Source organism: Schistosoma mansoni, chromosome 2 (assembly GCF_000237925.1).
Source record: "Schistosoma mansoni strain Puerto Rico chromosome 2, complete genome".
Classification (NCBI taxonomy): domain Eukaryota; kingdom Metazoa; phylum Platyhelminthes; class Trematoda; order Strigeidida; family Schistosomatidae; genus Schistosoma; species Schistosoma mansoni.
The window spans coordinates 18,028,064-18,100,152 of NC_031496.1; the positions used below are offsets into that span (position 1 = coordinate 18,028,064).

The window sequence follows — 72,089 nt, forward strand, 5'->3', positions numbered from 1 at the left end:
CTTGTTGACTTAGAATACGCCGATAACATAGTTCTGTTTGGTGACAAAATGCAGTCTTCTGACCACTATAAGCAACTATGTAGGTATGTTTGGGATTGGGTTGCATCGACACCCAAACTAATGATAGGGAGTGAAGTAGTTGAACGTGTTGACCGCATCACTTATCTTGGCAGCCTCAACAGCTCTTGTGGTCTGATTTGTGGCGAAATCTCAACATGGATACAGAAGGCTCGTCTAGCTCTTGCTAATTTCCTGGGACAAGTGTTACGTATGCCCAACCACCGACTGCCCCGACGTGCCATGTTTTATGGTGTAGGAGCAGGTTGGAAAAAACCTAGGGGCGGCCAGACCAAAACGTGGCATAAATCCATGAAGTCACTGACAAGTGGACTGAGCCATGCTGGTAGGTGTAGACTACCTGGTTGGGATTCGCGAGATGATAGCAACCGATGGTTAAAGACCTTGAATGACATAGCTCAAAATCGTTTGCAATGGCGAAGGTGCATCCACTGTTTGTGTTCTGCCAAATTCTAATCTTCTGAATTCTTCATGTCTCTAGCATTTTTCTCTTTCCAAATTTATTTCACTGGATTATACCCCTTCAATAACATCTTCAAACCTTAATCTTTCCGATTACTGATTATGCTCTTACTACTTCTACCACTATGGGATTTGAATCGACAACTGAATCTCTGTGCTAATGTGGTATGGCAACTCGAACTGATATACGTACATACGAAGTTCTACGTTGTGACTGACTGACTGACGTAAATGCATTAAATTGATTTAAATAGTTATGTGAATCGTGTAGTTACCATTTGTAAATTAACCCTTTTTGTGAAAAATTAACGCAGTTATATAAGCTATTTTCATTTCAGTTACCACGTCCAGTATGAAATGTTTTCCAAATAAAATCCATATCAACAATATATAAATATTAGCATTTTGTTTTCAATGCTGAATTTCAACTGTACTCCATTAATGATGGAGTTTTCTATATTTTCGTATATTGTATTCAGAAGTTGAATATAACTGCAGTATATGAAGGTCCGTTTTACACATATATTTTTAAACCCAATGAGAATATAGATAACTTTGGACGTTTTCAAAAGTAAAGTGAAATTTTATAGTGACACTTAGAATATATTTTAAATACTTCCACATCTATTCTACTGGTAGTTCAAAGAACTTGTTGATATGCATATATCTCTTCGAGATAGTACTGTAATCCATGTCAATATACCTTTCATTACTGTAAGATGTTTTTTTTGTTTTTCAAAATTGCCTTTACTTGTTTCAGGACATACAATCATTTACGTTTACAAATTTCTTTATTCCATATATGTATCTTAGATATATTTACAAACAAAAATGCTGATTTGTTGAATGTCATAAAATATATTATTCTAAAATATTTACACAGCGAATAAACCTTATTGTCTTTAAATGAAATGATGAAACGTTTCATGTTTAATTTATGGCAATAATTTCATCACAATTTTGTACTTTAGATATTAGAATAAAGAAATATAAGTGATTAAAATTGTTAAAGGAGCGAAGTTGTTATAACGTGTGTCCGCCAATTGTTATATCTTATACCCGCCTATTAAAGAGCAGTGAATTTATCGATCGGACGAGTGACACACGAAACCCGTACGAGCAGTCTGGAGCACTTGTCGGTCCTTCTATCTGCCTGGCCCATCCAGTTAAGTTCAGAACACCAATAACAGCCTCAGCAATATGAATCATTATTTTCAAACATACTGGATTTATATACCAAACAGACAGACCATATCGTACCATAAAATAGGAAACAACATTTGTACAAGATTTGGCCAAATGTAGCTGTGAATGTGGGGAACAGTAATTAATAGACTGAGGATAACTCAAGAATGGTAAATCATATATTAATAGTCTATAGGTCAAAATAAAGCTTATAATAAAAGGAAAATGAATATGAATGGTTAGGTTACTTAACACTTATACAATGGGAAATATACATATCATATTGGGCCATAAATAGTTCTCAAAAGTTACCATTCATAATTCTCTTCGGGATATAACAGAAATATTTTTAAATCAATTTATTGGTTAATTCAACGATCTCAAAGAAGTCACTTTATATAATTACTAATCATATATCTTGTTTATTATAATTTAAACAGATTTGTTTACTTATTCTTTAATATATGTTCCATGGTGAATTAATAAAAAGTTGTTCCCTGCAAAGTAACAAAATATACTCAAATCGTATGTATTATTTATTTTGGTTTTATCTAAGTCGGTTAGAAACACTTAATTTTTAATAAAAATGATTTGGTATAATTTATCATCTTATCAAGAGTTCATAAACAAAAGGTTACCCGATTAGAAGTAAGTAGGATTTAGTCTTGTGAACTTTTTATAAAGAATTATCTGTTCTTTCATAGTTGTGTATTTTATCATAAAGGTTATTGATTAGTTGAAATTCAGACTTTATCTTGCTAAACCTGAATATACATAAAATCATTCAAGTTTATCGTGATCAATTACAATTTTCCTCATTAGTTTGTTAGCGTTTTAGCGTTTTTTCTTCTGGTTAACTTTTTTAGCGAGTTAGTTTTCTGCGGGATGGGGTCGCTAACCCCATACCCGACCCTCCTCTTTTGTCCAGGCTTGGGACCGCCTGTTGCCTCCAGAGGGGTTACCACTCAATGAATTTTCAAACGAAGAGTAATTGACCATATTATCAAGATATATCTATAATATAAACTTGAATCAGGCATAACCGAACTAATTTACGTTCTGAGTGACTGTTCATTAAATCTTGTTATTTTTCTTTGAATTACCGACATTAAAAAAGGTTTGAGCATCATAATTTATGTATTAAACTATAAAACAGTTTCTTAGTTGCAGCCAGACACTATCAGCAACAAGCTACTGTGGGAGAAAACAAACCAGATTCTAGCGGAGAAAGAAATCAGGAAGAAGCGTTGGAAGTGTATAGGACATACATTGAGAAAATCACCCAACTGCGTCACAAGACAAGCACTCACATGGAATCCTGAAGGCAAAAGGAAAAGAGGAAGATCAAAGAACACAATACGCCGATCAATGGAGAAAGACATGAGAAGAATGAACCAAAATTGGATAGAACTAGGAAGGAAGGTCCAGGACAAAGTGGGTTGGAGAATACTGGTCGGCGGCCTATGCTCGATTGGGAGTAACAGGCGTAAGTGAGTAAGTAAGTAGGCTTTTATTGTCTTAAAAAGTAATATTGACTATGAATATTTATGAAGACAACTCTTTATAGGAATTTAATGTAATTTTCATTATATTTTAAGTATTTATCTATTCTTAGTATTGTTAAAATAACAGTATAAAACACAATTTCTATTTGACATACCATATTTATTGAGAACTACAAAAACATTGCTAATAGCCTCAGGACTCTATTTTTAAAAATGAACCATTTTAATTGAAGAAATACCACTGAACTTAAAGATCTGCTAAAATTGTTACTTTCAAAGTTCTTTGTAACAAGTTCTGCTTAATTCACCATGTATATTTTTTGCTTATAACTTTATAAATTCATTACAAAATAAAAGTTAACTAGCAAAAACAATTTTTCTATTAACTAAGTACGTCATATGTTATGCATATAAAATGAAAAATATAGATGGGAATTAAGTTTATTAAAATATAACTTTTATTGAATTACTTCTTTAATAAATAGAAGTATTAATACACAAACAATCCGATATCTTATAAGCAAACAAGGATAGTGGTTAGCAGTGGAATCCAGGAAGCGCGTTTCGTCCTAATTGGGACTCGTTAGCTGGATGTACCTGCATCTCAGAGTTGATGTTCACTCTGGGACTCGAACTCAGTACCATTCGCTTCAGACGCCATCGCGTTATCCAATATCTTATAATAATTTTTACTAACAGTATATGTGTAGATTAAAATGTTATTTCTAAATGTTTGGCACAAAAAAATGTATCAACACATGAACGCACACAATTTTATTTCAACAAATATTTATAATCAAAGATAAATGGTGGCTGGCAGTGGAATCCAGAACACGTGTTTCATCCTATCTGGGACTCGTTAGGCAGATGTACCTGCATTCCAGAGTTGATATTCACTCCGGAACTCAAAGTCAGTACCATTCGCTTCAAATGCCATTATGTTATACACTTAGCTACTGAGTCCTCATAACCACTAACTTGTGTAATGGGGTGAAATTTTAATTCATGGTGTATTGTCTACTTGACCAAAGGTAATAGCTAGGCAATTCGCGCAGGATGCACATATACTAATAAATAACTGATTGATTGAAGTTCTTAACATCAATGGGAAGATTCAAATAAACAATACAAAATGAATTTAAACATCTTTAATGTTTATAATATTAAGTAAATTAAATTCAATGAAAATAGTAAACACTAAATTGAATAATACGAATCGATCCAGCACATTTATTTTCAGAACTGTTTATATAGTAAATTTTAAGTTAATGACATTTTCAGTAATTCTGAAATAAATAATAATAATTTGATCAAACTCCGCCTGTTGCTCCTCCGATAGGCTATACTCCGTTGGGAGTAACAAGCATAACTAAGTAGGTAACTAATTCGATCAACTTCCTTTATGAAAGTCAGTAAATTAAAGCACTTTCATTTCAACAAACGGAATGCAATTATGGTTAGTAAATAAATTTAATTTGATGAATTATCCGGTTCTTTTGCCAATTTCTTTACAACATAGACATTATAAACGTTTATTCAAGTTTTTATAAAATTTATTAATAATATGTAGAAATTAGAAATCTAATTTTAAGGAAGTCAGACTAGTTGTTTATAGTGTTAGAGAAATATTCTACTCTCTTATGTATTTATGGATAGGTTCATTTTTATTTAATAACTGTAACCATTCTTCATGCTATGCCTATATTAGTTCATATGATAGACAGTGATCAAATTTCTTTGATCATTTACAAAAACCTAAATTGACACCGTGATCAAAATTTAGATTACATTCAAGTATTCTGATTATCAGTCAAAATCATTACAAATCCGATGGCTAGCAATTGATTGCCTATTGTTACCGATTATTTTTATTTTCACTGAAATTCATTGTTTTTGAAATTTTAATAAGGAATAGAAATGACAAAGATAAATATGTACGAGGATTGGTGATATAACTATTTCAACAACAATCATTCATACGATCCAACCGGAGTCAAAAATGGGTCCCTAAAGTGGTGAGCCCGATGTGATTCGAACACGCAGATATTCCAGGGCCACTAAAATAGTTCTAGAGTATGGAGCTGAAACCTCGAGAACAACTACTACCATCATCAAAAAATACAAGTATTTATAAACAATTGCCCACTCAAGTTATTCGATATCCGTTGGTCGGATACCATCAGAAACAACTTAATGTGGCAGAGAACAACACAGCTTCCAGGTGAAGAGGAAATTAGAAAAGGATGTTGGAAGTGGATAGGATATACATTACGGAAGTCACCAAACTGCATCACGAGGCAAGCGCTAACATGGAATCTTGAAATGAAACGTAAAAGATGGAGAGCGAGGAACACACTGCATCGGGGATTGAAAACAGACATGAAAATTATGAATAATAACTGGAAACAAGTGAAAAGAATTGTCTAGATCAGAGTTGGATGGATAGTGCTGGTGGGCGACCTATGTTTCTTTATGAGTGGTAAGTAAGTAAATAATGCATAATGTATTTTGTGAACTACTTATTAAACGTACCATTTAATCTTACTAGCAGGAACAGCTTGATAATATTTTTAACTAGAAATCAATTTTAATACTTTTATTGGAAAGATTGATTCGACTAAATAAAACTGAACAAGCCATTGTACATAATGAACATATTTTTCAAAATCTAAACAATTATCTATGGTCATGCATCTGTAGTTTTTTATGAAAAGTGTAACGGTTAAATGTGATTTTGTTGGATATTAACATTACTCGGACAACTGATAAAAGCAAAGGAGAATTAGACATGTTTCTTTATTACCCTAATGACCATCGGCTGGCATACACGTCATCGAATTCAGTCACTAAAGCTCGTTCAGTGCCCAATATACTTTTCAGTTAATGGTCGGAATTGATACCATCTACATTTTTTCAACCTCAGTCAATCTGTGATACGGTATAATCTTCACGCCCCTATGATCAGTGAATCACTTAATTGAACTTATCACTATTGATTTGGCAGATCATACCTTTTCACTATTGCTTAGAAAATTGATCTCCAAAGTTCTTCCAAATTAGCACAGAATTAATAGTTTTCTTAAAAATTTGGTTTGATTGTAAAATCAAATAACAAAGTCTAGATTCAATTGACTCATGCTTTCAACTATGAAAATACCAAAATCTCCAAAAACCTCTTCTGATTATAATCACATGCTCACTAGTGACTGACTTCAAGAGATATTTCCTGGTGTTCTAGTGATAAGCAGTGACCAGTGGAGTTCAACCACGTCTGTTGTGAGATAACAACTCACTCAAGACAATTGGTAAACGGTTGCTCAACTTTGTGGATTGGTTGAAGTTAGACATTAACGCCGTTGGATACTGGCTCAGTGGTCTGTCGGTTAAGTGCTCTGGCGCGAGACTGATGGGTCATGGATTCGAATTTCGCGAGGCGAGATCGCGGATGCGCACAGCTGAGGAGTCCCACAATAGGACGAAACGGCCATCCAGTGCTTCCAGGTTTTCCTTGGTGGTCTAGCTTCAATTGACTCATGCTTTCAACTATGAAAGTATCTTTTCATTAAATAATATAACCTATCTCATAAAACTCATTAACTTGATGACATTATGAATGTTAACACATTTCAAAATATAAACCGCTGAATAACATGCATTATATAATATTCTTTGCAGAAAAATTTGGCGAGAAACAAACTTATTAACGGCTAAGCTTTAAAAATAAGAGCGTAATAAAGATAACCTTAAATGCCATAAACAGCAAGATCGATAGATCATTACTTTGCCAACACTATATTACAGTGATTGATGAAGACTTTATTTTAAAAAAACCTTACGTCAACGACCAAATGTTTAATACTAACAGATATGCGGATAAATTAATCTTAGGCTACTGAGAAAGCTGACTTAATAATTTATATTCCTTCACCAAAATAAATACTTTGATGCTTATTCATGTATGATAGTTTTATTAATTCCACTAATAGTCCTCATAAATAAGATTAAGTCCTAACAATAACTAGTAAAAAGATTGACCGACTTCTATACATAGATATTTACTTCCAATATAGGTCATCATCTTTCATTCGTTTACTTAATCAGTTAGTGAAAACACAAACTAATACCTACAAATTTAAAGTATAGACTTATTTTTCAGGTCATTTATTAAGATATAAAGAAAACATTGTGTATAGTATAAAAGAATTCAAAAACACTAGTAACTATACTAAACAATATTATTACTAACGACAATGTATAAATAACTCAGTCAAACTATTCTTTAGTGGGTAGTGAACTGAATAGTAACATTTATAAAGTAAAATGTGATGTCCTGAAATATTATGAATCTTTTTGTACAAATGAACATTGTTTCAAAAAGTTACAAAGAAGCAAATTCAACTCTTTTTATGATCGTATCCACTCAAAGTTAAATGACTTTTTTGTGGAAATGGTTTGTTCGATTTTGATTATGTATGATTTATTCCTAAGAAACAAGTTACATAGAGAAGTAGAATACAAAGGACCCTGTTGAGAAAAAATCTGCAGAAGTATATCAATGGACACTGCCCAACTAACATGGTGAATGAATGTTATGTTCTCCAAAATAGAATCCATAACAAGGAAGTGATTGCTTTCCAACGGATTTATTAGAAAGGATTAAACCATATTAAGGTGAGTACTTTCAAAAAGGTGACCAAAAAGATGTTTTATACAGCTCCGTATGAAATGCGGTTCGGAAGCCACAAAACTCTTTCTATATATGTAATTTATGGTCTTCCTTCTATTTTAGATGCATCAATTAGTTCATATAATCCCTTTTAATAAACTAAATTTGTCACAGCTTTCGGTAGGTATGATTTGGATCTGGTAAAACCGAAAAGAAAATAGCCTGAAGTTTGATCCTTTAGTAACTAAAAGACTTAAACGTCCCTAATAACCCATAGTACTATTTAAAGGCTACTATCTAAAGGGGCGTATGAGGAGAAAGTTGAATTTTGCGGTTTATATCAATGATTTACTTTAGTTATACCACCGTTCAAAACTAGAAAACACTGAACAGATGATTCGTCCTTGTATGGCGCTTCCTAGCACTGCACACCCACAACAACCTCCAGGACTGAAAAGAAAGCTTTCACAATATGGAGTCAGTGGTAAACATTTAAATTACTGAATTCGTGTCCATTATTTTGTGTCTAAATTCAGTTAGTTCATGACATTGCACAGCTATCTTCCTATGACACTGGTGGGTCATTGGCTCAGACACTACATAGTTGAGCAGCACTGATCACGGCTTCTCAACATGATTACAGGAAACGCCTCTTGAAATCGGTCACTAAAGAGTACGCTTATTATCATTATTATGGACGGTTTGTTGAGACTATTAAATGTTGTTTACATCGCAGTTTTCAACTGTTATCAAGCGAAAATTAGTCCGTGATTAACCTAACGAATAAATGAATTCTGGAAGAACAACTGATTAATTTTTTCATACGGAACTGTATATTGTGGAATATAGTGTGTCATTAGTGACGGAAACTTTAAATACATAATACTAGTCGCTTTTTTAACTGAGATTCCTACATTTGTTGGTCACAGCTCCCTACATATACCATCATCTGGCAAATTTCGATTATTCTTGCATCATTACCTGAATTTTTTAGAGCTAAATTACTTACTGTCAAACTTATAATGTAACGATCAGAATTATTCTCTGAATTATTTTAAACAATCTAAACACAATACTGAAAATGAACTTATCTATCTAAATGAATCTACCAACAACATTGAAAATTCTTGAAAAATACTTTTTTAAAATGAAAACGTGTATTATTTGAAAATTTTCTTTTCAAAAATTTTTTTTCAGTCAGATAGCTTAGAACTCCAAAACGACCTGGAAAAATTATCTGAGTGGTCCCAAACGTGGAAATTGCCGATAAATACTTCCAAGTGTATTGTAATGTATATTGGTCATCAAGGTACAGATACATGCACGATGAATAACACTGAGCTACCTATTGTCCAGATACACAATGACTTAGGAGCCATCGTTAGCCAAGACTTAAAGACTACTGCACACTGCCGTGCAATAGCCGCCAAAAGTTGTAGAACTTTATGGTCCATACGCAGGGCTTTTAGACATATCGACTCTAAAACGTTTCTGACTTTGTATGCAGTGTTCGTGCGTCCTAAACTTGAGTACTGCATACAAGCAGCTAATCCCTGCCTAAAAAAGACAGTGAGCTCTTGGAAAGGGTTCAGAGAACAGCAACTAGGCTGAATCCCGGATTAGCGAAGCTCCCGTATAATACTAAACTGACCAAGCTAAACCTATTCTCGCTGTTATATCGAAGACTCAGAGGCGATTTGATTACAGTTTTCAAATTGCTTAGTGATACATTTTCACCTGATATGCCGTCATTTTTCTTGTCTTCTAAAACAGAAAATTTACGAGGACACTCCAAAAAAGTTCACAAGCCCAGGACGAATTACTTGTCAGTTAACTATCGACTTTCCCATCGAATCATCAAAGAATAGAATTCATTACCTCAGCACGTGGTTGAGGCTCCGTCCGTCGACTGTTTCAAAAGAAAGTTGGATCGACTGAGAGATCATCATTGCCAGGACTAACACAGGCCATCAAGCCTCCTGTCCTTTCCAAACTGAAACTGAGATATGAAAATCTAATTCAGCCACATAATATAAATTTTGATGCTGTATTTACACTTGAAAACATTTGTTTTCAGAAAAATGTATTAACATTTTACTCAAAGAGTTGAAAATAATGTTTCTTATAGTCACTCAATAAAACTTAAGAAAATCATATAAAAATCATTCAGTTGGTGGGTTAAACAAATGGTGGGCTTGTGGCTCAATTTCGCAGATTGGTTGAAGTCAGACATCAACAGCGTTAGATGCTGGCTCAGTGGTCTAGAGGTTAAGCGTTCGCGCGCGAGACCAATACGTCCTGGGTTCGAATACCGCGGGTGGGACCGTGGATGCGCACTACTGAGGAGTCCTGCAATAGAACGAAACGGCCGTCCAGTGATTTCATGTTTTCTATGGTGGTCTAGCTTCAATTGACTCATGATCTTAACTATCAAAATTGGTTTTCTAAATAAAATAGTAGGATAAAAAAATTGATTATTGTTTCATATCAGGCTTCGTTTGAAACAAGTGAGAGGTTTACATAAAATTTGCCAAAAAAACTTTCATAACATAGAAGCTTAAAATCCCATTTTTTCATGCAATTAGATAAACATAGAAAGACAATTTTAATAAAATGATAACATCAAATAGAAATTCTTATACAATAATAATCCATCAATGATCGATCTTTTTAAATCATATTGGACTTATGTAAAGCTCTACTAGAACAAATTTTAATCTAAAGATGATATTCTGAATGAAAACAAAGTCTTATTTATCAGTTACTACTTATTTGTTATCTATTTTGTCACCAACAACTAAGTGTCATATTCATTTGGTGACAGATTTTTTTAATTTAAATAACCTCATTTATTTCATAATTATAATAGCTCATTTATTAGGCAAGTAATTTTTTTTCTCTTTCACTATTCAGTCATTTGATATTTCCCAGTCGGCTGTTCTTGAGAAATCGTTGTGAAACAGTTCTTTATTCAGTTATTGTTTGAGTGTTTTTTTTATGATAGTCTGGATATATTTTACAAATTATGACAAGCAAATATTCAAATAATTTATTAAGTATGGAACTCAAAAGAACTGTCAACCAACACTAACGTGATAATTTTCAATACAAACGTCAAGACAGTTAGTTCTACTGTACAGAGCTGAAACTTCTAGAACTACTACTACCATCATCAAAAAATACAAGTATTTATAAACAATTGCCCACTCAAGATATTCGATATCCGTTGATCGGACATCATCAGAAACAACTTAATGTGGCAGAGAACAACACAGCTTCCAGGTGAAGAGGAAATTAGAAAAGGATGTTGGAAGTGGATAGGATATACATTACGGAAGTCACCAAACTGCATCACGAGGCAAGCGCTAACATGGAATCTTGAAATGAAACGTAAAAGATGGAGAGCGAGGAACACACTGCATCGGGAATTGAAAACAGACATGAAAATTATGAATAATAACTGGAAACAAGTGAAAAGAATTGTCTAGATCAGAGTTGGATGGATAATGCTGGTGGGCGACCTATGTTTCTTTATGAGTGGTGACAGGAGTAAGTAGGCATGCGGAAGAATCAATTATGGACATTAAACCTAATAATAAAATTGTTCAAGATCATTTCGTTTATAAGCCAGCACATTAATAAAATCTGAAATTAATAACATTATAGGGTCACTGCTACTCCCATTTTCATTTCAATCATCTCAATAAATTGGAGATTTTCCATGACGAGTATTTTAATGTAACCAGTGTAACGTAGAGATTCTTCAAAAAATCTCTCTTCTAAGTGTGTAAGCTACGAATAATGAATTCCTAATTTCAATGAAAATGTCAAAATGACAAACGTGATTTCTTTTAACGAACTTAAATCACCATAATGAAGAAGACAGTAAAAACTAAGTCTTGTTTGTGATTAGTTAAACAGGACAATAATCATTTTTATTCTTTTGAAAACGTTTACTTGCAATGACGTAACGTTTAGTATTTCAATACCAATAGAAGAACTAACGTGCCATAGAATATAACATAATGAAGGAAGGAAGATAATATCAGTCTAGTATACTAGAATTTAATGATCTATGTTTCTAACTTCTATTAATTTGTAGGTCACTACTTTTAATAAATCTTATTATCATTCGATTATCAACTTTCGTAGATTTGGCAAAAAAACAAGATGTCATTTTCATATATAAGTGAATCGAAAATAGTACTTTCTTAATCTTTATTCTCTCTCCAGCTTTTTAATTTTACAGGTGGCAAGGAAATCACTCGTACAGTTCGGATTATGAATCTTTACGTGAACTTAATACATACAAACTCATCATTTGTTTTTTTTAAAAGAGGAAATCATGTAATTTTAAAATTTAGGGAATTTATTCAGTGATAATATTTATTATCATTATACTATTGTGCGTATTAACTTCCTTTCTTTTTCATTTTGGAATAATTTCAAACCTGAAGTACAACCAGCAAGTTACTGAACTAAAAAACTTGTAAAAATATGTGGAAAAATTCCAATTTTAGTGGCGTACGATAATCTACGATAGTTTTCAGAAAACAAAATATCCCACATTCCTAAGTACTCAGTACCTGATACAATAAAATTAGTTGAAAAAATTGAATGTTATATTGCATTTATGACCTTAAAATTCCAAGGTACTTATTACCAAATGAACCGTCAGGACTTCGATTCATTTATAAGTGAAAGAACGAGTAGACTGTTATGCAACCAAATGATGTTTGCTTACAAGTATTTTCATCAACTCAGGTAAGGAGTAGTGCATCAGTAAACTCTGTTGTTTTTTCAACAGATGAAAATGTTTTTTTAATTTTACAAATGCTATTCATTCTGTCAGTATTACATTTAAAGTAGATGAAAGTCCAAGAAAATATGATCATGCATACGATTTTAAAAAATGGGGTAATAAAGATGGATTTCAGAATATGTTTTAAGGGATTTGTCGTTTCTGTCGCTTTTAATATTTTGTTTTCACAACATTATTTTATCATTTATAAGGTCACTAAGTTATATAAGAACTTTCGTGTAAATTAGAACGAACAGTTTCACAGTATTTGAGCGCCAAGTTGATGTGAGACATTGACTAGGAAGTATATATTTGTAAAATTTTCAGCGAATGAATTTGAAGTAAATCTAATGTTTTGCCTGGCAATCTGGTCCAAGCTCTCTCAAGGAACTATCTTTTTTATTCCTTGGATTTGTTTCTAATCGCATCATCATTGGATTTTGTTGAATGTTGAAACATTTCCTTGAAAAAGCTTGAACCAGGTTGCCAGGCGAAACGTTGGATTTACTTCAAATCCATTCGCTGAGATTGTACAAATATATTCTTCCTATTTAATGTCTCACTAAGTTATAGTTATGAAAGTATTAAATTGTTGTTCTACGTAGAAAAGACAAAATTAAATGTGATGGAACCCTTCGAAAAACTAGTTTTTTCACAAACTAAATCTTCATATGACCGTCTTTAGTTCTTCACAGTGTCCAGTAGAACGTGTTCCGATGTTTCTAATACAGAACTTTTGTGTTACTGTTAGTACACGAAAGACGACTGTACATTTAGTCTTTAGTGGATAACATTGTTAGTCACTGAAAAAAGCAGTTTACCTATGCAAATCAGCCTTCAATTTGGTCACTTCATATACTAATGAATTTATATTTTTATCGATCTATCTAAAAATATATTTATCATTTTTAATTAGAATATCTAATGAATAAATGCTTAGTCCCCCAAGGAATGAAGGTTTAATTTATTTCCTCAATAATTACAATTACACAGATATACGCTACAGATTATATCATATTAATTTAAGTTTATAAAACTAATTGTATAACAAACCATTCATTTTCACAAGTCCCTAACATATGCTGAAGAATGGCTTGTGTAAACATTAGTAGGCTTACTGTGAGACCTTAGCGTTTCAAATAGAACCTTGGAAAGTTTGTCATTTCTTAGTTTTGAGAAGATACAAACTAATGCTAATTAATTTCCACCTACTCTTATATTGATCTCAGTTTAGTATTAAAATTATTAGTAATCAAAATTAAAGGTAACAAAAGAATCCATTAGAGTATAAAAGTGAGATATTTCGTGATAACTCTCAATAATGCATATTTATTGTTGGTTGAAAATAACATTTTAATTACATTCATATAATAGATAATAGAAATCACAATTAACAGTTTTATTCTATAAAATTACAACTATAAAATCGTGGATTGGTTGAAGTTAGACATTAACACCATCGGATGCCGGCTCAGTGGTCTAGAGGTTAAGTGCTCTGGCGCGAGACTGGTAGGTCCTGGGTTCGAATCTCGCGAGGCGAGGTCGTGGGTGCGCACTGCTCAGGAGTCTCACAATAGGATCCAGTGATTCCAGGTTTTCCTTGGTGGTCTAGCTTCAATTGACTCATGCTTTCAACTATGAAAATACTAAATCTCCACAAAACCCCTTCTAACTATAAAATCATTAAAAATAATTGGGTTGAACTTTCGTTTTTAATTTCTGTAATTATCATTTAATCACAAATTAATAGGCGTGTTGAATCATAAAAATTGATTGTACTCCATATGGTTTCAGAAAAATAATTTAATGTTATAAGTCATTTAATCTTTTTCTTATTTGACTAATAATACTGATTTTAATTTATGATACTTCTTTACATTGTCAAAGTTTAAAATCATTAATCTTATCCTTCAAAATAAGCTACATTTTGTGACTTCAAGTTTGATCATGTAGAACGGAAACGTTATTAATGGAGATAAAATATCAGCATAGGGTTGTGGGGTTGTTGGGCTTTTATTGAGATCGTAAACTAATAAGAGTTATATCATCATCAAAAACCTGAGGGCACTTAGTGGCTGTTTTGTCCTGCTGTAGAATTCTAGCAGTGTTTATCTATGATCTTTCACGTGAGACTCAAACCCAAAACCTTTAGTCTTGCGCGAATGCATAACCACTAGACCACTGAGCCGGCATTCAACGGTGTTAATTTCTAACCTCAGTCAACCCACGATATTGCGTTACAATCTTCTATCGTCTTTGACGGGTAAATGACTCACACTGAACACGGTTGAACTCCGCTGGTCATGGATTCTCACTAGAACTCTCGAAACTAGTCATTAATGAGCGAATGATATAGGCATATGACATAGAATAATTATGCATCAGTTATTCATTGAATCCATTTCAATCAATACAACTAATTTGCTAATTGTTCTGGCTAATTTAATTTAAATAAATTACAGTTTTGTAAATTGATACTGTCACTGTGTAGTTTAATCATTAGTTAATTAAAATTCATTGTTCTTTTTTCATTAGATTAGATGAATATTAGTATGGAATAAGTTCGACTGGAATACTCATACTTTAACATCACTTCAAGTAATCCCAACAAGAAAGAACTAATTTTTCTACAATTTTATTGAAAACCGGCTATTAGAAATATTTGTCAGAATTTTTATATCACTACTTAGAATAACCTAATGATCAATCAGAAGCGAAATATATATATGAATACAGAAAAAATCAACTGTATTATAATTGACGTAGACGAATACTTTTTATGGTTTATATGCATGAAAAATATCAGATTTTATGTTGTTAAACCAAATTTCTGATCATAAAGAGCTTACATCTTTTTTGAGAAACATTTTTGCTTTATACAATAAACACAATAGCGACAAATATCTAGAATAATTAAAATCAATATCAGGGGATCAGAAATGTGTTTCGACTAAATGACTGCTGAAATTAACCATGTTTTGATCAAGACAAATTTCCTTTGACTACATTGAATGAACTTTCATGATCTCTCATAAAGCATTTAGAGTTTAAAGTATTAACTTTTGAGTTAGTGAATGAAAGATATGATATCTAAAGTGCTAGTTGAAAATTTCCCATTTTAGACCCCACATGAATCTGTTACTGTACATCAATTAAAAGTGTTAAACTAGAACGAAATGATAGCTAAGCATCGTGTGAAGTTAAAGTGAGCAACAAATACAATGTTATTTTTTTATTTTGAATATACTGTCTTCTTTGAGGCATCCAATTCAATGATATTATCAAAACGAACAATTGAATCTATAGATACTCTACATTTATTTATTTTTTTTCAATTTGTTGTTTAAACAAATTACTACATTTAGAAAAGGACACAATGATACAGTTCTAACAGATATAACTAACTCATATTAGATGCCAGTTGTAACAAAAATGTTTCACAGTTTACATCAAAGATCGATCTCATTCAGATAAGCACTGAAAACCAGGAAGCTCTGAACAGCTATTTCATTTTAGAGAGAGCAAAAATAAAGAATGGTGAAGAATAATATGAATTCATTTAATTTTTTTAAGTTCTCACCAGCTGCTTACGACCTACAATATTTAAAATCAAGGTTGTTACAGATATTGAAACACTTTTAAATACGAAGGTGATTAGCGATGACTATATATGTATCTGATGTACCGAAGATTCCGATAGAGTTAATAAGGTCATAAATTTTTTTTCGTTTCGGATAAACAAACGAAGTTTGAGAAAGAAGATTCTAGGACATTGAACTACTAATTAGAATTCGTAGACTTAACGGACATTAGATGATTGTGTAATCAAGTAATGCAAAATAGATTGATGGCAATAAAAAAAGATAGGAATTGAAATCAGTAGGTTAAGAATTGAAGAAAAATGATAATGATGTAACCAAACTTCAGAAAGAGTTGAAATAATGAATGACGCAATAAATAAAAAGGGATGTAATGTTACCAGGGCAAAGAAAAATTTATTACTGCTACTTTTTGGACATATAGATCTGGTTTTGGACGTTTAATGGCTATGAATTCGGCAAATTTCAGAAGATTGTAGTTTGATTGTTTATTAATTACCTTGAAATACTTCAGTGTATCGGCTTGATGTCCTGTGTCAAAGAGATGTCTTGAGATGGCACTGCAGAATCCTCTTAATCCACTTGACCTTAAGCTTTTCGGAATATATTCTTTGAATCGAACGCAGGCTCTTCTTCCTATTGTACAAATGTAACTCCTTTGGCAGGTACATGTGGATTTGCATACATAGTTGGTCGTAACATGAAAAGGATAGCTATTGATCTTTGATCGTGTTAAATAATATGTTGTTTCGGACAAGACAATCAGTTTAGCTGCAGCATGAGATCTTGTCAATGCAGTTTTTAGTCTCATGCTGATTGACCCTGTCACACCAACGTTTTCGAATTTAAGTTGAATGAAAATAGGTTTTTTTGTTTACTGCAGTTTCTTTGGGTTATTTATCTGCACATTTCGCATATTTTTCAATAAATTTCAGCAGGTATCTGTTGCTCCTTAAACACCTTTTAACATTCAACACTTTCTCTTCTAGTGTATTGGCGGTACATATTTTTTCTGTTCTGTGAAATAAATCCCATTCTATGTGTCTCTCCGATAAACTGAACGTTGAATCATGTCATCCTTCCTTCGTTTTATTTCGATGTTGAGAAAATGGAACTTCTTTCATTTTTATGTCCCATAGTAAACTGGATATTTTTATGGGCTTCGTTGTAACGTTTCAGAAGATTTGTTGCACGTTGTTGATTAATACATACGATATATGTGTCATCGACATACCTCAAATAACACACCATCTCGTCACTCGCCTCTTTGAGCTTGGTTCTTTCGAGATTAACCATGGAAATATCTGCTGGGACAGGACCTAACGGACTTCGCATCACTACACTATCAGTTTTTCGATATATTATAGCAACCATCCTACAATCAATTTCGATTATAGTCAATTTTGGTTAAGCCCTTTTTATTAACTTATTTAACAGACATCGTCACTCGGATAATAACAATTTGCATATTCTTTGTACTGTTATGACCACATGACACTCTATCCAAAATGTTGACTACTTAAATATCACTCGATGACTCATACTCCTCCCCATATATGATGCACACAAATACTATTATCAGTCTTTGTTTTGTTTTGCTGTGTCCTTATTAAATTTAACTATAAATTGCCTATGTAATTATTTGCTATTCGTTCGCTTGTTCGCCTGTTCACTCGCTCGCTCGTTGATATTCGCTCAGGTGCTGTTAGCTTTCTGACCTGAGTTATTCGACAATAAACTGTAGTTTCTGCTTTCCTTTGTCTTCTGATTTTACGCACCGTTAAGATTAGAATTATAACGGTTAACGAAGTAAACGATTAACGAAACACGGCACTACAATATGATATTATTGAACTGTAACTGAACAACTTTTCTACACATGGTTAACAGTCGTTCGGGTTCTGATGCTGGTAGAATTAGGATGTCAGAATACTGGCAAATTATGTTTATGGTTTCAAGAAGTGGCATTTTTGTAAGCAATCATGTCACAACAAAGAAAGCCATAAACTTACCAGCAATACTTATGTAGTTCATACTGTGTGCAAATTCGAGTAAATCTTTTAATGCATACGTGGCTAATAGTTGACTGACTGGTTGTAACTTAACCGCTAGCCATCGTGCAATTTTGTGGTAGGGTGCGTTGACCACTGACAGAATAGGCCTAAGAGGAACATCTTGTTTATTTATCTTAGATAAACCATAAATGTGGGGCAAACAAGACCCACGAAGTCGTAGGTTATAGCAATTGGAATTATCACTCATCTTCAGGAAACCCCTGAGTAAATTTGTGATTCACTTCTCAGTTGGATCAGTTAAGTCCTTGTTACTTTTATCTAAGTTGAATCTCGTAAAGTCACCTAAAATGAATTTCATCTTAGAGACATAATCTGTTGTGCTTTTATCAGAACAACACCCGAACCTTTATCTGATCGTAATATTATTAAGTCATCATCTCGCTTAATATTTCGTAATGCTGTTAGGTGGTCTATAGATAAACGTTTCGACAGTGGCGTGGGTGAAACAAGGTATTGGTTCTTAATATCAACTAGTTTAGATTCAAGCCAGTCTCTTCTCTTCACTAACTGGGTGAAACTCTTTTATTTGATCGAAAAAATTCTCAAATTCAGTTTCTGTGTCAATTCTGTTGGCATATACCTTGGGGATATGAAATTTAAATCCAAGAAAATAAGACGAATATTACCAATTACAATGGATGACAGCAGTGTAATATTGTGAAATGATTGCATTCTGACATGCAAATCTATTAGGTGATAGTTCATTCGTTTAAAGATTGAGCGCTTGTCATGAGACCTGATGGTCACGAGTTTGATTCCATGTGAGTTTGTGAATGCCCACTATTGAAGAATTCCAGATTAAAACGAATCAGCTGTCCAATGTTTCCTACTTTTCAGTGTTTGCCTAAGTAAGATAAATCATATGTGTGAATAGAAAATTCAACGACCTGTAATAGAAAAAAAACTGTATATTTGTCGTCAATAGAAATCATATGATTTTGATTTATGAATGAACGTGGTATGTTTATACGATTTCTAATATTCTTTATGTACATAATAATGATTTTGTCGTCAATTTATTTTATACTAACTTACTTGAATGTTAATGTATACACATAATAATACTGAATATCCATGTAAACAAGTAGTACACAGTCATTTTAACTGAATATACACGTCAATAATTTACTACTCTTTGACTAATAGTATATGGTTGAAAAATGTTCGTTATCATCATGCGTAATTAATATTTTACTGAAGGACATGTCTTTATTTTTTACCATGAACTTGATATACTGAAAACCATAGATTGTAAGACAACTGTTTTTTCTTGGATTGGTAATCGTCAACAGAACCTATTACTCTTAAGTCTTTCAGGTGTTGTGATGTATTTAGATTGTTTAATCAAAATTTAGTGGTAAGGGTCCTTAACTTTGGTCATCTCATGAAATAATAATACCGTCATCCAGTATCATCTCTTCTATCTTTCTTATCCCTTAAATGAATTAACTTCACTGGTTATGGATTTTAAATAAAGTCATCATAATTTTAAACAATAGTTTGTAATTAGAAGAAAGCTTTTCAACGTTTATTTGTCATCAAAGTGAAAACTAGACTTAGTGTTTTAACGAACTGAATGGTCTAATGAAGATTATTTGTGTGTACGATCTGAATAAATATTCTTTTATATTAACTAGTTATATTTGTGAAAGGAGTCATTTGTAAAACAAGTAATCATACGTTTAGAGAAAGGAAGTAGATTTGCATTTATAATTACTTTATTGGTAAAAATGTCTATTAAATGATCTTTTTGTAGGAAATCTATACTTTTATAAGCTTTACTGATGCATAGACATTGGACAAAATAAAATAAATAGGATTTACATAAAATGTATTTCTACAATTGAGAAAAAGAGGGAGCTCATTACGGATATATTCTTGAATAATTCAAGCGTATCATTCCATATTATTCTGGTTACGATCTACTAAAATCTGTGGTAAGTAATAAACAAATCAGGCATGAATGAATGTTTATTTCTCTATTCTTTTTTTCATAATATCAGGTAGGGTGAACACAAATAAATGGTAAAATAATTAATAGACATACCAATAGGAAATTTAAGTGGAAAACATTTACTGTCAAAAACCTAGACTTACATGTTCAAATAGTAAGTGGTATATATGTATATAATATATTTACAGTTTATAAAATTACGTCAAACCTAGATAAACGTGATTCAAGTCTTCTGTTTGCTGAAGCTCAAACTGTTTAAAGCTTTCACCGCCGATTTAAATGGTGAATTATGGATGGATCGAAATGAAACGATAGCCTCGAGATGGTTGAGCTAGGATAATCAGAAATTTCGACATTTTTTTCACTCAGACTATGTCAGTGGTTATTTGCATTCACTAATATAAATGGTGACATATCGCTTTAGCGCTAGTCTGTGTCTACGCGTGTGGAAATCAAAAAAATGAAATAAAATGATGGTGTTGTTTATCTAGTCCTTAGTGCAGATCAAATCCTACCTATCAAGTCTTAACATGGCTTCTAGTCTCAGTGAATAAACATTACCTGCAGTATGTTTTGAGGTTAGATGGTTGTTGATGGTCTGTAGAAAAACGTAGACCTACTGATTGAACTCATTAGTACCGTTTAGCAAGAAATAGCTGCAATTTTGAGGAAACTGATGCTCCATGTGCGATTCTAGCTTACATTATTGAGTGTCTCATTCTGAGAGGCAATCAAGACACAAATTATCTTGATGAAAGTTGAGGCTAAATGTATTTCTCTGCTCACTAAAAATGACAACTTGCGAAAATCCTTTTGCTGCATAGATTTACCACCAACCATAGAAAATGAAAGAACTCATATAAAGTTTATCAAAGAGATGTCAAATAACTAAGTTAATACCTCTTTTAACAACCAGGGAAAAAATCAATATAGATACTTTTAATTTACGGTTAACGTGGGTGAATGAAAATGATAATATACAATCTGCTGTGTTTAGGACGCGTTAGACTCACTGGATACAAACTGTATGGAAAAAACTAACTTCAAGAGAAAACATGAAAAGTGCTTACAGGACCGTCAACCCATGGATCTGTAATAACCTGAGTACCCATCAAAAAAATGAGGGTGAGGGTTAAAATGAATGTCATCCAGAGCTATGCACCAACAAACGATAGCAGCAAAGAAGATAAAGATCAGTTTTGTGAAAAGCTGGACTTCTCTCAAAAGCAATGTCTAGACAAATACCTAACTGCCTTGATAAGGGGAAACAACGCTATGGTCGGTGCAGAATAAATCGGGTATAAATGCATCGCGTGTCAATATCGAATGGTAAAAATGGGTGAGAATAATAAAGGATTGGTAAATATATCTACTTCTAACATCATCGCTAAAATATGTTCAACTTTCACTCATAAACGCATACGTAAGGCCACTCGGGTTCCATCAGACCACAATACGGAAAACCAGCTTGATCACGTCTACATAAGTAAAATATTCAGATCCATTGAGGATGTAGAAACAAAGATGGGAACTGAAAAGAGCTTGACCATAGAATACATTGCACCGGAAATCAGAGGCAAACATCAAAAGCATCAATAGCACTCGACAAAAACTAAAAAAGAGACCCACGAAAAGAGTTAGTTGTGGGGTTCTGATCGGCAACCTATGTCTCATGAGAGATAGCAGAGTTAATCAAGTAAGTTTACAACTCAATATCCACTGAATTTGAAACTGTGATTTATAAGAAGCGAACATAAATTTCGCAAATTATGAAATTAGCCCTTCAAAACTTGCATCACAACGACTACTTTTAACATCGAAATTATGAATTTCTTCCCATAATTCCCTGATTTAATGTTGTATTCGGCAAGAAGGAGTCAAATAATGAACAACTAACACTTGTTAAATTCTAATATGATTTAACGAAAACATGTAAAATAAGTAAGATCCAAATTAGTCACAAAACCTCGTTTTTTTTCAAAACATTTATTCCCTTTGACATGATTCAGATGAAAGTGTAGTAACTTTTTATTCCTTTTCAAAGTATGAATGTGACTCCCCAACAAGATTCGTATTCAAATGAAACCTCCAAATCTCTTAAAATTGGTCTCATCCTTCATCTTGAACAAACATTGTGGTAGAAGGAACATTTGTAATGAAAAATAGACTTTGTCATAATAGAAGTATCGTATCACTGTTTAGACTACTCAATTGATTGCTTGAGTTGATGACTACCTACAGTATCGTTAATTTGTTTATTTTAAGAGAACAACAATGGCGACGGCTACAAAACAGATGAGTTTCGGCTTTTTCATCCGAATTGTATGTCTGCACTTAAGGTTTACAAGGATCATGAGAAAGCAAATATTATACACCAATAGTTGTTAGAATGTGGCTTTTTAAGGGGTGTATGAAAAAGTCAACAGAAGGGTCTCGCGTAAAGACTTCATCAGACAGTCAACCAAACGAGTGGACGTAAATACCACATGATGATATTAATGGAAATGAGAGCATCACCCAGAATAAAGTAGATGAGAATGTCATATTTTAAAGCAGCAACCTTGATCTTGGTGACTTTAAGAATAAGAAGGTTGGATTTATAACTAATAAAAAAAAAGGCATTAATGTATTGAATCAAGAGAAGATTAATGACAGAATTGCCACAATTATGGTAAAATATAAAGGAATAGATCTGTCGTTTAACCTAGTTGTATGTTACTTACCAAACGAACCTCTCAATCATAAAAATCAGGAAGAAATTTTTTATTCTTATTTATTTATTTATTTAAACACATGAATATTGGTACGAGAAAGCACCAGATATATATGCGCCATACAAATCTCCTTTGATTTGTGTGAGGGCTGAGATACTGCCCAGGTGCCCAGACTGAAACAGGTGGTTTTCTTAGGGGGCCACACCCGGAGCCTTTGACCTGAAGGTCTAATCCACAAGGCAGTGGAGCATCGTGAGGAGATGCAGTCCCATGGTAGCCGGTGACCAACGATTGATTCATACGCCATTTGTTCCCTTAGGATACTGGAGCCCATGTGCACCATTGGTTTGGAATCAGGGTTTTCTAACTCCCCTAGGTGGATCCTCCACATCCACCAACCCGGTTAAAGCGTCGGACATTCGCTTTTCGTCCTCTCAATTTCGTAAACAACAGTAATGCCATGAGAAGGCAGTGAGTAGGACTTCCCTGGCAGAGGCTATATACACGTGGCCATGTGAGAACATTTGGAGAGGGAGAGCGGACTCTCCACACTCTCGGCCGTACCAGGGCAACATTAAAACAGACAAAAAACGGCTGAAAATTAACAAAGTTTCAACAGTAATTCCTGAAGACACAAACCCAAAGGAAAAAGTTCAACATTCAGCGGATTCCAACACTCAAAAGAAGAACCAAAATTAGATAAGTAATAATCCAACTTGGTGAGAATAATAAAAACAATAACCAGATACATATAAAAATAGTATATGAAATAATACCTGAGCTCATTCAGGAACCCATAGAAGTCATATGATCGAACTGATACGATCAGAGGGAAGAGAAGACCTCTTGATATGTTGTATACATGCAGTTAAGTCAGAATGTGCGAATACTGATCACCTCTTGTTTAGAGATATAGCTAAAATGTGAAACCTTAAACGGTCAAAGCAGCAGAACACCCCGAATGAACACCATGAATTACCAGCAATAGCGAGTTTAAATCAATAGAATATACTTAAGTTTCAATAGAAGCCTTAAATTATTTTGATCTAAGGCGTACAGAACGGACTGCTCTGCATAATACAGAACTGATCTTGGCCAGACTGTCATTGATCAGTTTTTGATTTAAACTATGAAAATTCTACAGTCTCCATAAATCTTTCTCTAGTGATAATAATCATAAGCTCACTAATGCCTAGCTTCGAGATGCAACTCCTAGAGTTCTAGTAGGAAGCCATGACCAGTGGAGTCTAACTATGTAGAGTGTGTGACAGTTGCGTAACTCAGACGATGGATTAGAGTAGCTAAGTTTCGTGATTCGATTGAGATTTGACATGTATACCACTGGATACTGGCTCAGTGATCTTGAGATTAAGCGTTTATGAGTAAGACCGAAGATCCTGAATCCGATTCCATGTAAAGGGGCCGTTGGTTCGTACTTCTGATGAAACCCACAATAGTAGAAAAAAATTATATTCTAGAAACCATTACTCAGTTACAAATACCTGTCCCTACGTCTGAATCATAGATTATCTGAAAAGGTTGGTAATAGTGTGTGAAGAACTGCTATAATTTCTCTGTGATCATCTCCTAGATAAATTTAACTTCTATGCTTATCTTTAAGCCTTTCCTCACATCAAATGATATAAAAAACAATAGCATCTTACCAGACTTTCTCTCTTTTGTGAAGTTAACTACTCAATACTGCACATAAAGTAGAAAATTAACAAACTTTTTTTACTGATGAAATACCTATTAATCGAAACAGTATGTGTATGTTCTTATATAAAAAGCAGTGATAAAGTTGGCTGTAATTCTCATTAGTGAAAATCTAATGAGAAATATCCATCTATTGAAGTTGATTCATGTAATAAAATGAAATGAGACAGTTTTCATAAACATGAACTAACTTCATATTGTTATCTCTAAACAAGTGACTTTTCATATTTTTATCTTGTAATGTGTCATTCCACTTCATACTAGAAAATACGTCTTCGTGTAATTACAACGCATATAGAAGGTTAGACTTCTTTCTATACAAGCTGATTTTGAATAATGAATTAAAATCTTATCAAAATTAAACCAAAAAGAAAACACATATAATTCAGCTGTCATTGTTGTTTATTTATTGATAATCGGTTTCGAATAATCTCAAGGGTAAATTGGTCAAAATTGTCTCGAAAATGTATGAAATTTATTCTCAATTCTTCACCAGAAACACTTCAAAGAACTATAAAGATGATATCTTCAATTAAATAAAACAAATACAGACAGTCATAAAATTGAGTCGGAGGTGATATTTGTAAAACAAAAATATCAAATAAGAGAAGCGGCAGTGAAGTGAAGAGAATATATATGTATATGAAACTTTTTAGACATAGTAAGAAATAATTATAACGGAAAAATCGGTAAGTCAACCAAATGCCAAATTCATTCATGGGGTCATCACGAAAGATATTGATCAATTCTTTTAATAGATGATTAAATCTAAATTCAAAGTGACACTAATACATTCTACTCTGTTTCACAAATCTCTCGAAATATCTAATGTTAGCTGACTTTTTAGCTATGTGTGGTCAACTTATTATATTTGAAATCTACAAGCTACTAACATTCTTTTTCAGTAGTAAAGTAATGTGTTTACGAAGTAAAAACAAGATTTATTGATACTAAACTCATCATGTTAATATAATAACAACATGGTCCAAATGACATAGTGTTCTATCTTCAAATGGTTTATACATTTCACTTGAATGATTTTTTAATTCTTTAATTTTCACATGTCTCATGTTTGGATGTTGTACAATCACGGTTCTGTTTACCAATAAGTTGATGGCTAAAAGACCAGAAATTATAAGCAGCATTATTATTAATACATTAGAAGTGAATATACAATTTTAATCTCATGGGTGAAAAAAAATAAAATATGCATATCGATCTGGCTATCCATAGTGTAGTCAAGTATCCTTGTTAAACGTAATCTAAGATTTCATTCGATCATGGGTAATGAATAAACCTGTGTTGTCCAATGCTCAACCAATTTCTTTATATGAATTGGTACATTGTTATCAGTAGGACAAGCGATTTAACAAAACAACGTAGTATTTAGATAAAATGAATTTAGCATCATTTGGAAGTATCAGATTCCTTGGTGCTGAGGTTATATCGTAATGATCACTGCCAAAAATAGAAACATCTTGGTAGGAAATGATTAGCACTATTGACTAGACAAGGTGATACTGTTCTGTAAACGGTGGCCATAAGATGCATCACTATTTAGATCATCTGATTTCTAGGGAAATATTGAAGTTGGAAATTATTATTCAGCTTATCAACAATTTAAAAATACCCACAACTAATGGTTAGAAGAAATGATATTACTAGCGACGACCATAGAAAATTTAATTGAGATATATATGTCATCCTTATCACTTCCTCTGGTATTAAAGATCTGATTAATTCAGATAAGGGTTTTGAGGTACTGCACATCTGCGTGTAACATAGCCTATTTTACCAGCCACAACCTTATATTATTTCTACATAAGCTTACGAGGTTTGTATAAACATGAGGTAAATGTTATAATATAGCAGTCTAATCAGTGATAATCGACTGTTTAAAGCAGAGAATACTAAGTTCAAATGTTATTATAATCAAGGATATCAGAGTTTTCCGATGTTACGGACTATCACAGATTGAATAAAATTTGTTCAAAAAACATTATCCAGTTATATATATATAAGGGAAATTTTATACAAGTTATTTGGGTTATGTCAATTTAGACTCTTATCAATACAAACATTCGTTTTCATGACTCTTGTATAAGAGGTTAATCGGGGTGCGTGTGCATAAATTTATTATGACTTACTTTCAGTTAAATTTTTCTTCGAAATGAATCCCTAGTGCTCTTTGAGCTATTATGAGCAGGGTTCGCTTTAATTTTCGGTTTACCTTCAATATGTTTTGCAAAAATTTTTAATTCACTCAAATTGTCATTCAACATTTCATCAGTTCTTTGTCTTGGTGTACGATTTGTCGACGACTTTTTATTGATTGTTTTTTCAGGACGAATAGGTGTGTTATCAATTGGACATGTTGATGACCTAATATTATAAAGAATAAAAACAAACCAATAACTTTTAAAGCATTCTAATGATCAGAAAATTATAGTATATTCAGATTTAGTTATTGTCATAAAACTAGATAAGCCTTCAATTTACTTGTGCTTTGTAGGTAAATAGTATCGAATGGAGAAATCATGTTATTTCTATGTACATACGTGAGCATTTACCTACCCACCTATTAGAAAGACAACTTATGCCAATTAGTAACTTGATACTTAAACGGTATATCAATTCTGGCTATGCAATGTCATCCAAAGTTTTCAAATTATCTACCAGATCAAACAATTGAATTCAAATGTAAGGTGTATCAGAAACTTGTTCACAAGAGAGCCTTAATCTGTTCATGAGCTACCTCATAAGAGTCATATTTCATATTTCATTTTATCATAACAATAAGCCTTCTTATCTTCATATACATAATACATTACTATTACTCTTTCTTCTTGAAACTCGTCAAGAGAACAACTAATCATTACGCTTTTCATTTACAAACTGTCTTTATTTTGCTACTTCTTATCACTCTTGAAAGAATCACAAACGTTTTTCTGATACCGGAAATTTCCGAACACTTTGTCAATAATCTAACACCAGTCTGTTTTGTAGTAGATTATTGTGTGTAAAACAACTATAAATATTAGATTGATATCATGAATGGATCAATGTTAGACCACCATTGAAAACGTGGAAGCATTGGACGGCCGTTCCGTTCCAGTATGGGACTCCTCACGACTGCGCATTCACGGTCCCACACCTGGGATCCAAACGCGGGACCTTCGGTCTCGCACGTGAACAATTAACCCCTAGACCACTGGGCCGAGATCCAACGGTGTTAATATGTAACTTCAACCAATCCACTATAAATACGATTATCCAGTTTTACTAAATGTTATCTTCGAAAATAGAAATTTCCTTTTCAGATATACACATATATCATCTGTCTATCTTCTTTTCAACAGTTAACTAATGATACGTACAAATTAACTTTTATACCATTAATTGACTAACTCACTTATGAAGTAGCCACGGATCAATGCAATGTGAATGAAAAGTATGTTGACAGCCAGGTGACAGTAGTCTAACTTTATCATTAACCTTAAAAAACATTAAACAAAGAAGGCATTGACGACCTGGTGACAACAATCCCATCGAAAATAATGTCACTGAACGCTCCGAAAATAAATTAGAACTTGTCGATAACTTTCTTTTCACAGATTTAATTTTATTATCATTATTAGTTTCTTTATCCGACGATTTTGACGAGGTGAAATCAAAATGATTTTTCGGAATTCTAATTGTCCACTGATGAATTTGTGCTAGTTCGGCTAATTGAAGAGGTTTACATTCTTCGTCAATTAACAAATGGTTGAATTTTTCTGTTGAGCTTAAAAAAATTAAAAAAATACACAGTCAAAATCATTTTAAGTGTTAATCCAGGATGTCATAACTTCTGAAACGATCATGAAAAACACTAAAGTAGTTGCATTTAGGAACCAATTAGGATTATTTTGCATTTAAAACGATATTTTGAAACATTGTATTAAAGCAATAATGTATAAGTTTTGAGGAAAAGACAAGTCGAAATTCTTGTCTTAGTTAAATTATTATTGTAGTGCATTTATTTCACAAGGTGTTATTTAAGGTATCTATTGAATTAAAGTGAAAAAAGTATCATCTTATATATATCTGAAATAATACATGAAGTATAGTTAGGATGATGTTTACTTCATCATATAGGTAAATAATAAGTATTTATGACAGGGACTAGAAATGTTTACAAACAGCATAAGTTAAATTCATATGTTCAAGAAAATTAGCAATCAAAACCGATTATATGCGACTTTTATACCATACAGATGACAGGTAGTTCAGAAGACGTAATGAGATTAAATGTATTCTGAGATATCTAGTTCAAATTTACATCATTTGGGTTTGTTTAAATTTTGATGGCTCAAATCTGTGGACATTATTCGTGAACCGAAAATGTAGAATACTTGGAGAATTATAAAGACATTAACTCCATACCACAATACTTTTTGAAAATATGGTGAATACCGTGGTAAACTTTAAAAAACCAACAAAAACATTCATGATTTATTCTGGACGGATTCGATTCCGACCAAAGAAAGCGATCAGTCGGTGAAGGTCATTGTGTTAATCCACACAATCGTACATGACTAAACGAATGTTGTTGAATTTATCAAAAAACTCAATTAAAGATTAGAATATACATCCATGATTGAGAATAAATAAACTCAATCAACCGGGATGAAAAAGATTCGGTACTTTTGTGGAGATTTCTATGTAAAGTTACATTGACAACAAAGATTAACATGTTATCGAGAGCTCTGTCATAAATAAACTTGCGGAAAGTACACCAAATTTATTTAACATTTTCTCTAAGCCATAAATATTCACTGCCGTATTTTTAATAGTAGTATTCATTTTAAGGAAACCAACTTCCTCGATTATCCAGCAAGTAAGTGAGTCATTTTTAAGAGTATTGTCGCTTTAGTAAACTAATACAAAGGGACTTTTCACAATATCATTATTAAACATACCTTAACTGAAGGTTTTCACTATTTTCTTGAACTTTGTTGACTAACTGTCCAGAGACATTTATAATAGCACCTCGGTTAGGTGGTACTTCAAGCCATTTGCCGTATGGTGTCTTAGGGACAAAATTGAAAACTTGTTTTATTTATTTAGTTGGATATAAAATATTTATTGAAAATATGAAAATCATAAATTGAAACCTGAGCAAGATTATGAAAATTCAAATATATCAGTAATCCTCGGTCGTTTTGATCTGTCAAGTGTTTTTGTTAAGAGAACAAGTTTTCTGCCGCTGATCTTATGCCGAATTACATGCTATCAAAAGGAGAGACGGCAATTTACATGAACTACATGTGGTATGTACTACTTATGTGAACAGACATATGTAGTACGTAGCGGGAATCGGAAGTAGGATAATTCGCAGAAGTGTGAAAAAATAGAAGAGGAAGGAAAACAAAGATAGATCAGATTGACACGATTAGAAGTATGATAGACTATGCAAAGAACAATTCAAGGAAGTTGTGCAGATGACGTACTTAATGTATGGTTTCCATATTTTGCAATAAATTGGTTTATTGTGCCTGAATTTCCATTGATCACATATCAATCATGTAGTCCTAACAAATATGTTATTTGATTTAGTTAGCTGTAATTTGGTTCTAACTGGCTTCTGTTTTGAATTTTTAAAAACGTATACCATGCAAAAGTTACTTCTATGGAAGTTAAAGAATTCAATCAACTTTTGGAAAGATTGTCAGTGAAATAGTAATCAAATAGAACAATAACTATGGGTCACACATGTTGCTTTTCAGGTGAATAGTGCCAAACATTTTAATTTATTCACTTGTTCAGTACAAAATCAGACAATACAAATTATTTTTAGAGTTTTAAACAATTGGAGTAGTAACTAAACTATTTATTTAAACTACCTAACTAAAGAACTGGGAAAGCCAACAATAATGATTGCATACAAAAAACATACCTAGATATTATTAGGAAAACTCAGTCACGTTACTTCAATATTGTCGACAAATGTTTTATAGGTTTAATTTAAATTTTATGGTGGACTAAAACTAATGAAGGAAATTCATCGGTACTAGGCACAGAAAGGATTTATCTGTCAATTAAACTAACTTCTAAATGATGATAACACTTAATTTATCACGAAAATCCAGTTCGACAATGATTCCTAACTAGTGATGGCTAAATTACAGATCAAGATTCCTGAAGTCTTAACAGTCAATTATGTCCATTGATGATCAGTTTTCTTATTTAAAATTTGATTCGTTTAACAACTTTTTAATAATTCGAAGATTTTTATCATCAAGTACAAAGTCATTCAGTCAGTCACAACGTAGAACTTCGTACGTACGTATATCAGTTCAAGTTGCCATACCACATTAGCACAGAGATGCAGTTGTCGATTCAAATCCCATAGTGGTCGAAGTAGTAAGAGTATGAGTATTATTGTGAAAGATTAGAATTTGAAGATGTTATTCAAGGAGTACAATCCAGTGAAATAAATTTAGAAAGAGAAAAAAGATAGAGACATGAAGAATTCAGAAGATTAGAATTTGGGAGAACACAAAGAGTGGATGCACCTTTAACACTGCAAACGATTTTGAGTCGTGTCATTCAAGGTCTCTAACCATCGGTTGTTGTCATCTCGCGGATCTCAACCAGGTGGTCTACACCTACCGATATGGCTCAGTCCACTTGTCAGTGACTTCATGGATTTGTGCCACGTCTTGGTCTGGATTTCGTGGGACCAGGAGTTCTGGCATATGGGTGCTCATCTTTTATAATTTAGTGACCGGAATCATCTTCAACTTCTTTTTAGTTTCCATAAGACTACCTCATTAACACTAAATCAGTATATTTAAGCTTCAATTAAATTAGAGAGGGAAAATTTTATACCAACACAATTAAAACTATCATACCTCTCTATAAACATATAGATCATGTTGTAAATGCTTATCAGAACGAAAACATAGTGAACACAAAAATGGATTTAAATTTTCATCTTGTTCTAATTGATAGCATATTTCACAACGATAAATATTACCTAATATTGGTGAGCGTAAACATGATAAACATCGTGTATTTGAATGCTTTGTTTGCATTGTTTCTATGTTCAGTTTTCTCTGTGCATCGTTTGCTTGACCGATAATGGTCATAATATGGATATGTTTCGATTCGGTAGACTTTTTATTATCTTTTTTCAAATTTTCTGTAAATTCCCGAATAAGAACATGTAAGGGTGCAAAATCCTCTCGACAAATAGGACATTTTACGTAATCCATTAATCCTGGCATAAAAATATGGAAAAAGTGACAGTTTGTAGAATCCTTTTGACGTAAACTATTTGCCGTCATGTTGATAATAATAGTATACAATATTATTACTAAATGGAACTTTGCAATGGATATTTCACTCACTTCTATCTGTATGCATCTTATAATTCACAGTTAACCAATTACATACAACCAATACAAAAGAGACTCTGAGCAAAGACATACTTGATGCTCATTTTAATACATATTTCAAAGTGAATATCTGCATATTATTTGGCAAGGATTCACAAAAGCTATGTTTTAGCAACACCTTTACTATCAGTGTGTTAATATACTCTATCAATAGTGTCTCTGCTAGACAAACTATGGGTAAGAACCTGTTTAACAACAAGTAGCTGGATAAACTGTGAAAAAATACAGTTCGTCAAGTGGTAAAATGAACCACAAATGTGCGAAACGTGAAGAGTTCCCTTTGATATAACATTAATGGTCGTTAAACTATCACTTGATGAAACCATTAACATTATTTAACAGAACTCTAAAATTTTGAATCGATCAACATCTAGTCCAAACACTTACTATCTGTGTGTTTAGATGATATTCAGTTTACATTCGACAATACTCTGTACCACCGAACTGATGCAGTAGTACAGGAGTATTTCTTGAGTGTACATTATCATCCAAAGATGAGATACCTCAAACAAGAGTTTGAATAAAAGGTGCCTTAGTTAGGGCATGTTGACAACATATTAACTATGTGTAGCAATCATCAACGTGAATCCCCCAGATTAAAACTTTACAACAAGATAACAACTATATGCCTTTTTGAGACATAAAAAGAACGACAAGTTCAACATTTTGAAAGTCATCATTCCATGGATTATAGACAATACTACTGAATGCCAAACGTGAAAGGAATTCTGGTTCAAACTGTTTTACAAGAGTATTCTCTAAAATAACGAAAGAAACTATATTTGTTATGGACTTTTCATGTGTAAGCTTGCCTGATTTTTCACTCTTATACAAAAATATGTATTTTTCTTTTTCCGAATTTTCCATTCTGAGTTGTTTTGAACTGTATAACTTCGCAGCAACCATTTTCTAATCTGTGATCTACCTAAGTCTGTAAATCTATGTCTTTATGTGCATATATACTTCAGCTGACTGACGTTTCTTCTCGTGGGTGGAGATAAAATTATTGTTACGGAAAATAAACCTTTTCTTTCATCCTTCTATTGCTGGTCGTCTTATGACAGGAAAATCATAACCAAACCTTGAATAAGAAGTTTTGAATCAAAAAACTAGTTAAACTATTCATAGAACTATTGATTCTATTTCGAAAGCCTTTCAGTAAAATTAAAGAGAAGTAAAACTTATAGTGCGCTTTATGCAATCTTGTTACTGTGAATCTCTATTAATTTGAGTAAAATTGAAGGGCTGAATTTCAAAACATCAGTCAGTTTCATTCACACTATAATAGCTCTAGTTGGTAAAACTCTATGAAAGGTAAACATATGTATATTACCAAATATAAAACTCAGTTACCACCAAATACATGAACACCTTGTTGGTAACAGTAGTTTTATAAACCGATTAATTCAAATGCGTTTTGTGCTCTGTTTTTGCTAGTTGATCAGTTGCTAAGTTAGAGCTCTCGTTAGAGCAGTGAATGCCAAAACGATGTCTTAAAGTAGATTCAGTAGTGACTTGCGTACATAAAAGTAATCTGAGGATTACCTACAAGTTAGTTCATCATGTTTACGTTACATTTTGTATCGTCACCATTGTAAGACCTGTGGTTAACTGTCTTTTAATATAACCAGTCTAAATAATCCAGGTTTTGCACGACAATTTATTATAAGAGAATTTCGAATTATAAATATAAGTTTATCTGTCAAAACGCTCATCATCTAACCGGTAGTTGATTTTACGCGCAAGTACAACAAGCATTCCATTTTTTTAAAGAAAGGCTTCATACGTGTTGCCAGTCAAATAAGATGAGAAGTCATTCTTTTCAACACTAAACTAATCTTATCATACAAAAAGTTAAAATTATCAATCGTCTAGTGGATATGATCGGACCTAAAGATTAGTTGCTTAATTTTATTTCCAAATTTGATTTACACGTAATCTCTGCAGAAGTCTGTGCGAAATTTTACAAAGTAAGTACGGAAATTCTTCTAGAACATAATTACTAATGATTTCTTATCTACATACATACTTAATATTATTAAACCCATATTTTAATGACCTTGAAAATGGTAGTGATTGATAAAAACCAGTAGTTTTTCTCCTACAAAACCTGAGAATCTGATCATCAATGAATATTACAGTTTTAAAATTTCAGTCTGAATAATTTCAAAACGAATAATTTATCTTCGAGACAATTTTTCAAAATTCCGCTTACCTAATGGGTTTTGCTTTCTTTGATACTCTGTCCATACTTTCATACACCGTATATGTAGACTGTTACCACAATTTTTACGGCAAAATGTTACTGGATGTCGTATTTGAGTAAAAAGGTATTCCTGGCATATTGGGCAAATATCGTTTTCTCCAATTTTGCGTTGTAGGTTATATGAAGGCTAACTGGGTTAAAAGTACGTAATACACATACCTTTTCATCAAATTTATCCTCATTCAGAAGTTTAGGCCCAGTCACATTTGTGACATTATTCATTACTGAGTGCTGTCCATCTAAAAGAGCTGATATTTCTCGTTCAACTAATCCAGGTTGCCATGATACTAAACAAAAGTCAGTAACCTATTTTTCACATACCAGGATTATTTGGGTCTACTTTGAATCGTCTAATTAACATCCAGCATAAATGAACACATAGTTCACGATTCTTTGTAAAGTTACCACACGAGCAAGTATGAACATCACCAAGTTGTACCTAATGCAATAGGTTTAAAGCGTTTTAAACCCACCTTATATTTTTGCTTTAAACCGTCTTGTAGCAAGTAAAATGTTGGTCCATACTGTTTTAAAATGTATAGTGTGGCGCTTCGTGCTTCTTCTTGGTTTCTCCTGACAATATCCGGGCGTTTAATTTGATGGCTAATGTAGTTTGACATGTGTTTTTTTCAGTATTACTTAGTACCGTAATTCAGTTTTCAAAATCAAATCTTTTTCCAAAGATTTAATTATCTGTTCATTATTATTATACAATAATAAATTCTATAATGAAAATAAAACGAACTCTATAGATTATTGGAAAAACAAAATTTTTGGTAAAAAAAAAGCAAACCTTCCATGAATGAAACTCCTACAAATTCACTTAATGTTACCTTTATCATAAACAACACCAGTTTAGACTTGTAACTAAAAAACCTTACGTTATCGAACCTACTTAAACAATAAAGATTTTAGTATTAACTTTTTACCCGGTAGTAAGTTGGACGATTTAATTCAACCACTACCGATCACTAGACAAATAGAACATCCGCCAAAAGTCAGTAATCAATAATTGTGAAATTCTCATTTTTGAAGGACAACAGTTGCTACCCGAGTACCTTAATAGCGACCTCATTAGCTGTGGCACTGAATGATATGAATGCAAATGAGACGGGAATTATTAATCTTCCAATATTTCAAACAAACCTTACTGATGAGCTTCGAATAACATAAACCACATATTTGGGGTTTTCCATTGCTTTCAGCTACTTTCTCTTTCGCGTTCATTGAATTGTATCCTTTATCTTATCCATACATTTTTCTGACGTTTACGGTTATTCGGAATAATGTGATTGTTGATACTTTATCTTCTCAAAGTAAAAACAATCAGTGAAAAACACTAAGGTTTTTCACACTCAATGTGCCTTTTAACATTTTCAACAAGGGTTTAAAGAAAACTTATTGTGTTGCCAGAATAATGAAAGCGAAAGAAATTTTTTCTCAAGACTCTACAATATCCTTTCGTATCGGTTACGTAACTACAGAAAATCCTCAGAAATTAGCCCGTTTTTAAAACAACACCCACCTAGAATGAAATCAATCAGCTATTGGTCAGACTAAGAAGTATAATGTAAGTTCACACGTATAGTAAACTCTTGATCTAAAAAAGCCAACACTATTCCACTTTTCATTCAAGCAAATTACACCAAATAAATGACATTAAACGAAAATCTAGAAATTTCAGATAAGCCTCAGGAACAAGTGTAGGTTCACATCATTTTTCTTCTAAAGAACACGCTAGTGACAAAACTTTTCTTAAGTTATACAGCTTTTTCTTCTTTTATCGTTAATAACTAGCTATAAATTATTTATTTTGTTCGATGTGCCATATATAAACGTGAAGGGAAGAATACATTTGTCGATGGAGGGAAATACTTCGACTTTAATCAAAAAGCATCAAATGCAACAGTTTACACAGTTTTAGCATGGTCGTACAGCAATCTTGGTAAACTATGGGCCATATATTTTTTAGAACCTGCCTTCTCCACTTCAGTTAAGTGATCTGAACATTTATCAGAAATTTAGAGAAAATTACAAGCTTCTCTGCAGCAAACATTTGCGCTTACAACTATAAGACGGGCTCGAAAGGAAAAATTGAAAAAAGAATGATCAAATGGTATAAAGTCGGCAATATTTTGTTACCCGCTATCCGCCACAATCCTGATGAAGATGGAGTGAGCGGTAACTTACATTTAGCTTGATACTGCACAGTCTCTAAGATGGCAGTTATCGAACTTCACGTAAGAGACCCGGATATCGTTCGGGTTTCTTGAAATCAAAAACTAAAAGCACTTCTAATTTTTGCTGCGGTAAATAAATCTACGAAATAAATAGTTCTGTAGGTCTTCAACATTGGTGCTGATCAATCATGTACTCATCATAAGTACGATTAATCTTCCCTCCTTTGTAACATAGTAATAGGGCTGAAAACTGTCTGACATACAAGATTAAATACGAATTTTATCACTAATTTGAAACGGCGAGCTCCAGATAATTTTGATAAGTACAAATAAGCGTAAATTTATATCAAAAGATGAGATGTGTCATGTTTGAAACTCCAGTTCATTCAGTCGATATATTCGTTTAACTAAACGTTTGCGTTTGAAACAAAACATGGGTAAAACTAAATGAATTATGTTTAAAGCTAAAAGTTCCGGGGCCTTGCGTTTCCGCACAAAAATGCTTTTGGGTTGTGTTTTGTTCCAATTAACCTATATTAGATTCTGTGAGACCACATAAAAATAATTCTTTCCCGCGGAAGGGTTAACCGGTCAGTCAACCTAGCATTGATTAGGAATACCAATATCAAATTTTAACGATGCATGCTTGAAGATACTTAACTTCGTCGTCATTTTTGACTAAGATAGGTTGCCTGTAAGAACTGAAACAATACTCGACTCACTGAGTCAAGGCCTCCTTAAGGAGGCCATTGAGCACAAAAACGCACTTACTATTAACAGTTACAGTCAGCTATCACGTAAACGCGTAACTGAAGAAGCTCTGACACCGGGATCACGGCTCAAATGTGCAACTCGATCAGATGGCTGGGATTGTCGTTCGAGTAAATCTTTTGTTATTATACGAATAAATTCCTCGCTTTATTAGCATCCAACAAACTTCAATCGCCGAGTTAAAAGTGCTGATTCAGCCGGGTAGATAGTCAATAGTTTTTTAATCGAATATAACACATCAATAGTGTTACATGACCTCTGTTTGACTTCTGTTCTGAGTTGGTACCGTAACTACATTGATAAAAACAACCTGTTGCTACCCACAATGTCCAATAAATTAAAGAGTCCAGGTGAATAAGCTGATTTCAGGCTTTTAACGGCTTTTCTATGCTTAAATACTATTTTTCAGAAATTTTAGGAGTATGGGGGTGAAATATTGTATTCTGGAGTACCGCCTTGTGACCGTAAATTCACAGGTTTTGAGCTATTTCAACACGCATATTTTCCAAACTTCTCAGTAACTTGTGATTTAAGTTACTACTCTCCTGTTTCAGAACTATATTTTATCATCTCATATATGTTATAATCATTCATTTAGTATGTTTTTTCTTTTGATCCAGTCTAAATATATAGAGATAGATGATCCGTGTCCGATAACTGGGTCAGTAGTGTCGTGACCAACCAGCTAGTGCCGAAGTCACACTTTACGACTGTTGCCTAATGCGGATTACCCTCTCGGCCATTAGAATAGTCTTCAAAACACAAGGAGGCCAATGACCGAAAATGGCGTAGATTATTCGTCATGTTGTGTTGAGAGGAATGAATAGGGTGCAGTATTCAATTAAGTTGGATATCATGTAGTTTTCCTCTGCTAAGTTTTAAAGTGACTTGTAGCGGTAAATAAATTTCCGAAATCAGTAGCTCTGTAAGTCTTCAACATTTGATGCTAACCGCATTAGTTTTAATGGACTTGCCTACCTGATGGTGCTCGGTCACACATGCGCTCCAGATCACGAGTGGGTACGCCGTGCTTCACAACTCCTATGACTGCTAGCCGGCTTAGATTGATCACTTCTCGATAGATTGATATTCTGTCAAATATATACCCTCTAATATGTTAGCTTCTGACTTTTAACTTGACTGAGATGGCACACTTCGATTATAAAAGGTGTTAATAGTTCAGGAGTCGTCAAACATTGAATATTTGTGGTTTTTTTGAACTCGATGTCTCTTGAGAGCTACCACGAGAGACTTCAAGTTCAAACGGTTCGTAATTTAACGTGTGTGTTACCGGTACTCGAAAGAATAAGCTTCCTAAAAGATCAGTTAAGGATGTCGGGAAAGAGAAAGAACTTGTCATTGTTACTCATTGAACCCTTAATGCTACAGCTGTTCAGTGCCTATGCTCCCTATCTGATATTTGTCTGCATACAGTTTCGCTGTCAAAATGGAAGGTTGAGGGAATCCACTTGGTCCACCTTAGTTATTTAGTGTGCCAAAAAATGTGCTTTCACAACTTACTACTAATTAATTCCAAACTTTTCATTTGCATTTAAACTTTAAATATTCTAATTTTTGCATACTGTAGTTACTTACTAAAAGTGATTCGTGGTCTTCGCTTTGTGTAGAAAATTACAGATTTAAAAGTTTAAATGATACGGGCCAGTGCATGATACGTATATTGTCTTCTAGAGGATAGGGCCAGTTGTTTCACTACTGACCAAGATATCCCATGCTCTGTCAATCATTTCGGTATTTGCAGCAGAGAAATTCAAAACCAAGCATGATTGGTATATTTGTCAGTTGAAATTGGAGCTGATGATTTCAATCATTTTCGCTCATATTTTCAGAAAGACTCGAAATCGATTAGTCTCAACTAGAATGGTGTAAGTGCCTAGCTTAATGAGTTTAAATTTGAAACTACACCAACAATATACAAGGTAACTTGGCCACCCTGACTCGCTGGTCATGCTTTTCTGTTTCTTCATTACTCGGTATGGATGTACTTAAAAACGAATGAGGAGAGAATGATAGTATACAGGATTCTGTCATACTGACAAGTATCTGTCCCATAATCAACCTTGAACTGTTCTATTTACCACTCAATGTCCATCGATCAGCCTTCTGTGGAGGACACCGTCCGGATTTGTTCTATTGTTGTTTTACAGATTTTTATTATTTTATTTTATTTAAACACATAAATATTGGTACGAAAAGCACCAGATAAATATGCGCCTCAAAAATCACAAATCAAATGTTTTACAGATACTGTGGGATAGATAATAGACACTCGCTATGTAGTTAATCAAGCGGCGTTAAGGTGATTGTGAGACAGGAAGCAAGAGGAGAAGGAGGCTATTACTTAAAACAAACAAAAACCTCATAATTCACGAAAGAGAAAGTTGAAACATGATATTTGCGTAACAAATAATTATACAACTAATTTATACAATGTTCTAATATTAATAGGAATTTATTCGCTAACTTCTCACAACCTAAATTTGGCTGCTACATTAACCTCCTCCTTGGGTCAGCTTCTGTAGGAATTTCGGTTCGATAAGTTGGGAATTTTAGAATTTATCAATTGTAGAAAATAACGCAGTTTTACAAAAACGTATTATAACATGTTTAGTAGTTGACAGACACTAAAACTTTCACAATGAACAACAAATACCAGTCATTTAGCATCCAAAAATAAGGTATAACTACCGGACACCTTCACTGTCTCAATAATGTTTCTTCACGTCAAGAATTATCGTCAGTGACTCGTTTTGTCTCTCTCTGTATCAGATTTAGAACTGGTCAGGGAATGAAAGGTGAAATTCCGAGAACCTTTTGAGATGTTTTGTGATTGTGCATGAAAATCACTCAACGTACACGCTTTCGCGATGTAACTTGATGTTTCATTTTTGAACGTAAAGTTGTTCTTGTTGATACCCATAGTTTTATACTTCACTCATGTTTTGGTAATAATAATATAATATATTTCTGCAGGGCCAGGTACGCACCATTTTTACAGGCGTGATCTACAAGTTGCAACATTTACTGGTTCACAGTGTGCATCCCAAGCAGGGTTGTTTGGTAAATATAATCTATAAACGTTAGTAACAGTTCATTCGTTCAGATATACTGTGTAGTCTTCAAAATATTTTCCAAAGGGACATCGCGTCCACGTTACACATCAGATCCAATCTCGGCCAAAATTGTATTAGGATTTTGGTCGTGCTAAGTATTTATGTAATGCAGCTTTTAAGTTTATAGTTGTCATAAAGTAAACTTGTGGAGCGCTTGGTGAGAACTATGACCGTGGGAAAGCGCCTGCGTCGAGTTTGATACCGAGATATATTATCGCGATCCAGTTTGTATTATAGTTTTTTCTTTTTCTTTTGTTTTTACTGAATTCTTGGTTCCTACGAACCACACTCACATTGATTTATGTAGCATTTTGTATATGGCGACTACCGATTTGTTCTGTTGCCTCTTTTTGATTGTGTTGCTTGAAATGACTGGAATTGTATATTTTTCGATCAGGAATTAAACTACACCTCCATAACTGGAAACGATTACTGCAACAAGTAATTAGACCTACAACCCTTGAACGCCTTTTATTGATATTTTTATCAAGTTAGACAGTACCTTTCAAGCAAACCATATGTGGTCTGTCAAGAAATTCCTGTATTTTCAGAAAACTTTACTTTTTGGTGCTGACAATCACCCAATGTCTATAATAAATCTACTACTTAATGTAATTTAGATTTTAATTACTTAAACTTGCTGAACAATTATAGGTTGAACAACAAGGCAGTAATACTTACTCAGGCAACAGTGTACACTTAAATTAATAACTTTATCTACAATGGTTCTTTATTCAGACAGTTTGCTTAGAATTTTGACTGGCCAAGACCAAGATTGTCTTTACCAACCTCCATAGATATTTCTAATCCTGAACCGTTTTAGAGTGGGAGCAGCGAAAACAAATAAAAATATTTGCGGAAGTGTTATTTAGAAACAAGGAGTATGAGCAGTTACACGCATATATGCTTGACTTTCACGCAGATCTAATGTCATAGAGAACGTCTCGATAACCTAGCAGGAAGTAAACACGGGGTAAATGTCTTGGGAGAAGATATGTAGTTCACCAGTTAAGACTTACATCATTACAAACCCGGTCGGTAAATTATCGTGAATTTTTGGTGTAATTGGGGCAAACCAAGGTCGATCAAGTGATCAGAGCGTTTCAGACTAATTGTCTGGTTAGAGTAATGTTCGTATGTACAGCTTAGTTCCTAGAATACTTCCCAAAGTCACTTGGAAACCAGGTTGTTGTTTATATTATCAGTGCTTATGTCAAATCAAATATAGCTTTGCTACCATTAACGAACCAATGCTAGAGAATACAGCTGTTTAGCTGCTTCTCAGTGAATGTGGTCTATTGGATGAATATGCGTCTCGGATTTTACACGAGTAACTGTCTAGTTTTGTTCCACTGCCCTCATATAATTCCCCCATCAGGATCATTATGAGATTAGTCAGTTCCGAATCAAGCGGGATCACTTTGAGCCAGGAGATTAATAAAAGCCTTCCGGCTATTGATGAGTAGAAGGACTAATAAAAAGGGAGGTGACAGCAAATGGTCAGGGAACATGTGTAATAATTTCAAAATTTTTCGATCTATTCCCGAAAACTGAAAGTATATGTATACAATTTTTGAGAGAGAAAAGCGTTGTAATTGAGATGATGAATAATGGTTTAGTATGGAGACAGTCTAACAAGTCACACAATAATTAACAGAACTAACGGAAATTCCACAGTTTAACATTTGAACTGTGCAAATATTTTATTCGTAGAGTGTGTAGATAGTTAACATGGACTTATATTATATACAGTTCTTGTTATTATTCGCATTATTTGCACAGGTTTACATAACTTGTACAGTTACTATTGTTGGCCATAAAATTAATGTTTGAATGAGACCTCGATCTTCTGTTAGCGTTCTATTTTCTGCTTGCATGAAACACTGATTTTCGCTCGTGGATACACTACTGCACAAACACTTCTCGCTCTCACTTATCATTCGCTGTAATAACGGACCATTAATATACTTGCCATATGTTTACTGGTCACCTTTTCTATTTCATTACCTTCTTATTCCGGATAAACACGGTCCAGAATTATATCTATCATATTTAAAATTATCGAATACTTCTTATAGTTGTGGATAACAAGACCGAAATTCGAACGCGCTTTCCATTTACAACTGGAGTAACGTCCCGTATTTTTTCTTCATGGGTATTTATAATTGTGTTTATAATCAATCGTCTTTATACAATTTGCAATGACTACATCATTATTTTTGACTAATACACTTCATCTTCCACGACATGCTAATCAAATACCATAACAATTACTGTCGTAAGAATCTTGATGATAGTATTATCATCAGTTTAATATGGGAACATCGGAAAATATAACTGTTCGGTATTTTTCAAAGTCGAAATCATGAGTCAATTCAAGCTAGACTGTTCGGATTTTATCTGTATTAACTTTAATTGGCATATTACTAGAGGACAGAAATATAAACAATGAAGAGTAACATTTCCAATAACGCTTCAGCCAGGTAGCTAAATTTAATGAGTATTGTTTGGTTGTTAGATTTACTGGACCTCATTATTGGTTAAAGTGTGAAAAACTTTAATGACACTACTAACACTACAGGCATTTATAAAAACATCTTTAACTAAATTGCGATATTGATAATTCCGTGGATTTTGGGTTATTAGTTCTTCATGAAAGCATACAGATAAAGGTAGCCCTAGACTCAATGATCTACAGCTCAATGAAACAGCATTAATAGTTCAATTAGTGAAAACTACTGATGCAAACAAACTAGCTGCACATAATAAATCAAACAGAAGTAGAGAACCAACCTATTTCAAATTTGTTGATCCTGATTTGTTAAAACCGATGAAGTTTATGTGTCATGAATCTAGATGATTTGAGGATGTACACCGCTTTTAACCAGAGATATTTTTACATGAAGAACAGTTAATGCTGTGTATATGACTATCAAGAAGGGCAGAATTCTCGATCAATGTCTATAATAATGATATGAACTTTTTTAGTTTTAGGTCAAGTTCGAAAATGAAAATTTTCGTTTGCATGTCTGATTAAGCTGATGATTTAAGCGCGAACCCATGTCTATAGACCTTTAAATAAACTAACAACGCTTTAATTTGTTCACAATAGAGGCGGCATCCGGAAAAACACCAAAATAACCTATGTAAAGTAAAGACAGCTACGAGAATATATTTTATCGATTGCCAGCTGTAAGTCAGTCTGTCAACAGAGTTTTTGATAGTTTCACCCATCATGGGAATATAATTTGAAGTTGTGGCAGCGTTATGTTAAGATGGTTAAGAAATGTCACCAAAAATAGTTACTTGTAGGCTTAAGTGGTACAAAATAAGTGCTTCTATTGTAGATGCCTAATACTAACGGTGGATTAGAATCCGCCCATGTTTGATGATAAGAGGTGTCAGAAATATGAAGTAACATTTACTATATCAGTGTGTCTGATTTTCCTGTTTACATCACAAACCACGATGCCGAAACATTCATTTGTTCAGTGGCAAGCTTACCATGGTTACGTGCAGATCTATTCTAGTCAATTGTTTGGCTTATCATTACTTCACTTACTTACCCCTGTTGCCTCTCGTGGACGAGCTGGGCCGCACGCCAGCATTCTCCATCCAACCCTGTCCTGAGCAATCTTTTCCAGCTCTTTACAGTTATTATTCATCCTTTTCATATCTGCTTCTATTTCCCGGCGTAATGTGTTCTTCGGTCTCCCTCTTTTCCGATTCCCTTCCGGATTCCAAGTTACGGCTTGTCTCGTGATCCAGTTTGGTGATTTCCTTAATGTATGTCAAATCCACTTACGATTTCTTTTCCTAATCTTCTCTTCAGCTGGAATCTGGTTTGTGCTCTCCCACAGAAGGCAGTTGATGATGATATCCGGCCCGTGAATGTTGATTATTTTGCGTAGACAACTGTTTATAAATACGTGTACCTTCTTGACGATGGTCATAGTAGTTCTCCACATTTCAGCTCCGTACAGTAGAACTAACTGTATTGACGTTCGTATTGAAGATTCTTACTTTGAAATTAGTTGACAGTTGTTTTGAGTTCCATATGCTCTTCAATTGTAGACATGCTGTCCTTGCTTTGTGAATCCTCGGCTTTGCGTCTGCATCAGATATTCCTTGTTTATAAATTATGCTTCCCAGGTACTTGAATGTTTCTACATCTTCCAGAGTTTCCCCATCAAGTATGACTGGGCTAGTGTTCTCAGTGTTGTAATTCAGGATCTGGCTTTTTCCTTTGTGTATGTTGAGACCTATTGATGCATAGGCTGCTGCTAGATTAGTCGTCCTTGTCTGTATTTGCCCGTGTGTGTGAGATAGGAGGGCTAGGTCATCTGCGAATCCAAATCGTCTAATTGATTCTGAGATGTTCGCTGTATTCCGTGCTTCCCATCAGGTGTCGATGTCCTAAAAATCCAGTCAATCACGGGAAGAGAGAGGAAGGGGGAGAGTAGGCAGCCCTGTCTCACTCCGGTCCTTACTGGAAATGCATCTGTCAGCTGTCCTCTATGGATGAGCTTGCACTGTAGCCCGTCCCAGATAATGTTGACAATCTTCTCAGGAACGCCATAGTGTCGAAGTAGTTTCCACAATATTCTCCTGTCCATACTGTCAAACGCCTTCTCGTGGTCAATGAAGTTAACGTATAGTGACGAGTTCCACTCAACTGATTGTTTGACGATGATCTGTAGTGTCTCAATTTGGTTTGTGCACAACCGCTTCTTACGGGACCCAGCCTGCTGATCTCGAAGTCAGGCGTCTACTGAATCTTTCATCCAGTTCAGTAGTACATTGTTGAAAACTTTTCCTGGTACTGACAACAATGTGATGCCTCTGTAATTCTCACATTCGCTCAGATAACTTTCCTTTGATATCTTGATGAGGTATCATTCCCAGTTTATCAGTGGCATTTATTCTTCCTCGCAAGTCTTCCTGAACAGAACATGAAGTATGCTTGCAATTACTTCTATATATGACTTCAAAGCTCCAGCTAGTATGTTGTCAGGTCGTGTTGCTTTCCCACTCTTGATTTGTCTGATGGCCATCTTGATTTCTTCGATCGTTGGTGGAGTGACATCTATAGGAAGGTTCTTGTGCTGCCTCGATGTCCGATGTGTTCAATGGAGCTGGTCTATTCCAGGGTTCCCCGAAGTATTTTACCCATCTGTTCTTGAATCTCAGTGATAACCTTTCCTTCTCTGTCCTTGATAGGTATCTCTGGTTGACCTTATTTTACCCTGCCAGTTTCTTCGTTGTATCATATGGTTGTTTCATATTCCCTTCTCTGGCAACTCTTTCCGCCGTCGTTGCTAGTTCGCCCATGTATTTCTGCTTGTTAGCTTTAATGGTCTTCTTCACTTCCTTGTTTGCTTCTGCGTACTCTGCTTGCTCGTTGACTTTCTCTGCTCATGTTCGACTGTTGTTAATTCCTGTCTTCTTGTTCTTCCTTTCTTCAATCTTGTCCAGGGTTTCCATAGAGATCAATTCCATATGATGATGATGTTTCATGCGGCCCAGAACCTCGTGACACGTTCAAGTTAAGGCCTCCTTGATTCCTTTCCAGTTGTCTTCCATCTTAGTTTCTTCTTTCATTAGATCCTGTAGAGATTGGAATCTGTTGTTGAGAGTTATCTTGAATTCTTTGAGTTTGTTAGTATCTCGAAGGAAGGCTGTACTAAACCTTTGTGCTGCTGTTACCCCAGTTGTCCAGTGTTTCTTTAGCTTCAGTTTCATCTTGACCAAAACCAGGTGGTGATCTGAAGCTATGTCAGCTCCTCTCCTGTTTCTTACGTCTTCCATTGTCTTTCTGAATTTTTTATGGATACAAATAAATCCTATCTGGTTCTCTGTGGTGTGATCCGGTGAGACACATATAGCTTTGTGTATGTGTTTGTGCCGCTTATAAACAATTTGTTGAATGCATATAGGTTTGCATATCTCACCCCATTTTCGTTTCTTTCTCCCAGTCAGTTCATATCGTCCCATGATGTCCTCATATCCGGTGTTGTCCATTATGACTTTCGCTTTTAGATCTCCCATCAGGATGGTGAGGTCCTTTCTTTGGCACTTCTCTATGACTGATTGCAGCCTCGAATAGAACTGATCTTTATTGTCGTCGTTGCTATCATTGGTGGGTGCATAACATTAGATAACATTCAGTGTGATTTGTTTTGAAGGATGCTTTGGTGGTCCTGGATCCATGAGATTCCCATCCTACAAGTGCATTTCGTGCTTCTCTAGACAGCATTCGCGCAACTCCCTGAGTGTGTGTAGTATTTTCCTCTTTGTGACCAGAGTACAGCAGCAACTCTTTCATATCTAGCTTTTGTTGTCCATCTCGGGTCCAATGGGTTTCGCTGATTCTATGTACTGTTAATTTGTACCTTCTCATTTCCATTGCCATTTGACTGGTCTTCCCGGTCTCTCACACTGTTCGGACGTTTCATGTACTTATAAAAATTGTTGCTCTGATTGTTGGAAGGGGCATCGGCCTCGAGACTTTCGAAAGATCTCGGCTTTCATCATGAGGTGTCATACTTCTTCCTTCAACTTCCAGGACAGAGTTTAAATGGTCTGAATTATTTTTTCTGGTTGGCGTTTTTTAGCGAGTTACATAGCAGTCAAGTTATTAGACTAACTCCGTATGATACTAGCTCAATGCAATGACATTAATATATATATAATCAAATAAGTTGGGCAGTCGTACTGTACGTATTCAACCGTATATGGCTAAGATTATTGATCTGGTAACACAATCACACCTAATATGGTCCTATATACCACAAGTTCATAACCATAGGCATCATAGAAATTATGCAGTTTAACTATGATTTCAAAGAATACTGCGTTAAAATGTCAATATATTTCCTCAATACCCATGATTCGAGTCGTCATTGATATCAGAACCGATGACGTTTTGTTACATAAATAGTGAAACATTCAGTCAAGTCCCTACAACCAAGTGTATGATGTTTGCACATAGATATTTAGGAGTACCAGATGTTTCATTATTCCAAATGCAACAATACAATGGATCATATACGAAACCTAATCTGTGGAGTCACTCGATGCAGCCATCGAGTTCTGTTTCACTCGTTGCACTAGCATCATGGAAACATGTGTGACTTACAGGAGAATAATAATAATAATAATATATTCTGAAAATAATATTTACAGAATTCACACCAGTTTACAGGCATGATCAGATTGTTATAAAAATCAACATTTAATGTAGAGAACAAACATGAAGTATAAGAAAGTTTTATGTTTGCTGGTTTAGTAATTGATAAATAGTTTAAATATGGCATATGTCACGGCAAGCCAATACAACACCAGGGAACTTGTCATTTTTTTTATTAAGTGGATAGCCTGATGATTGATCAACATTGTTCTGTAAGGTTATTACCAGTGCCAGAGCGAGTTATTATTAATTATCTACAACTAGAGAAAGTAAGATTAAAGCAAAGAGCACGGAACACCAAAACAATGATAGAAAGTAAGAGGTTAAACATTTAAAGTTCCTATAATCTCACTTGTAGAGTAAGATACACTTGCAGGCGCTAGAGCATTTAATGCACTTTCAGAGGAGCAAAAAGCATTAATTGAGCGAACAAACAATGGGAGAGAGTCTAACATACGGATAGTTTGGGGTAAATTATTCCAGAGTCTAGAAAACTTACAGGTAAAGTAATTCATATAGAGAGAAGATCTAGAATATGTTTGTTTCGCTAAAGACAAGGAGTTACGAATGTCGTAATGTGAGGCCTTAGCATATTGAATCGCCTGACTGGATGTGAAGGAGAGTTTGTTAAGTATTTTGAAAAAGAAGATAAGGTTAAGTTTGAGTCTCCTCTTCCATAAAGGGTCAAGCCCTAGTTTACTACACCTCGAATTATATGTCAAGACACTATCAGGTCCAAGAGTACGAAATGTAAATCGTCTCTGTACTGATTCCAGTCTTAATTTATCCTTTATGCGCGTGCTACTAAGGAGAAACGCGCAGTATTCGAGGAGTGGTCGAACACAGACTTTGTACATTAGAATACGAGATTCGCTGTTATGAAGGTTTCGAGTTATGAAACCTATAAGGCGTTGAGACTTGGACGTTTGTTTCATTATCTGTTCAGTAAACGACAAGTCGTCGGAGTACCTAAGTCCTAGATCTACTACTGTGTGTAACCTAGATAATATTTCCCCATTTATGGTAAGATTGAGGTTGAGTGATGTATCACCGAAGCATAACCAACCACATTTAGCTGTATTGAGCTCCAGTTGCCATTCCGAGCACCACTGTGCTACCTTGTTAAGCTCCGTGCTGATACAATTTCGAATATTGCTCAGCTCATGTGGAGAAAATGAGTACACCACCTTAAGATCGTCTGCAAACAAAAGGGACTTACCCACACTAAAACACTCACAAATATCATTAATGAAAACTAAAAAGAGCAAAGGACCTAAGACACAACCCTGAATTACCCCACTTCTAACAGGGACTGAGTTCGACAATGAAGAGTTGATTTTAACTATTTGATGTCGATCGCTGAGGAAGGAATCAAACCAGGCTAGTAACGGGTTTTGGACCCCATAAGATGCGAGTTTACCTATGAGAAGTTGGTGGTTGACCATGTCGAAGGCCTTAGAAATGTCCAGGTATAGCACTAATACTAGATATCCTTGGCTACGAAGCGAATAGACTAAATTAAAGAAGTCAAAATGACATGTCATACAGGATCGATTTTTAAGAAATCCATGTTGCGAACCATCAATAAATTGTTCAGTCAATAAATAGTTGGATAGTTTGTCACTAATAATTTTTTCCATAATCCTAGAGATAACTGGAGTAATATTTATTGGCCGATAGTTGTTCATGTCAGTCTTATCTCCGGATTTGTAACGTGGTATGATGTACGCGGTTTCCCAACGGTCAGGATAAGAGCCTGATTCCATAGAGAGGGTAAACAGTTTAAGGAGAAGAAGTTGGATATCTGGACCACCATATTTGTAGAGAAATGATGAAATCCCGTCTGCACCGTGACCTTTCGAAACTTTGAGGTTATTTATAACCTTACTAATTTTCAGACATGTGAAGGAGATAGATTTAATTGAGTTACCAGTCAAGCATATAACTCTAGAAACAGAGCCATTTATGGATTCTTTGCCATTTGCAAAATTACCACTGAAAAGGTCTGCTATAGTTTTTGGGTCATATATAAAACTATTATTATGCAGGATGCATGGTATATCAACATTTTGAGTTGATTTAGCACGTTTATTGTAAACGTGGATAAGGTTTTGCACTTTTGAGCTAGTACGTAGTGCTAATAGCTCTTCATTGATGGCTTTTAACCTATGTTTCTCTTTAATTTGGTTAAAAATTATTGTTATTTGTGTGACTGCCGTGAAGTCGTTAGATTTAAAATAACGTTTCTTTAGGCGTCTTAGTTTATTACGATATTTAGCTGGTATATATAATTCGTGATGTTTACTAATCCTGTAAGTCTTAATTGGCGCACAGGAGTCTAGACAAGAGTTAACAATCAAATAGAATATGTTGATGGCATCTGTCAGACTATTACGTGAGAAGAATTCATTCCAGTCTGACAGTTTGATCAGTGAACGCAAGAGGTCCCAGTCTGCATGCTTATAGTCTCTATAATTGCAGGTTCTTTGAATTGGTCGGTTGTAGGAGGGATAGATAGGGAGAGCACAAGCTACTATCCTATGATCACTGCTTTCAAACTCGTTGTATACTTGTACAGAGAGGGGAATGATATCTCTACCAAATATTAGATCAAGTGTATTATCACCCCTTGTTGGGGTACGAACCCACTGTGACCAGCAATACAAATTAAGGATTGATAAAAATTCATCATTGCTAGACTGACAACTACCGGTACTCCAGTTAATCCCAGGATAATTGAAATCACCAGTGATAATCTTAGCACTGAAGTTTAGAGTAGATGCGTGTATAAATGCATTGATAATACGATCATTCAAATTATCAGTACTATCAGGAGCTCTATATATACAACCTAGGAGTAGACTATGGTTTAGGGTATTGATTGATATCCAGATCGATTCTGGTAAACTATTCAAGATACTATCTTCAACTTTATTAGTTGTTAAGGCATCCAAAGCAAATATAAGACAACCGCCTCCTCGCTTAGTTTCTCTGTCACAACGATAGAGTCGATAGTTTTGGATATTTAATTCGGAATCGGCCACTGCTGGATAACACCACGTTTCAGTGATAAGTATAAAAGAAGGCTTGGCTAGAAAGGCTAAGGTTCTCAAGGCTGAGATTTTGTTCAGAAGTGAACGTGCGTTAATGAGTAATAAGTTTAAAAAAGGAGTGTGTAGTGTAAAAAAACCGAGAGCATCCTTATCGAGGGTATGAGTTCTAGCTATGCCTGGACTATGGTTTAATGTGTTTGCCAGATCGCATGGGCTATAGCATGAGCGAACTGTAGTGCTAGTGGAACAAGGGATCTCTGGAGGCCGAAGAAAAAATCCTTATTTTGGTAAGGTTGAATAATTTGTTGTACTTGTTTTGGTGGACAATTAAGACAGGTGCCTGCATGTTGGGGTTGCGTTGATGGTGCATAACCTAGTATACCATCTTCTCCACTGCGAGAGTGATGATAAGAGTTACATCTTGAAGGTTTATTATTTATTACATATGGTGGAAACCATGGGGCACGTTGGTTTATTGCCGTCTGTCTAATAGTAGGCCTGCTTGCATGATGGTTGTAGTGGCCGTCTTGTGTAACGTTTGAACGAAACGTGTCTTTATAACCTTCCTTACGATGAGTAGGGTAAAGCATAGTTTCAGAAATTATACTTTTGTTTGGTAAAGCCGTTGAAATATTTTTGGTAATCGGTTTAGAACTAGAGGGTTTTTTATTTACTTTCTTCTTAATCGGTATATTCTTTTTAGGTTTAGCAGTGTTTTTATGAGCCTTCACAATAGAATCAGGTGAACGATCCTTGACTTCCGATATTACACTGGAAAGAATGACATTAGAGTCTCCATCAGATATGTCCTGGTTATCTAGGGCCACTAGGGGTATGAGAGGCAAACTAACACACTGCATTGGTATATCAGTACACTGACTAACATGAGATAAATTAGCTGAACCAGTGGGTTCAGCTGCTGGCGCGATCACATTTGTTGGGACCTCAACAATGTTATTTTCGTTTATGGTACGCTTTTGTGTTAATCTTTGATTGGTGGTTTTGTCTGAGACTATACGAGCGTTTTTAAACTTCGTATGCGCACAGACTAGCTGTTCAGATTCTATCAAACGTTCCGCTAATAAATGGGAATCGAATCTAAACAGGATAGGGCACGAGTATTTTTGATGCTTTTTGTTAAGTCGGATACATTGGCATGGACTGTCCTGGAGGTTAGCTGCCTTTAGTATCGAGTTTCTTACAGTTTTAATGGCAACTTTGTCCGGTATATTATATATAATCACGTTATTTCGTGAGATTATTCGCTTGGTGACTTCGCTAGCTATCGAGTCAATAACGGATTCTACGTTGATCCTGTCTTCAAGTTCAGAAGGAACTATATCCTTTGAAAACAGCAGTCGAAGGGGTGACAGTGTCTTTACTTCTAATTTAAGATCATCATGCTTTAATAAAGAGCCCGCAAGTGACTCCACTTTAGAACGTATATCACTTAATTGCTTATAGACAGCGGCTAATTCGCTCTTAATAAGATCGAAACCATCTGTTCGTGAGTTAGAACTCATTATTAAGTTAGACACAGAGTCATCCAGCAACATGTGTGGAATAAGTCCACTCCCACTATTATCTGGTGCAACAGGAGTAGCAGAGCATGGGGTGTAGGTAAGACCAGAGTTATTAATATCTGAAGAAATAGGACTTTTTCGAGCACGTTTTTGTGTCAGTCGAACCATTTTTTCTTCAAGGGTTAATTGAATGGTATTATTGATTTATAAACTAGGGTTTAACGATATATAAGCACTTTATAATAAATACCGTGTCAGCGTAACGCAAATTTCAAACGTACCGCTTCCAAAACCAGGTGGTGATCTGAAGCTATGTCAGCTCCTCTCCTGTTTCTTACGTCTTCCATTGTCTTTCTGAATTTTTTATGGATACAAATAAATCCTATCTGGTTCTCTGTGGTGTGATCCGGTGAGACACATATAGCTTTGTGTATGTGTTTGTGCCGCTTATAAACAATTTGTTGAATGCATATAGGTTTGCATATCTCACCCCATTTTCGTTTCTTTCTCCCAGTCAGTTCATATCGTCCCATGATGTCCTCATATCCGGTGTTGTCCATTATGACTTTCGCTTTTAGATCTCCCATCAGGATGGTGAGGTCCTTTCTTTGGCACTTCTCTATGACTGATTGCAGCCTCGAATAGAACTGATCTTTATTGTCGTCGTTGCTATCATTGGTGGGTGCATAACATTAGATAACATTCAGTGTGATTTGTTTTGAAGGATGCTTTGGTGGTCCTGGATCCATGAGATTCCCATCCTACAAGTGCATTTCGTGCTTCTCTAGACAGCATTCGCGCAACTCCCTGAGTGTGTGTAGTATTTTCCTCTTTGTGACCAGAGTACAGCAGCAACTCTTTCATATCTAGCTTTTGTTGTCCATCTCGGGTCCAATGGGTTTCGCTGATTCTATGTACTGTTAATTTGTACCTTCTCATTTCCATTGCCATTTGACTGGTCTTCCCGGTCTCTCACACTGTTCGGACGTTTCATGTACTTATAAAAATTGTTGCTCTGATTGTTGGAAGGGGCATCGGCCTCGAGACTTTCGAAAGATCTCGGCTTTCATCATGAGGTGTCATACTTCTTCCTTCAACTTCCAGGACAGAGTTTAAATGGTCTGAATTATTTTTTCTGGTTGGCGTTTTTTAGCGAGTTACATAGCAGTCAAGTTATTAGACTAACTCCGTATGATACTAGCTCAATGCAATGACATTAATATATATATAATCAAATAAGTTGGGCAGTCGTACTGTACGTATTCAACCGTATATGGCTAAGATTATTGATCTGGTAACACAATCACACCTAATATGGTCCTATATACCACAAGTTCATAACCATAGGCATCATAGAAATTATGCAGTTTAACTATGATTTCAAAGAATACTGCGTTAAAATGTCAATATATTTCCTCAATACCCATGATTCGAGTCGTCATTGATATCAGAACCGATGACGTTTTGTTACATAAATAGTGAAACATTCAGTCAAGTCCCTACAACCAAGTGTATGATGTTTGCACATAGATATTTAGGAGTACCAGATGTTTCATTATTCCAAATGCAACAATACAATGGATCATATACGAAACCTAATCTGTGGAGTCACTCGATGCAGCCATCGAGTTCTGTTTCACTCGTTGCACTAGCATCATGGAAACATAATGTGTGACTTACAGGAGAATTCTATTGCCTTTAGAGTGAACATGCTCCCGACTTGATTAAAGTCCAATCAGCTGTAAATTTCTGATCATTTCCATCCATCTGATCAATAACATATACAATTTAAAGCCTATCTGCACAAAGTTACCACATCTGTATTGATTAGATGTTAATATTTCAGAAATGTTTATTGAAAATCTTATTATCTCTTACCTGGGCTGACGATATTTTGAATAAATTTAAAGTATTGTGAGAGTCAATCATTAAAATCCTGATATCTATCATAAACTTTTCAGATTTACTTCGTCAAGCCTCGAAATCCAACAAGGATTAGGTTGCAGCAGCTTTACTAAACTGTTTTAGAGCTGCATGGCTGAAGCTCTATCTACGCTTCCAAACATTTCAAACTGTTTTTACTAATGCTTATTTAGGTTACAACAGTATACTACAATATAATGCGTGGGAAATGAAAGTTCACGTACGGAAGCTGAACTGCGAGAATTGTTTGTGGTCCTTAAGATTAGTTAAGTCTTGAAATAAGCTACGCTCTGGGAAAGTATGATGAACACCACTTAGTTCTTCTAACCAAAAGCAGATATTTTCTCCAGGAGTCACTACGGGACCTTATTTTTTGATCAAATTACCCAGAGAAGAGATGTTGGTCAGTCTGTGATAATTCTGTACTTCGACTTTAGTAAGGCCTTCGACAGCGTCTCACACAAACTTCTTCTAAAACTCTCTTCATATGGAATACAGAATCCCCTTTTATCTTGGCTCAAGTCATTTTTAGAAGAACGTAGCCAAATTGTCCGCTTTGGATCTTGTTACTCCAAACCTGTGAATGTAACCAGTGGGGTTATACAAGGAAGTGTAATTGGTCCATTGCTATTTCTCCTTTTTATCAATGACGTTTGCTCCCTCTTTCAATATGGTAAACCTTTTCTTTTTGCCGATGATCTAAAAGTGGTTTATTCATTCTCATCTCCCATCAAAGAAAGCTATATTTCAACGGTAATCCAAGAAGAAATAAACAAGTTGTACGAATGGACTATTTCATGGAATTTGCCACTTAATGTTGACATAAGTGGATTTATTAACATTGGCCGTTGCCTTAACTTAAATCTGGCTATACAAAAACATACACTGAAACCTCTCAACACTGTTCGTGACTTGGGTTTAAGATATAGCGACAGTTTGAACTTTTCTGAACACATTGCATCTCAAGTATCCAAAGCTAGAAAGCTCATCGGATTCATAATGATTAATTTCAATAATACCGAATCGAGATTATTATTATACAGAAAATGTATCTTACCAATTCTTGGATATGGTATTTTAGTTTACAGTAATTGCAGGCATAATGACCTGATTAAAATTGAAGGTGTTCAAAGAAGGTTCACCAAAGCTGTTTTGGGGTGTTCTGACAACAAAGACTATCACCAAAGATGTCAACAACTCAAACTAGAACCTCTCTGGATCAGGCGTATCAAATTAAACCTTATCTTTCTCTACCGGCTTCTTAACGGTATTTCTTACTCTTCGCTATCTACCCCATCATACTCTATGATACCGTCCCATAATCTACGCAATAAGGAAAATATTGTAGCGATTCCAAAAACCCACACAAATTTACGCCAGAATTTTTTCGCTATTCGCTACTCAACTATGTGGACTAGACTGCCAATGAACCTCCGATGCAGTGAAACTATAATCCGGTTCCGAAGTCTTCTTGATGATTTTCTTTCCGAAAGTGGATTGTGTCACCTATTGAATATCAACGTGCTTAACAATGATTTATACAAGAAAGGTCCGTCATCTATCTAACTGACTGAAAAGCAAAGTGAAACCTTTGAAACTTTTCACGTCTATTTCACTTTATTTTATATTTATCTCAATATACAAAGTCTGTTTATGTTCGTATCCACAATTATTACTGTTATTATTATCATTATTGGTCTCTCGACACATTAGATATTCTTTCCATCTCTTCTTGTCCTTCTAAACATATTTTATTCCTAAACATCCAAAGTTTACAATCAAAAACAAAAAACCCTATGTTACACTTAAATAAATTCTCAGATTTTTTTTATAATCTCCACAACATATATATATATATATATAACATATCGAAATTTATATTTAATTGCTCCTTGCAATTATTTGTGACTATGATAGCATCGTTCTAAATTATTATTATTATTGCACCAGTGTTTATACTAATACCCGGTTTCACTCTGTATACTGTTACATAAATCTACACGTATTTATCCGTAAGGATTTATTATTGTTGTTGTTATTATTATTTTAAAATTATTCGTTCATCTCAAAAGTCTATATCCATTACACTATTATGATCATGGTTGGACCCTTTCACTATGTGTTCATTTCTTTTCTCTCTCTCTCTCCTTTCTTTTCCTTTCTAAATAAATATTATTCTTAAGATTACGAAGCTTTGGATTGAGACAATAACTTGTGTTACGTTGAATTCAACTTATCAGACTCGTTTTATCTTCACTATGTATATAAACCTCATACATATTGATTATCTTTTGCACTTAATTGAGACTTTCATAGCATCACCCAAAACTATGTCTGCACGAACAAACACTTATTCTAACGTCATATCTTACTGCAATAATAAGTTATTTACTTATCAATTTATTCTGTTTTATTTTATTTTTATTACTCGTTTTGCTATACATACATAGTTGTTTATTCTTGTTCTGCGTTAAGATATTTACGTATTCCGCGTCTCCTTTATTTCTATTTCCTTAGTTTCTTCCTTTCCTTCTTCAAAATCAATTCAAAATTCTTGCTAATTACACAGAACCTGATTTATTATTACCATTATTACTACTCTATCATTATTATTTTATTTTCTCTTTCCTTCCTTTCTCAAACATGGCATATGTAATGTTAACATTATTGAAAATTGTGTATTATTGCATTTTTGAAGAAACCCGAAATGGTTTCTTCACAGCACTTATGTACCCATAAGGTGTTTGTGAATAATAATAATAATAATAATAATATTCAATCTTCCAGAATTCATTTATTTCTGATCATTTTCACAAATCTAGGTCCCCTTTTCAGGTACACATGTTTCATCGCTACTTAAAACGGCATCTTGTCAAGTGGACTCCTTTTCATTTTGTCCACAACCATTTGAAGTCTTCGTTTTCGCTCGTCAGTGATAATGATAGTAGGTCGGTTGATATTTACTAATCCTTATGGCTTATTTCCCAATTTAGGTCCACTTTCCCCTAGCAAATGTTCACTACTGGAAACGGCACCTCTTGTGCAGGCAAGGCTTTTCAGGCGCTGACTACTCAGTAAGAGAAACGCGATCCTACTCTGGGTTTATGAGATTGCGGTTTTGGAACCTTTTTGTTATAGATTTGGGGATGATTAGTTTTAGAGGGAGACAAAAGTAAACACATATTAGCACCCAAATCGTTACTGAAGATACAGAATGAGGATATGATGTCGTCTTACGTTCCATAATACGAAAAGAAGAGGAGGTTTTAGGCTTTCGTCATAAGAGAGTTTGTAGAGACCTTTCAGTAGCTCTTTCTACATAAGCTGAACACGCACAAATGTGTTGGACCGGATACTTGAACGCAGTACTCTAGGCTTGATCTCACATGGGTGAGATATAAAGTTCCAAATATCCCCCAATCAAAGGATTTGAATGCTCGGCTAACTGACTGCAACGCATGAAAACGTTTGCGGACTGATGAGTTGCAATACACAGTTGTCTTTAAGCCATGGATTACCGCTATCTTAAGTCTTTATATTCCTGTGCGCATGGAAGTGACGTACCACTTACAGCATACTGATTACTACTGCAGTATTCAATGTTCATTGCCATACTCTTTATATAACTATTTTTGAGTGACAACTGTGGGATCGTCCAACTTGTCCGCATTGGTCAGCTTGTAAATCAAGATGATCAGGCTCACTACTTATTGTTCTCCAGATTTCAACATCATCTGCAAAAACAGTGTCTACGACTTCATCAGTCTCAGTAATTCATCGACGTAGAAGAGAAAATGGGGGGCACAAGATTTATGTCGTCAGGTAAACCACTTTTTATGGGCTTCCATTCAGACTGCGTCCTATGTACCCTCACCTCTGTCTTCGGTCACAGAGAAAAGTTCTCATGTATGGCGATTTTTATTCTAAAGTTCTGAAGCTTCTGGATGAGCCATAAGTGGGAAACCTTATGAAAGGCTTTGATAAAATCTATGAATGTCGAATGAAGAGATAAATTACTAAGCTTATTTCGTTATTCAGCCTCTCCCCGACAAGTCAAAACTGGAGTTTCCCAAATGGCCAGACCAACAATGAAGGTGACGCCTCTAACCTTTCTGGCTGAACAGTACTTTCGGATATATCAACCGACTATCGCCAGCTATATTGATGAAAGCTTCATTTGCAACCCCACGGGACTTTCAGAAGTGAACCTGAGCGCTGATATGTTGTGTCGAAAACTGCAGCACCTAAAAAACGTCACTTTCCCTGGTCCGAATATGGTTTATTCTGCTATACTGAGGGAAGCAGCTTCAATTTAGGCAACACTGCTTAGCTTGATGATCTCGTATTCGCTAGGCCGAGGGACATTACCGGAAATTTGGAAGCTGGCTCACACCGCATCGATTTCCAAAGGGGTTCGGCGCAGCGAACTTTCAAGCTACCGACTGACAGCACTTCTCTCTATACCTTCAAAGATTATAGAGTCCTTGATGTGTTGGTTTACACGACCATTTATTATCCTTAAACTTCTTTTCACCCCAACAGCATGGTTGCAGGAAGGGTCACTCTTGTATAACCAACCTGCTAACTGCGGAGTACAGATGGACAACCATCCTTGATCTCAAGGGGAAGGTTGGCGTCACTTACCTTGACTTCGCAAAAGCTTCTGATATGGTCAACCATATATGTCTTATCAATAAGCTCAGACGATTAGGCATCAAATCACCTTTACTTGATTGGCTTGCTTCATATCTAAAAAATCGACATTTTGAGGTCAGGGTTAACTTCACTTTTTCTCAGGCTATGGAATGTCCTAGTGGTGTCCCCCAGGGTTCAGCACTAGGGCTTTTTCTTTTCTTGATTTATATAAACTATCTTCCACAACATGTATCGTCTGACTTATTACGTTTGTTGATTATGTGAAACTTTGGATAACGGTAAGCAACCAACAGGACGAACTAGCTCTTCAGGAGGGTCTGAATCGACTTCAAAGTTGAGCATATGACAACAGACTTACTTCCAGCATTTCAAAGTGTAAAGTAGTCCATGTGAGACATGTTTTAGACTACCACTACAACTTTGACAAATCCCCTTTGGAGGTATTCCAAGTTGTAAAATGTCTAGGAGCGTTAGTACCTTACGCTGATTGAGAAAAAATGCCTTTCAAGCAAACATTGCACTGATAACACTGAAGCGCATTTTTTGCCAGTTCAACGGAAGAATTTTCCACATAATCTTCAGAAGTTTTATTCGCCCCCTCCCTCACTAAAAAAGGATAAGGACACTGGAACGTATCCGAGGGCAAGCCACGAAGTCACTTCGAGGACTCGAATCCAAGCCTGTTGAAGAGCGCCTCCAATAACTGAACCATTAACCATCAGAATACAGATGTCTTAAAGGTGGCCTTTCAATGGCTTAAAGCATCCTGAATACTTCTGAACCTCCCCTTCAACATCTACCTAAGTTTAGGTCGAACACGAACCCACAGGGTAACACCCAGAAACTAGAGACACAACACAGCTGAACGAACTGTAGACACAACTTCTACCGCTTAAGAGTAGTAAAGTACTGGAATCTGCTACCGGATGAGCTAGTCCAAGAGACTTCCTGGGAGTCCTTTAAGAAGCAACGTGTCCTATTCTTAAGAACTAAGGATAATATCTTACTATGATTTACCTTTTTTTCTTTTTCCTCTTTTATCAATGACACACCTAGGCTCCTGCATAGATGTATTGGTGATCCACTGCTACTAGATACGGAATCCCGTCAAGCGAAAACTTCTTCTATTCTGTTCAAAACCATTTGGCTATTGAGCCAAATGTACTTATTATTTTCAGGGTCATTGCAAATTAAGTTCTTACGCTACATGACGACCACGAAGTTTAATGAATACTAACCCGAATTCTCTTATCAGTCAGTTTGTGCAAGGGATTAAATCTCGTAGTGAGGATGACAGGTTTAAAACTGTGGCCGAATTATGCAAAGTAGTAAGCAGTGAACTGAAAGAGGTATCAAACCAAAACTACGTTATATGTTTGGATTTGTTATGTAATGAGTTAATTAACATAGTTTCTAATGGTGATGTACATGAAAAAAAAGGGGCTATAGTCGCAATGGGTAAGTCATGTGCTTCCGAAACCAATATGAAGTGGTTTTCACCAACCTAGTTATGTTTTCTATACACATGGCACGGTTATAAGTCGAACAATTCATGTTAGCTGTCAATATAGACTTAATAAGTGTTTTCAACGTATTTTTGTGCCTTATTCCTACCAAACAGGTCTCCATCCCCCCAGTTTTTAAGAATTTCGAGGGCGAAAATCTGAAAACATAGATGTGACTTGGGTTACTGATTTTGTATACTATCCTCCTACTTTCATTTTGCCTGTTGGGTATGTGTGTGCTGTGTGTACAATTGCCTTAATGCACTTCAAGTGCAGAATTGTGTGCTTATTTCAAATACACTGAGGGTTTGTAATGCTCATCGCCCAGCATATATTAATCACATGTATTCAAACATCGTTATAATAGTGATAACTTGATTAGTAATATTTGTTTTGTTTTTTAATGGATGTGTCTTTATCAACGTAGCGTTTCAATCCTTCTTATAGAACGTCGGGTTTTTTTAGTCCAATAGGTTTCTACAATTGAATGCTTTTACTATTTGATTATACAATTGTCAAAGCTGTGATATTCTTATGATAGATTTTGTTTTGTCAGTAATAATTTTCTGACACGTTTTTGTGTTTGCACTGTTTCTACTCGACTTCGTTGATGTTTCTCATCGTCTTGCAGTAACTAGAGTCGTAATCCCCTCGTAAAATCGTTTGTCCATCGTTATTGACTATTCAGAACACGTATTTGTCCTTGTTTGAGTAGAATGCTATATGTACTCAGAACTCGTTGTCCCTTAAATTTCAAAACATAACTGGGTTCTCTCTTACTGATTATTGAAATGGCGAATAAAAGCGCTGGGTTTTCCTTAAAAAAAACCGATTGAAATAGGGGTTGTGAGTGAATATATGAATACACAAAGTGTTCCACATAATGGCTGCAGTGGTTCATCGGTGTTTGCATCTGATCTCTAACAGTTCAAAGATGAACTTTAGTCTCACTCCAACTTAGTTTCGATGTTTTATGGCACTTTCGTCGTGGTAATTTCAGAATGATATTTAATAAAATAACTGCGCCTGGTTTCATATCCAATAAAGCCACCAAGTTGTTAAAAATTTGACTGTCCAATGTTTCACAGTTTGTAGTGGTTTGCTTAGTATTCTCCACGTTATTATACAGTAAACCTCAAACGTTTCGGACGAAAATGTCGCGACGAATGCGTCTTAGGACCTCATATGTGTATCCTAATTTAACTTATCTTTCAAAGGTAGGATAATCGTAGCGTCCTACTCTGTAGTTCAATGTCAATCACAGAGTACGGTTTATATACTTAGATCTGACAATAAAAGATTCTGTAAATGACTGTCAACTATCGATTCCCACAAACGTATCTTTATAACTACGTTATATCTTGGGTATCTTAAAATTAGGACACAATATTTTGAAGTGTGATAAGAAAATAAACCTAAAGATTATTTTATTTATCTATTTAGACAAATAAATAATGGTACAAAGGGGCACCAAATATATATGCGCCACACAAATCTCATTTGATTTGTGTGAGGGCTGTGATACTGTCCGGGTGCCCAAACCAAAGCAGGTGGTTTCCTTAGGGGTCACACCCGGAGCCTTTGATCTAAAAATCTGATCCACAAAGCAGTGGAGCATCGCAAGGAGATGTAGTCCCATGGTAGCCGGTGACTAACGATTGATTCATACGCCATTTGTTCCCTCAGGATACTGGAGCCCATGTGCACCATTGGTTTAGAATCAGGGTTTTCCAACTCCCCTAGGTGAACTCTCCGTGTTCACCGACCCGGTTAAAGCGTCGGGTATTCGCTTTTCGTCCTCTCAATTTCGTAAACAACACCCCTGGTACGAGAAAGGAGTGAGTAGGACTTCCTTGGCAGAGGCTATATACGCGTGGCCATGTGAGAGCATTTGGAGAGGGAGAGCAGACTCTCCCCACTCCGGGTATTGTACATTGTCGCTAAGTGAAGCAACGACTTACACAATGTACACAGCAAAATGGACTGAGCATCAGTTAGTCGCGACGTAGAAGTTGGGGATTGTATTCATCAGTTCAAGTGAATCCCAAAGTAGTAACACTATTAGTGATGCTAAAAAAGAATAGGCATCAAAGGTAAGATTATAGAAAATGCAAATCAGTAAAATAAAAACAGTTAAAAATTATTCCAGCCTACTCCTGCACCAGGCCACCCGTCGAGGTAGAAAGTGGTTGGGCATACATAACACATGTCTTATCCACCTCAGTTGATGAAGATTCACTACTTGATCATTCGGTTTGCCATCCTTATCTAGTGCCTTATTCCTAACTTAGAGATTGGCTACTCGATAGTCCTAAAATATACGAGCGATGCTTTGAAGACACCTCCGATTGAGTACTAGTAACCTGCAAATGTCCTCCATTCTTAGTGGCCATGTTTCATACTCATAAAGTAAAATGGAGCATACTTCTGGGCATTAAACTCGTCTTTTGACTGGGAGACGCAAAGCAATGGCGAAGCAATAGTTTTCACTGTTACTTAAGGTGATCAGGAGACTACATTTTGTCAGCGTCTTCACCAAACAAGACTATATCATGTGCGTATTCCAAGTCAAGAAGTGGAAAATCAAGCTCTGAGAAGTTTGACGATGAAAGTGTTATCTTTAAAAGTATATCCGTGACGAAGTTAGCTGAAAATAAGGGAGGCGGACAACCCTGGCTAACATCGATTGAAGTAGTAAGTTGTGATGGCAGTACTCCATGAGCTCTGACTCGATCAGTGGTGCTCAAGGAGAGAGATTTTCAAGGTAGACTTACTTCTTTGGTACATCTTTAAAAGATAGACCCTGCCACAAAGCCTCACAACCAACAGAATCGAACGCCCTCTTAAGGTCAAGAAGTAGAACTATATTGGGAAGTCGAAAAGTATGTCTATGTTTCTGAATCTGCCAGGGTGTTAGTATTTGGTCTACATATACATATACAGCGCTCTTGCTCTTCAGATAGGTTTCTTAATTTGCTTTTGGTTGACTTTGAGATTGTTTGTAATGGAACGTGCAGCCAAGCGATTATCCGCACATCATCAACGAGTTGTTTTAAAAAGTGAAGAATTCCAAACAAGTTCAGGCTCTACTCCTCTTCCTCGCTTTCAGAAGTCGCTGCCAACTATCTTTAAGTTTCGTAGACGAAGTTATAAAGAAGATGGAAATAACATCTTGCTAACTCCTTTCTTAAATATGGCGGACGATTTTCAAACACATACTAGCTATAATGCTGCTATTTATGGCCCTGCAGCGTCTTTCGGAACTGTAGACAATAATATTTACAGGCGATTCAGTAATTTTATTCGACTTTATATTCAATTATCCCTATAATTTGTTTAAAACTGTTGGTATACTTTCATTATAAGGGAGAGTAATTTTCTATGTAGTTTAGTGCTTTGTGTCGGTACAAGTCAATTTCACAAAAGTGAGGTTATGAAACCTCAAATGATAATTTCTACATTACGGTTGCTATGTAGGAAGATTTTGTAATATGTAACTAGATGACACTTGGAGGTTGTTAAAATGAATCGGTAGAATACCGATCGACGAACGAAATGCCATTTCTTTGACTGCTTTTATTAGTTTGGATAGTATCAGATTTTAGATACCGTTTGAACTACAGCATTTTTATTTTACGATAAGGTTCTCTATGCAACATTTTTATATGCAATTGTGCTATTTTTAGTTATTCTATTCCATAGTTTAATAAGATTTAACGATCCCCCTAATTACGTTTGACATATGTATACTTTTTGTAATTTCTTCTTACGAAGTGTTTCATTTTCTTTTTTTTAGAAAACTAATAGATTAATTTCCTTAACATAGTCACTAAAGTACCTGTTTCCTAGTCAATTATTTGAAGACTCACACCACACTCTACTCACTTTGGTTAATGTGTCTTCGTTGTTTTTAATACTGTAAAAAGCCCGACCGTTGCTGCTACCTTGACGTGGTGGTCGGGCTTGCCTATCATGATGAAGCAATCGAGCTATGCTGGCTGGAACAATCGTTCCTCAAGGTCCTACCATGCCAGACAGGTCGGTTGAAGAACGGTAAGACTAAAAGCAGCAATCCCAAGGTCCGAAGGCGAAGTCGTACTGCCGACTGTACAGAGGTGTGACGGCAGTAAGGTGTTTCCTTCAGACAACCAGCATGACAGCGATGCTGCCTTCCCACAAGGAGGGGTGGGGTTAGAAAAGGTCGACCCTAAAAATGCACACCTCGCCTTATCCCACGGATTTCCGTCTCCGGCGGTAAGGTCCTTTGAAGAACGGAGCTAACACGTCAAAAATCCCCCAAAAAAAGGCCGTGCGTGACCGGCCTCAAGCAGTTGTCCCTTGGGCACTGCGGTCACGCTCCCAGGTCGTTATGACCAACACTAATCCAACTTCTTTTTCAGGTCCCTCAAGAAATACCCTTCCACGGTGTGGGCAGCCGGGAAGTGATATTAGCCCTCATACCCGTAACTGCACACGAGACCAGGTTGGTCACATTAAAATCCTTCCTACACTTGCTAATAACTTTTATCTCCACGACTAACCCTTCTCACGTCTTTTCATCACCTCGCACCGCTAGGGAAAACGATTCAAGTACACGGAACGTTATTCCTGGTCTCCTAAAACCACGCTCTAAACTACATATAGGAACTTTTAATGTCCGAACATTGTGCCAAATAGGACAACGGGTTTCCTTAGCTAGGACTCTAGAATCTTACACTATCGATGTGTGCTGCGTCTCCGGAACGCGCATACAAGATCCGAGTAGCGTCATTCATTTGACCTCACCTAATCAAAATAAAGAGCCATCTCGATACACGCTTCGTGTATCTGGAAGCCCTGATGCTGCTTCCCGTGGCCTCGCTGGAGTAGGTATAGCATTAAGTCGTAGGGCAGAACTAGCTCTTTTAGACTGGATTCCAGTAGACAGTCGTCTATGCGCTGTCCGACTAAACGGATCAGTAAGGACTCGGAAAGATAGGGAAACCCGCCGTTGCCTCTTCGTCGTCTCTGCCTACTCTCCCACTGACTGCAGCTTAGACGATATAAAAGATGAGTTTTACAGGAAACTTTCTGACCTTCTCCGAAAAGCTAGGCGTTCTGATGTAGTAATAGTGGCTGGTGACTTTAATGCTCAAGTAGGTAAACTAAGTGAAAGGGAAAGACACCTGGGTGGATCTCATGGTGTCGTGGCTAAAAGAACAGATAATGGCGACCGTCTGTTGCAGCTATGCTCAGATAACCGCCTATTTCTTGCAAATACTAACTTTAAGCATAAGGAAAAACATCTTTTGACATGGCGACCCCCGAATTCGTTCCAACGTTGGACCCAATTAGATCACATCGCTATCAGCCACCGATGGAGGGGCTCGATAGAAGACTGTCGATCATTCTGGGGCACATGTTTAGACTCAGATCATGCCCTAGTGCGAGCACGTATCTGTCTGCGTCTTACTGGACGTAGGAAAGACACTTCAGGGAAACCTCTTAGGGTTCTACTTAATGATAAGCAAGCCAAGAATATATTTCAGGAACAACTGGAAAAACAGTAAGACAGACATGTAAGTTGTGCCATCCCGAAGCAGCGTGGAATGACATCCGAAAAGCTGTGGAAACAGCAGTGATATCCGCTAGTAAGATTGTGGTGTGAGCTACTGATATCAACATAAGTAGTATATATGGTGAGTAAGGAATAGAATATCTGACAGCAGAAGATTGAGAAGATCAAGAAGAGAAGAACAGAAATAAAAAGCAATTAGTGTGAAAATCCAGGAACAATGAAGCCTGAGGCAATTGAAGAACATTTTGCAAATAGTGTATCATAGCATGGTTTTTGTATTTTACCAAGTAACGTTGTAATTTGTGCTAAATACATAGTTGGTTGTCCTCACCTGTGTTCTCATTCACAACAAGATAAGCCATAAGGTTAGGGAGAAACAATGGATCTCGGCAGCATCTACCGCACTGATAGATGCTCGAAAACTCATCCCACCTGGCTCTGAACATAACGAAGAGCGGAGTCAGCTTAAGCGAAGGCTAATAAGAAGCCTACGCAATGATCGTGAACAGTGGTGGGTAGCGAAAGCAAGAGAGATGGAAAAGGCAGCGGCAATAGGTAACAGCAGACAGCTATTCAGACTTATTAAAGAAACCGGCATTAGGAACCCAACTATTAGCGAAACTATCTCAGACAAAGATGGGCATCTCATTCATTCTCAATCCAGGAGATTGGATCGATGGGCAGAACACTTTAGGGATCAGTTCAACTGGCCTTCAGCCACACTTCAGTTACCCACGATCCCCAGTCGTCCTGAATGGCAAATTGAGGCAAGTCCTCCAACTCTCTACGAGGTTGAAAAAGCTATAAGAAATCTAAAGCGAAGGAGAGCCGCAGGCCCTGACAGGTTTACCCCTGAGATTTTTAAGGATGGTGGTCCAGTACTAGCAACGAGATTGACTGAGGTCTTAGGTAGAATCTGGGAACTGGACGTAATTCCATCTGACTGGTCCCAATCATTGATTGTGCCAGTCTATAAGAAAGGACAAAAGTCCTCCTGTGACAATCACAGAGGAATCAGTTTGACTAATATAGTGTCTAAAATATTAGCTTCAATAATACTTGGACGCCTAACCAAAGCTCGTGAAGAGCAGACTAGAGAAAACCAGGCTGGTTTCCGACCTGGACGTGGTTGCATAGACCAGATATTCACTCTACGTCAGGTCCTAGAACATAGACATACATTCAGACGTCCCACAATCGTAGTATTTCTAGACCTTAAGGCGGCATTTGACTCAGTTGATCGTGAGGTTCTATGGCAGTGTTTGTCAGTGAAAGGAGTACCAAAGAAGTACATTAACCTCATAAAGGCTCTCTACTCGAACACAACTGGTCGAGTTAGAGCCTATGGCGAACTGTCATCAGAATTGGTTACCTCAAGTGGTGTTCGTCAGGGCTGTCCACTCTCCCCATTCTTGTTTAACTTTGTCGTCGACATGCTTTTGGAGATAACACTTTCATCATCTCAATCTCCAGGAGTTGAACTTTTACCGGGAGATTCACTTGTTGACTTAGAATACGCCGACGACATAGTTTTATTCGGTGAAGACGCTGACAAAATGCAGAGTCTTCTGACCACCATAAGCAACTATGCAGGGATGTTCGGAATGCGATTCTCTCCCTCGAAGTGCAAAATATTACTTCAGGATTGGGTTGCATCGACACCTGAACTAATGATAGGGAGTGAAGTAGTTGAACGTGTTGACTGTTTCACTTATCTTGGGAGTCTCATCAACCCTTGTGGTCTGGTGTATGACGAAATCTCAGCACGGATACAGAAGGCTCGTCTAGCTTTCGCCAACTTGCGCCATTTATGGCGTAGGCGAGATATCCGTCTAGCAACAAAAGGACGGGTTTACTGTGCAGCAGTCCGTTCTGTCCTACTTTATGGCAGTGAAACATGGCCCATAAGAGTAGAGGATATTCGTAGGCTGCTAGTATTCGATCATAGGTGTCTTCGACGCATTGCTCGTATATCCTGGGATCACCGGGTAAGTAATGCAGTTGTTAGGAAACGGGTACTAGGTAAGGATGGCAAATCGATTGATGAAGTAGTGAAACTTCATCAGTTGAGATGGCTGGGACATGTGTTACGTATGCCCAACCACCGACTGCCCCGACGTGCAATGTTTTATGGTGTAGGAGTAGGTTGGAAGAAAGCTAGGGGCGGCCAGACCACAACATGGCATAAATCCATGAAGTCGCTGACAAGTGGACTGGGTCGTGTTGGTAGGTGTAGACTACCTGGTTGGGATTCGCGAGATGATAGCAACCGATGGTTAGAGACCTTGAATGACATGGCTCAAAATCGTTTGCAATGGCGAAGGTGCATCCACTCTTTGTGTTCTACCAAATTCTAATCTTCTGAATTCTTCATGTCCGTATACTTTTTCTCTTTCCAAATTTATTTCACTGGATTATACTCCTTCAATAACATCTTCAATCCCTAATCTTTCGGATTACTGCTTATACTTTTACTACTTCTACCACTATGGGATTTGAATCGACAACTTCATCTCTGTGCTAATGTGGTATGGCAACTCGAACTGATGTACGTACGTACGAAGTTCTACGTTGTAACTGACTGACTGACTGACTGACTATACAGGTTCATGTCTGAAACCAAGTCGGTTTTTTCGTGTTTGCTCTTTGTGAGTTCTAGTTGGACGTGGAAGTATTATTGAGGCTAATATTTTAGATATTGTATTCATTAAACTGATTTCTGTGTGATTGTCACGAGAGGATTTTCACCTTTCCTGATAGACTCGGACGATCAGCGATCGAGTCATCAGATTAGATTACGTTAAGCTCTCAGATTCTAAATTCGATCTCAGTCAATGTAACTGCTAAAACTCAACCACCATCTTTAAAAATACCAGGGGCTAGTCCATTAGCCCCTACTTCATGTAACCCTATACACTAAGTCTCTAAAAAGTTCTAACAGTTTATGACCGGAATTTTCCGACCCAAATTTTAGGTTAACAAAATTTTGTTCCATTCTTTCCCTTACCATGGCCTCCACCTACCACTGGGCCGAATCAATAATCAGTTTTTGTCCTGTTACATTGAGGAAGTGTGAATGTTATTTTTGCATACCTTTATTATTATTGTTCGTATTGGTCTTTTTTTATCTAGCGTGTTTTTACATTCAGATTTCATCAGTGATTTAATCTATTTTGTCTTTACAACAAGTTTCTTCCTCTATCCTAGACACTCAACTATTGACAGATTATGAATATTATGTAAGCACTTAAATGAATATTGTTATGACGATTTTCATCGGCATCACCTTTGGTTTAGTAATATTAGCCATGAAAATTCAGGTGCTATAAGTGTAAGTATTTTTAATTGTGGTTGTAAAAGATCATGAGGAATTATGGGAACTATTTATTTTCGTAAATTGTGTTGTCATAGAATAGTATAGTACCTGTGATAAGGTAGTGTTCTTAGTAATGTTATTTGAGTACTATGGTAAAAAGTGTAATATTTTCGGTGTCTTTTTCATTTCTGCCATTTAGGATGTTAGCTTAATGGTCGAAGTACCCAGTTTTAATGATTTTCCACCTATTTCGGCTTTGGTAGGCCAGTAGTATCACTAGGCTTCCACATGAAGCATAGCTGATCCGAATACATGGACCTGTACGTGTTAAGAGGTTTCCATTATCACAATATGTCAGCCTAGCTATTTTCACACCGAGAGAGGCTTTGCCATATCAATTTCCTTGTTTCATTTTGGTTATGTCTTGCGTAATTGTAACCGTCATTAACTCTAGATGAGAAAGCATTCTAAGGGTCAGAAAACACTCGCAAAACACACTAGAAAGTCACTAAGCCATAACTTTTATGTAACCTACTACATTGTTTTTATTTGCTACTAAAATGATATGGCTAATAGCACCTTCAAAAAGACCCTAGTTTTTTTACCCTTGCCTAGTGACTGACTTCAAGATACACGTCCTGGAGTTCTAGTGGGAAGCAGTGACCAGTGGAGTTCATCCACGTCTGTTGTGAGATAACAACTCACTGAAGACAATCGGTGAACGGTTGTTCAAACTTCTTGGATTGGTTAAAGTTAGACATTAATACCGTTGAATGCCGGCTCAGTGGTCTATCGGTTAAGTGCTCTGGCGCGAGACTGGTACGTCCTGGGTTCGAATCTCACGAGTGCGGGATTGTGGATGCGCATTGCTGAGAAGTCCTATAATAGGACAAAACGGCCGTCCAGTGCTTCCAGGTTTTCCATGGTGGTCTAGCTTCAATTGACTCATGATTTCAACTATGAAAAAAACACTGAAATCTCCACAAAACCCCTTCTGACCTTGCCTTAATTGTCAAATTATCCTTGTTTTCAGGTTGTTTAGCTGAGGTGGATTTTATGAGTGTTCACAATCATTGTCAACGTTTTGTAAAACAGTTGCTCACTCAGTCAGTAACTACAGATCTTCAGCTAACAGCTTTAGAAGCGAGGCTCATTGGGCAATTGGGTTTAGTATTTCCATATGATTTTATTGAAGAGCAAACCAAGAATGCTTGTAGTATACTATCGAAAGATATTTCTGATGCGCAAAAACACTTCGCAGTAAGTTTGTTCAACTTCTCTATATTTAACAATCGTCTTAAGATTGTATTGTATAGTTTTCCTTTCAAGCATTTATAACATTGATTAGGCCACAAATAAGAAATGTACATCTGTTTTTCATCTCTTGTTTGGAGCTTCTCGTTTGTTTCAGTGCTGGATTTACCACTAGCCTTCTGTTTCCCACCATTTTTCGGTAGCTTCTGGAACTTGGTGGTGATTACATCAAATTAAAGATATCTCACTTGAAATACATTTTGAAAACGATAAAACACTAAGTTTATATTCAAGCATATGAAATATCGGATTATCAATATAAGAACCTAGCAATGACTAATCGAACAGTTTATTATAGCTAAATAATCATGTCCCTAGTTAATTTCTTCGGAGCAACACTTGTGTTTCAATAAGTACATGACCAAATTGGACATAGAAGACATTTTACATAATTATTCGCTGTGATAAAAATATATTACTTTTTAGTTAAACAAAGGTCCATTAACAACAACAATAATATCATCATGTAATAGCTGTTTTTTGTAAAATCAGCTCTACGGTTGTTCGTACTAAATAACTATCACTTGCTGTTATTGCACTGTATACCAACTAGCAGTAGGCAAACTTCTCAAATGAGCGGCTCTTATTCGGAAAAGTAACAGTGGTTGGATAGCTGGTTAATGTGCGAAACTATGTAGTTCGATAGAGGAACTGCAATTAATCTGCATTTTAAACACATAATAATATCTCTTTTGTACTCGTAGCTCCGGTTTCTTCATCCGGATGGCTAATGCTTCAGCCTTTTGAAGGACTTTAAGCTTGACAAGCTTTGGCAAAAGATTACTGACCCTATAAATAATTTAAAGTGATTGGTTTATACTAGCACTATGATCAGTTTGTTCTAAATGGGCCAATATTAAGCTGTTCCCTTTCTGCACCAAACCTTTGTTTTGCCACTCTGGGAGGTATTCGCGAGCACGAAAATGTAAATTCCTAGAACTACGACCTATATAACTTACTCCACAGGAGCAGTCGAACTGATAAATACAAAACGAGGTGGTCATTCTAGGTCATTCATCTTTTAGCGTCGGTGTCACCATTGGGCGCGTAAAAAACACTAATCGTAGTTGACCGACGTTGAAAGATTTTTGTATTGTGTTGCGTAATCTCTGAGTTAATATTTTACTAGCCGCATCCCCTCTGAATTGTAGACGCATGAACAGGGATTTCTTATTGACCGTTTATATTTCACCTATTTTCACCTTCGTGATCATATATTTAATTATAAACTTTCTAGGGTAACCGTTCTCCCTAAGAGTAATATGCAAGGTGTTTAGCTTATCTTCAACCATATCCGCAGAACATATAGTGCGTATTCGGTAACTGAGGGTTTTGATCAAGTTTCGTTTGTACTGTAGGGGTACAAAGCTAAGGAAATGCGTATACTGTCCAGTTCAAGTATTTTTTCTGTTTACGTTTCTTTTTAACGATCCATACGCTCTCTTAGTTAAGATAACGTCCAAAAAGGCTATTTGACCATTTCTCTCTTCAGATGTAAACTGAAT

At 35.5% G+C, this 72,089-nt stretch overlaps 2 protein-coding genes across 2 annotated transcripts in view; one reads left to right on the plus strand and one right to left on the minus strand.

The window, feature by feature from the left end:
- Positions 1-25,714: 25,714 nt before the first annotated feature.
- On the minus strand, positions 25,715-35,083 carry Smp_001560 (hypothetical protein; the record flags this gene model as incomplete). The annotated part of the gene is made up of 9 exons (XM_018795947.1): positions 25,715-25,872; positions 26,986-27,137; positions 28,168-28,539; positions 29,717-29,826; positions 31,652-32,019; positions 34,413-34,590; positions 34,623-34,750; positions 34,785-34,902; positions 34,937-35,083. The coding sequence occupies 9 exons, from the start codon at positions 35,081-35,083 to the stop codon at positions 25,715-25,717; spliced, it is 1,731 nt and encodes a 576-aa protein (XP_018650208.1).
- A 25,035-nt stretch (positions 35,084-60,118) lies between these two features.
- Smp_122910 (ataxia telangiectasia mutated (atm)-related) overlaps positions 60,119-72,089 on the plus strand; it is a gene marked incomplete at its 5' end in the record, with an annotated part of 70,750 nt that continues 58,779 nt past the window's right edge. Inside the window, 2 exons of the mRNA XM_018795948.1 lie at positions 60,119-60,350; positions 70,304-70,530. Coding sequence (XP_018650209.1) covers positions 60,119-60,350; positions 70,304-70,530 — 459 coding nt within the window. The remainder of the gene's footprint in view (positions 60,351-70,303; positions 70,531-72,089) is intronic.